Source organism: Lontra canadensis, unplaced genomic scaffold, assembly GCF_010015895.1.
Source record: "Lontra canadensis isolate GAN:19392208 unplaced genomic scaffold, GSC_riverotter_1.0 scaffold37, whole genome shotgun sequence".
NCBI lineage: Eukaryota > Metazoa > Chordata > Mammalia > Carnivora > Mustelidae > Lontra > Lontra canadensis.
This window is the reverse complement of record NW_022631031.1, coordinates 16,590,453-16,662,541: the sequence shown is the minus strand read 5'-3', so window position 1 is coordinate 16,662,541 and position 72,089 is coordinate 16,590,453.

Below are 72,089 nucleotides of genomic sequence, written 5' to 3'. Positions count from 1 at the left end.
AGATCAATGAGGTAGAAACCAGAGATACAGTAGAACTTACTTGCATTTTGTGAAGTGAGAAAAGCCAGACCCAAAAGGCTATTTCATGATTACAAATACATGACACTCTGGGAAAAGGAAAAGTATCAGAATTAAACCCAGATCAGTGGCTGTCATAGCTTGAGGAGGGAGTAGGGGTTCGCTACAAAGTGTAAAAAAAAATTTAACTAGGATGTTGGGGATCCCAGAATGGGATGAAGACTGAAATTATAACTCTATTACAGACGTGTTATGTGTGACATAATCTCACTGGAGGCGGTAGGGAAGAGGGAACAGACCTAAATTACTTTGGAAGCAAGGTTTGACTCCATATTCTAAGGATAAAGACAGTAAAGAACTGTCACAGAAATTATATTCCAGTTGGTAAATTAGAGTTTCATGGGGTAGAATTTCTGGAACTACCTTACATGTACATGAGGGTTCATCAAATAAGTCAATTGACTGTATGTAATGGGAACCAGGTTTCTTACTGTCAAAGAAAGAAGTTAAAAATAAACAGAGCTGAAGAGGCTAACTTTGTTCCCCGAAAGGACCTAGAAACAGTGACACCCAGGTAGCCAGGGGCACATCCAGTGTACAGATCTAGGTTTCTAAATACCACTCCACAAAGGCAAAAAACAAAGGCAAACAACAACAACAACAAAACAAATGAGGTGGAAAAATGACTGTTTCCAGGCCTGTATTATAAGGTTGATGATATGATGTAATGAGAAGGGTATTGACTTCTGTGATATTCTTCCCCCAAATCCATCTTCACTGCCCAATCATGAGAAAACATCAGGCCAGCACAGCTTGAGAGTCAGTCTGCTAAAATCCCTGACCAACGCACTGCCAAAGTATCAAGGTCATGAAAGAAAAGGGAAAGATGAGGGGTGCCTGCGTGGCTCAGTGTGTTAAACCTCTGCCTTCGGCTCAGGTCATGATCTCAGGGTCCTGGGATTGAGCCCCTCGTCAAGTTCTCTCTCTCTACCTGCCTCTCTGCTTACTTTTGATCTCTGTCAAATAAATAAATAAAATATTAAAAAAAAAAAAAGGGAAAGATGCAAACAGTCACAGACTAAGGAGAGATGAATAAACACAGCTTGCTCAACGGGCACCTGGATGGCTCAGTTAGTTAAACGTCAGACTCAATTTTGGCTCAGGTCATGGTCTCAGGCTCATGATCTCAGGGTGGTGAGTTGGAGCCCGAGTTCAGGCTCCCTGCTCAGCAGGGAGTCTGCTTCTCTCCTCCCTCCAGCCCCTTCCTTCAAATTGCTCTACTGGGATGGATCTTAAAATAGAAAAGGGACCTTAGTAGAAAAACTGATGAAATGTTTTAACAAATATTCTATACATTCATAAAATGCTAACCTTAGGGGAAGCTGGGTGAGGAATATGCAGAAACATTCTGTACTATTTTGCAGCCTTTCTATAAAACTAAAATTATTTAAAAGTAAAAAATAAAATGAAAAGCCTGTTGTAAAATGTTTTGATATAACATGTGAAGCTATTTGATAGTTCTTTAAGCTAAACAGTGAAACTTACAAATTAATATAGCCACAGGCATTTTTCTAAGAACACTAGAGTGATAAAATAATTCTGATTTGATATCCTGTATGTTACATGGACATGTAGTTTTAGCCATCCCACAATTGTTTAATTAATATCTATTCTTTTTATTCCTTCTAATAATGCAGTCTCTCAGGTTGCACTGTCCAGTAAAACTTTGCGGGGATGGAAATGTTTTCTATCTGTGCTGTCCAGTATGTTAGCTGCTAGCCACATACAGCTCTTGAACACTTGAAATGTGGCTGGTGTGGCTGAGGAGCTGAAATTTTGATGTAATTTAACTTTAAGTAGCTACATATTGCTAGTGAACATCCTATTGAACGACGCAGCTCTAGATAACAAGCCTCTCAAGACAACAATTTGTCTTACTCAGTTTTTATCCCTCATTGTCCAAGCAGGACTGGAGATGATGTAGTAACTAAAACTGACGTCGCCAGTTTTGGGAGGTTCTGGTCTAGTGCATGGTGATTTTCAGCCTGGATGCACGTGAGAGTCATGTGGAGGGGACTTTTGTGGAGGGGTTTAATTTTGTGATCTGCACACAGACAATGAAGTCAGAATCAGCTGGGGAGGTGGGGGGGTGCAGTCAAGAGTAGCAAGGAGATGTCCAGAAATAAGTATTATCTTAAAAGATGTCGGGTAGTTCTAATACAGCCAGGGTTGAGAAATTCTGTTTTCAATAAAGGAAGAATATATAACACAATAACATAAAATGGATTTAGATTCCTTACCTTCTGCAATGTTCAAGCTTTCTCACATTATCTAATAGAAATGCAAAGTAAATTATATTTCATGCATATGATTTAAACAAGTAAATGTGAAGTAGTGCTTTAGGCTGTTGTGACTTATGAAAAAATTATGTCTCACTGGTTTAGGCAATATATACATAAAATTATATGTATAAAATCAAGGAGAATAAGATACCTTGAACATAGATCTCTGCAGTTCAGAAAGGCCAAAAGATAAATCACAAATTACAGATTTCACTCTTTGTTGTAGTAGAAAGTGGTTAAAGAGAATCATTGCTCAAATTTTTTTTTTCTGGTCTATACAGTGCCTAGAGATTAAGTAGATTTATTACCTGGGCTCTAAATGGTGAATGAGTGTATGAAATGAAAGGTTAGCACCAAGCTAGGGTAAAAGCTAGGGAGGTGACCACCATTATGCTCTCACTCCCTTTGGATTTCTTCTTTCACATTCCTGAATCTTTGCATTTAATTTGGTGTGTAGGTTGGAAGATTATGTTTAAGCCATTAAGGGAATTTTAACTGGAGAAAGGTGAGAGCTGAGGGGTAATTGTTACTAGATGACAGTATAAGGTGCTATCAAACATTCAACTTCAACTTGGATAATCATTTATCTTCTCTGCATCTAGAATGTCAGCCATAATCATAATCAATTATGTGTTCCTTTCCTGTTGACTTCCCCCCCACCTTTTTTTTTCTAATAGAGTGACTGGGGTTTTTTGGGGGGGCACTGGGAGGCATAAAAACCCCATTAGTCACAGAGAATTATTTGTTGTATAGAATTACTTATGACTGATGGTGAACTGTTTTTATGGGCCATTTACTAAGACTTGGAAATGATTTACCTAGTGTGGTGGGAAGAACATGCAGTACTTGCTCTACTGGATGGATCTAGAAATACCCGTCAGAAGCCCGTGAGCTCTGGACTCTTGGTTTCAGCTCATACCCTGATCTCAAGGTCATGGGCTTCATGCTCAGCATCGTCTGCTTCAGATTCTCTCTCTCCCTCTTTCTCTGTCCTCCCCTCCACTCAGCTTGGTCTCTCTCAAATAAATAAATAATCTTTTAAAAAATAGTAACATAATTAATTACATCTGCTTAATCTTTACAACAGCGTTATCCCTATTTTCCAGATGAGGCGACTGAGCCTGAGAGAGATGATAACCAGGACACACACCTAGCTCATGTGACACCCAGGGCATTCTCTTGCTTGGCTCCAAGCTGCCCACAGATCCCAATAACCACCTCTTAGGACGGAATTCAATACCCACAACTAGGTCCCAGCTTTATCTCATTGTCACTATGCTCTAAGCTTCAGCCACACTCAGGGTTGTCCCCTAAGTAGTCCGTATTCTTCCTGCACCCTCCCTTTCCACATGCTGTTCCTGCAGCCCTGTTCTTTCCCTTTCCATCTGGTAAGCTTCGGCTCCTGCTTCGTGGTCTGCCTCTGAGTCCTTCTCTGCTTACAGGTCCTTCCTGTAGGACCTCCGGTTTTCATAGCCTGTTGAACAGACCTGTAGCTGTAAGAGTTTTCACACTCTTTGGAAATTAGTCATTCATCTGTCTCTTTTGCTATACTATGATTATCCCTCAACTGCCAGTGGGGAGAAGAATTTTTGCCACCTCGTTGGTGTTTAATAATGATGTGTGTGTTTAATTGAAGTTTCTATTAAGATTAAATAATTTTTTTAAGATTTTATTTATTTATTTGACAAAGATCACAAGTAGGCAGAGAAGCAGGCAGAGAGAGAGAGAGAGAGAGAGAGAGAGGAGGAGGAAGCAGGCTCCCAGCTGAGCAGGGAGCCTGATGCGGACTTCGATCCCAGGACCCTGGGATCATGACCTGAGCCGAAGGCAGAGGCTTTAACCCACTAAGCCACCCAGGCGCCCCAAGATTAAATAATTAAGATAATTTTAGATTCACATGTAGTGACCCTTCTACAGGTTGCCCATTTTTCTCCTATGGTAACATTCTGTAAAACTGTAGAATAATATCAAAACCAGGATATTGACACTAATGCAATTCACCAATTTTATTCAGATTTTCTCAGTTTTATCTGCACTCATTTGTGCCCATGTCCGTGTGTGTGTGCGTGTGTGTACTAAGATTACATAAAAATGATCATGTATGTAGGTTTGTGTATCCACAACCATAACAAAAACACTGGACAACTCTACTATCACAGAAATCCCTCCTGTGCCTTTTTATGACCACATCTACATCCCTCCATCCCTCCCCTATTCCCCACCGAATCCCTAACCTCTGGCAACCATCTATCTGTCTTCCATTTCTAAAATTTCGTTATTTCAAAACCTCACATAAATGAAATTACTGCTTTTTTCGGTGTGGCTATTCTTAGCTCAGTGTAACTACCGCGGATTCATCCAAGTCATTGCATATATTGATATTTTATTCCTTTGAATCACTCAGTAATATTCCATGGCATGTATATACCCCAGTTTGCTTAACCATTCGACTTGTAAGGACATGTGGGCTGATTCCAGTTTGGGGTTATTATGAATAAAGCTGCTATGAATATTCATGTTCAGATTTTTAGGTTACCGCAAATTTCAGTTTCTCTGATATAAATATCCAAGAGTGCAAATGCTGGGTCATATGGTAATTCCATGTCTGGTTTTATAAGAGCCTGCCAAATTGTGTTCCTGAGTGGTTTGTATCTTCTTCTCACCACCTATATTCTCACGGGTATAAATGAGCAGTCCAATTTCTCTGTATCCCACCCAGCATTTGATACTAGCATTATTTTTTATTTTGATCATTCTCATCTCTGTCTCTCTCTTCCTCCCTTCTTCTCTCGCTCTCTCTTTCCCTTCTTTCCTCCTCCAATCCTTTCTTTCCTTCATTCTGAGACTTACCCCTTCTTCGTTATGTGCAGTCTTCTGTGAGGGTGTTTTCAGGGAGTACCCACTTCTCTTCCTAGATACTTATTTTCCTGCTTCCTGTGCATAGTCAAGTAGTGTGCATGGTGGGGAAGCAGGGGTCTTTAATTGTGGGATGGGGTGTTGCCCGCTCTTCCTGCTCTGGCTTACCTTTTCAGCACCCTTGGTTTGCTCTTTCTCCCAAGCTTGGTTTCCAAATGCTCTTCTAGGAGACTTTATATATGGTTTTCACAAATTAACCTTCACCTTCTTTAGCCAGATATTTGTTCTTTACACCTAGAATTCTAGCTGATATCATTTCCTTTTTAAAATTTAAATGGATTTAATCACTAGTTCAACATATATTGCAGTGTCTATTCTTAGTGACATATAAACACACAGAACTGTTATGTGATATGGATGAGGGCTAAGTATAAAAGAAAAATTATGTAGGGACAGAGAGAGAACAGTTCTATTTACCTGGGTGGAGATGGGGAAACACAATCAAGAAAAGCTTTGTGGAGGCTACAGAATTTGACTTGGGTCTTAGAAAACAAATAACATTTGGGCAAGTTATAACCCAAGCTGAACAGCCAGTTGCTAAATCTTGGTTTCATGCTTCTCCAAATAGGCCACATAATATCCATTGAATATCTTTCCTGTATTTTCGCTACCTATTTATTCACCCATTCTAAGTAAAACAGAATATCCATCCTGCATTCTAATGCAATCTGCTTGCCTTAGATTGGTATATAGTTATGGGTATCCGTGTCTGCCCAGAAAGAGACTCATGGCAGTTGTAACAATGGTCAGGGGAAGAGAATGCAATCTGACGTGTGCTTCTAGGTACCTTAAATGTGATCCTCATGGTTTCATTTAAAAAAAATTTTTTTTTAGTTTTTTCTAAAAACATCCAGTTGAAACAAGATGGGGATATCAGTTTTTGGAATTCCTGTTAGCAGGAATTTCATCACGCCCAGGGGCTACCCACCTGGGCTGTGCAATATTAATGAAAGGAGCATGAAGTAAACATGTAAAGAACTTCATGTGTTAGAGACGTAGTTTACCATGTTTATTATAACTCCTGAAGCCAGAGAATGGATTCCTACATGGAATGTTATGACCTCACTGAATATTGTATTTCAGCTAGCTCTAGAAGCAATGAAATCTGTATCAAGTCACAAATTATGTAAGAGAGGTGAAAGCAATGTCTGAAATATAGTTAATAGATCAAAGAGAACTGATTTGAACTTATATTAAGGAATTAATTTATGACACTGTTGAGAAGAGCAATGTGAATCACAAAACAATGATAAATTCTGAAAACATACATCACCACCCACAGTTTTTCATGATGACATATGTCAGTCCCATAAAAAGAGTATAAATAACATATATGCACACTTTAGAGAACAGTAAAATAAAGAGCCATATTCCCAACACCCAGTTTAAGAAATAGAATTCTCCCACTGTCTTTACAATCCCCATTTTCCTCAAACTGCCGCCTGAAGGTTGTGGTCATATTTGGAAGACTAAATTCTGTGTTCATCATTCTCCGGCATTTCTTTATGATTATACTACATATGTATGCATCTACACACAATAATATTTTTAAATTTTGCATAATACCGAGGCATATATAAATGGAATCTACTATATGAGTTCCTCTGTGATTTGCTTTCTTTCTATCAATGTTATGTTGAACTTGTAATCATGTTGATGCCTGAGCTGCCCTTATTCCTGTTTATTGCTATGTAGTGTTTATTTGTAATAGTGTCCCACAGACAGTTCTACCCACCTAATTGTCACGAACACATATCTCAGGGCCTACTCGTAGTGGATGTAAGCATGTAGAATGTGAAATCACTTAGAAGTACTGTCTTATCTGTTATAAATATGAGCTGAGATACAAGACTTTCTCTAGAATAGTATAAGTCTTTCTCTCCATGACCTCAGTAAGATATAAACTGGTCTTGCAAAAGTTTTACAAAACAACACTTGGATTACAGTGGATGCTTTTTGATATTTTCTATTCTGTTCTCTCCTATACTATTTCATTTTGTTTTAAAAATTCTGGTTATGTCCCTCTATATCAACCTCTAGACCTACTAGTGGATCACAGTCAGCCTCAGTTTTTTAAAATATTACACCAGCCCCAGGGAAGGGCTTGCTGGATTGCAGAACCTGCAGAACCTGTCCCTGCTTTTTTGGACAACCCCAAATTAATTGCCAATCATCTGAATTGAGTCACTTCCCAAAAAGAAGCAGCACATGTGTCTTCGTTCTACAACTTTGTCAACATGTGATATTGTCAGAGTTTTACATCATCTGGTTTACTATCCTCCATGTTTTTTTTTTAATAAAAGAAAATTGAATAGGAACCCAATTTTAAAGCTTACCACTGATAATCCAGATTAGAACAAACCTACTCTGTCAACTAAAAATTACACATTCAGAAAAAATCAGAAGTTTCCATTTGTGAGCATTCTAGTAGATGAAATATTTTTTAGGAAAAATAAAAGGCAATGTATGCTAAGTGTATATACTGAACAGCAAACTGAAATCAGCCATCAGTCATTCAGATCCCAAACTGGCTCCTTTGGTGGCTCAAATTGTCCAGACCAGTAGTCAGCTATGAAAAACAGCAAGATGTAGTTGTAAAAAATCTACTTTGGGTTCTAATCTGAGTCAACAGAAATTTTAGCAATACCAATAAACAAATGCAATGTGGCTTTCAGAGCTCCGGTCTGCAGCGGAGAAGGAATTGAAGGAATTCTGGTGTTGTCTTTCTATAGTTTCTGTTTAAACTTCAACAAATCTGTAATTCATCGACTTTCCCACTGTCTTCAATGAATGATAGAAAGAGATCAGAATAATCTGCTTCTTCCACTCTTACTTCTAAACCCCTGAGATAAATTCCTGGTGAACATGTCACTCGCTAGTGGTAAACTAGGGGCCTGGGAGGCACAGGAGCTTGTACTCTATGACTTGTGCTTCTAACTGGCATGTGGAAGGTTTGGAAGTGTAGGATTTCTAAATTTCCATGCACACAATCCTTCAGAGGCTTGCAACATCCCCAAGCCCTCAGCCATTCCCAGTGCTGAGGCAAATCAGCAAGACCAAGGAAGTCAGTTAAGTTATCTTCTTGTAGACAGGGAGCAAATTTATTTATGGCAAATTCTTTGGCCACTTGCCAACGTAAAACATGTTCACACAAAACAGGCTGGGGAGGGGAGACAGAGAAAGGAAAATAGCAAAGTATCATGAGGTTCTTCCGAAGGCTATAGCCTCTATAGGAGTTTTAAGAGAGCCATTTGAGGGGAGGTTTCCTACTCTGGCTTTAAAAAAACAGAAAAACAAACAAACAAACAAAAAGTGTATCCTAATATTAGGTAGCTTGTTCTGCTGCCTGGAAAATGATATTTTGTAGGATTTTAAGAACTATGTTCCATTTTGCAGAGCAGCACATAAGATCCACAAAAGAGGAGTAACCCTGGTAGGAAATAAGACAGGGAGTTTTTTTGTCCTGGCTCTGTTGGCAATTTGGCAGTTGAAAACAAAAGAATTTCCATTTAGAAGTTGCCAGGAGATTTTTTAGAACCATAAAGTTTCATTTATATTCACAGATTAAATGCAACCCACAACACCTTTTGCTGTTTAACTCCCGGGTTTTTAAAAAAAAAAAAAATACTAGGGCACCTGGGTGGCTCAGTCGGTTAAGCATCTGCCTTTGGCTCAAGTCATGATCTCAGGATCCCGGGATCAAGCCCCAAACTGGGCTCCCTGCACAGTAGGGAGTCTGCTTCTCCCTCTCACTCTGCCCCTCCCCATGCTCATGCTATCTCTCTCTCTCTCTCTCTCAAATAAATAAATAAAATCTTTTAAAAAAATACTGGTTACTAATAGCAGAACTCTCCATGCAGAGTGTTTTCTGTTAATTAACTATGAGTTCTTAAAATTTATGTTTTATTTAGCTTTTTTTTAGAGAGCATGAGGGCATGCTCAAACTTATGCGAACGGGGGAAGAAAGGCAGAAGGACAGAGAATTTTAAGCAGGCTCCACACCCAGCACGGAGCCCAACTAGGGGCTCTCTCTCAGGACCCCAAAATCATGACCTGACCCCAAATCAAGTCAGAAGCTTAGCTGACTGAGCCAGCCAGGCACCCCCAAACTTACAGTTTTAATAAAATTATTTGAGTATTCACATTTATGCTTTAAGGAAATAGCTTTATTTAAATGTGAGTTGAAAGGCTGAAGAAAACCAGTAAGCTTTAGTTTATAGACATTTTTAGGTTTAACACAGATTAATATTCAGGTGGTTAATATTCATTTATCTTTCATTCATTCACTCAACGCCATGACAGACACATAGCTGACATTTACAAAGGGCTTTATACTTCACAGAGTATTCCCATGCAACACTTCATGGAAGTCCAACAGAACTCTGAGAACGTCTTAGTGACTCCACTCAGACTGGGGATGATGACATTGCTGGGCTGCTGGAGACACCTCCCCACGCCCCTCGCCCACCAGGCTGAACCTGATGGTGTGCTTCAGGGTGCCGCTAGGCAGGCAAAGAAGGTATCCAAAGGCATCGAGACCTTGGTCACAATTTACCCTTTCCTTCCATTGTTTTACCTGGGCCAGTCCTAATGCTTTGGATGACAAGATTGAGACAAAGACAACAGTGAAATGCTAGGGAGTCCTGGTGTCCCCTGGAGGCTATATTACAGCCAGGACAAGCTGTTTACAGAAATGTATCCTGTTGGAATGTTCCATGTGGTGAAACCGAGGTGGAGAAGACATTTTTGCTAACTACCGATTCTCTGGTCCAGGAAAACCCAGGTAATAATTTTTGTATTGACCAAGCTGCTTCATTAGTGTTATTCTTTTCTTTGCAATAACTGTAAGACTTCTGATTATTCTGTGGCTATTTCAGCTGCTATACAAAGTAAAAAATTTCCCAAAAGGGTGACAACAAGTTGAAAAATATTCCTAAATAATTATAGGAAGGAGTGATTCTTATATCTACTCAGAAGGTATCCAGAACAGCGGGAGGTTGTGCATAAGTCCTAAAAAGCTGATAAAGTCATCTACAGGCAAACCAGTCAGCTAATGCTGTGCACTGAGAAATTCCACTTAATAAACTTTGCAGCCTATTATGAAGACAAGCTAGCTTTCTGCTTTAGCTTTTGTCCACAAGCATATGTTTGATAATATTTTGCATATATTAGTAGGCTACATGGAAACGGTTGCCAAGCCTTTCACCGTCTATGCTCCTGGTGGTACTAATGGGCACAGACACTGGCAAAGCAAGGAGGGAAGGAGGAAAGAGTTGGCCATGATTAAAACAAGTAGTGGAATTCGTGTCCCCTTGAAGAAGTTGGCACGGATACATGTGCCTCAGGTTAAGAAAAGACCAAATAAGTTTCAGCTGCTTACAGGTCTTTTTCTTTTAGAAAGTGGGAAAGTGTTTGACCAAGGACTTGCCTAGTGTCAAATGCTGAAGACACAAGGACTTAGAAGAATTCTTGTTTGCTCTTAAGATTCAGTGCTTAGAATTGGGTCTCAGCAACTGGGAAGCTAAACATAGGAGCCAGTGCCCTCAAAGTATCTCCTGCCTGGTGGGGAAAATTACTAAGCCCGGGGAGGACAGCCGAAGGGAGGGTAAGCCAAGCTCTGGTTGTCCTCGCACTTCAAATTCAGTGCGCAGACCATGACTTGGTTAACCCAACATCCGTTCTCACTTGCCTACTTCTACTAGGGCAGGTGGGAGAGCCAGGTGCTGCTTTGCCAGTCTCCTCTCCCCTGAAGTTTGGGGCAGACAGGAGATAACAAGCAGAAGACCGCAGTGGGGTGTCAGTGGGGTTGTAGAGTAGGATTCTAGAAAAACTTTAGCTTTTCTCGTAAAAGGGACAGATGTGCCTCTCTGCTCCTTACCTCCTCTTGTCATCTATGTTAAGTGGGGATGTGTTGCCAGAATCTGGGGGCAACTCTCTTCAGGAAGGAGAGAAGGGACTTTAGAGTCGCTGTTCCTGACATTGTTGAGCTGCCAAACTAACACAAGCTCTGCCTACGTGTGGAATTCTTGTATGAGAAAAAGAAACCCCTATTGACTGAGGCCACAGTAAAACTTTTTTGATACTTGCCGTTGAAACATTCCTTACTGTACGACACATCCATCATGTGAGTTCTCTCTTGATTAAAACTTCTCAAATAACTTTGCTGTGAATGTTGTCCCACACCTCAGATTTTTCTGGGCAGATTAGGGCAGTGCCTACATCTCCTGACAATATTCCAAGGAGCTCCCTGGACAAATTCATAAGCTTCTGCTTTCATGGATGAGCTACACATCTAATGATAGGTTATCCAAAAATGAACCTACACTGTCAATTATTTTATATTATTATTCTAATAATTTGATAAATTTATGATTATCCACTATAATGGCATTCCCATGCCTGCAGTTTGGGAGGAATTTGTGACCCTGGTACTAGTAAAGCTAGCAGAACCTTTAAGAAGGGGTCAGTGGGGGACACTGGGTATGGAGAAGAACATAGAAAACAAAGTCTGTAAGAAAGAGAGTGAGAGAAAGGAAGAGAGTTGTTGGGAGCGGTAAAAATTATGTTCTGTGGTGTTTCCACTCAGTTAATATTTCTGGAATGATTTAAATGAGATAGCATTGTTAATTTCAAAACAACTGTGTCTCTGTTGTTCTTGGTTTATTTTAGGATCAAAGCCCCAAATTTACCCCAAGGGAAACTTTTCTTCTGAAATTTGCATATCCTGCCCTCTCATACTCAGAAAGGATTAGAAACCTATTAAAAATGTCTCACTTTAGGAGCTTTGTGGTTCTGTTTTCAAGCAGAAGTGTTGGGGATAAAGTTGGATGAGCTATACCGTGAGAGAAGGGGTAGTAGCTATTGAATTTCACATTTTGCTATGTGTGACGAAAACAAAATAAAACAGGTGCCCTTTATTTTTTTTTAGAGATTTATTTACTGGAGAGAGAGCGAACACGAGTGCCAGCATGAGCAGGGAGGGGCAGAGGGAGAGAGAATCTGAAGCAGGCTCCGCACCCGAGGTGATGTGGGGCCCGTTGGGCAGCCTGAGTCCCACGACCCTGAGATCATGACCTGAGCTGAAATCAAGAGTCAGATTCTTAACCGACCGAACCACCCAGGTGCCCCAAACAGGTGCCCTTCAACTGAAGCTCTGAAATCTGCAAAGATTTTTCCATTCAGCTTAACAGTAATGTGTGTTCCTGGTGTCAAATACTGTCAAGGATTTAGAAATTGAGTTCTCCCTCATGTGGGGTATTGTGAAGGGAAATGATACCCAGGCCAAACGTGAGTAAGGTCTGAGAGTTAAAACTCACTGTAAGTGTCTTCTGAAACTATATTATTTCTGGTCTTGTTTTCCCCTGTAAAGTCAAATAAATCTTCCGAACTCATCACATTTCAAACACAATATTTTTTCATGTCCATGAAATGCTTTTCTGAAGCTCTCAAGTGTCCTTGCTCAATGCATATGCCTTTTATGTCTGTCCAGTGCTTACCAAGAACTTTATTAGCTATGCCTCCTGAGAATTCCGGGACTGAACCCCTATCCATATTGTTAACCTGGCTAGATACTGAAAAAAACGGGCGAACACTTAGCTGGAGGCCCCCTCTGAGAGCTCTTGGAATGGAGATTGTGGTGAATGGCTGAATCATTTGGTGCCACGTGTATGTTTTTGAAGGGGACTTTAAACATATTTTAAAGTGAAAAAGGAAATGGCTGCTTAGCTGTATTGCCACTTCAGGCTGTATCTTTCAGTAATATATGGAAAAATATATATATGTATTATATAATATATATTTTTGCTATAAATATATATAAATATAATATATATATGCTATATATTTATAGCATATATATATAGCAAACTATAATACATATATATGTATTTTATATATATAAATATATATATAAATATAAATATTTATAGCATATGTGTGTGTGTATGTGTGTGTGTGTGTGTGTGTGTGTGTGTGTGTATATATATATATATATATATTATAGTTTGCTTCCTGGGGCGCCTGGTGGCTTTGCCTGGTGGCTTCAGCTCAGGTCATAATCTCAGGGTCCTGGGATCAAATTCCCCATAATGGGGTTCCCTGCTCAGCAGGGAATCTTCTTCTCCCTCTCCTTCTACCTTTTGTTCCCCCTGTTTGTGCCCTCTCTCTCTCTCTCTCTTTCCCTCAAGTAAATAAAATCTTAAAGTAATAATAATTTACTTCCTATTTTAGAATTGATACTGACTTTTTTTTTAAATAGAATGTGGAGTAGGCAACATGCCTGGAAGAAACCCTCTAATATATTCACATACAATATCCTTTCCTGAAACAATGCCCAGTTCCACCTAAGTCTAGAAGGGAAGAATTCTCATGGGCTTCCTTATCCAGAAAACCGAAAATACTCTATTGACTAGGGATTCTGGCATACCACTGATACTTTGTGTAAGAGCCTTGCTGAATATAACTGACTTATTTCTCCAGTGCCGACTGGGAGCAAGACAAAAGGGAAGGCTCTTGTGGAGAGGACGGTAGATAGGAGAGGGCACTCACCAAAAGTTGGTGACTCTCACCTCTGTCACCCTAAAGGTAGACTTATTTTGGCTCCTTGCAGGACTTTTTGGCAGGTGGCTCAGAGGGGGTTGATTTTAGAATCAAAAATGGCCAGGAAGATGGTAAAAAGCTAGATTTTTGGTGCTCAGTTTAGCTACTTTTCAGACTTGAACCATGCATGACAAGAATCAGGGCTATATAGAAATGCTTGTGTTGCCATAGATGGGGGCTGGAGAACCGCCCAGACAAGACATCAGTGGCATATTCTACAGTCATGTTTTTTAAGAGGAGGGAGATTTGGTAGCTAACTTGCATTGATCTTCTATTTTTGAGTTAATAAACTACCTGCAGTTTAGAGATAGAGTTATTTCTATCTACAGTCCCTATCAGCTATGAATGCTGTATTTGTAAGATAACAAAGATGATAACCATTTTTCTATGTATTCAATGTATAAAACACAGAATACTGAGGAAATCAAATTGTTGATAAGATTATGCAAGTATGAAATTGGGGATTTTTAGATATCAGATACTGCATTTATTAGGGGAATTTGGGGAAGGGACAGTTTTGATAGAAAAATGTGAGAGTACATGAACTTTCCATCTCTGGATTTCTCTTTACACTAGGGGTGAATGGTTCATTTTGAGGAACTGGAATTTAACTGTTTTTGTTCTTTTTGCTCTGTTTTTAAAGGCACATGCCTTCTATTTCTGAACATCAGAATAGACATTTACACCAGTGCAAAGTTTCTTAAACCTTAAGCTACGTCTTTGATAGGAAAGGTAAATTTGTATTGTGAGAGAACTCTGAAGAATTAGATTTTCCAGTGTTTCTATTCAAATTGAAATATATATTGAACTATGTTTTGGAAATGTTGGGAAAAATCATACATGGAAGGGAGACAGCTGGTAAAGAGTGAGTTATTAAGGCAGCTCCAGTGTGGACAATGGGAGTTCAGTTCCAGGGAGGATATGTTGGGAAATGGTGCATGCTTCTTGGAATAATTCCCCCGAGGAGGCAAGGAAGCTTGAATACTCACATACCAGTTATCATCATCATTCCCATGTTCATTCCCTGGCACTCGTACTTCCGTAGCTCTGACAAGAGTCCTCTCTCACTACAGGCCACCCTGCCTGTCAGAGGGCATCTGGAGTAACTGAATAGTGGGGTTCTAGGGACCTAAGGGGTTCACTGATGGTATCTGACACAATGGAGGGTAGAGTTGCTGCCCCAAGAATCTGCACGTGGAGTTCAGGGAACATCACAGACTAACTTTTGCGGGGGTTTTGTGTGTTGTTGTTTTGTTTTGTTTTTTTATGTCACAGAGTCATCTGCATACATGATAAGTTTGAAAACCACTAATATAGGCTATTAGCGGATCACCAATTAGCAAAGGATTGTCTAATGCTGTTCTTATTTTGTAGATGAGGGAATGCAAGTCCTGTCCCGACAGTGTAAAGGACCGATGCATGTCGAAGAACCACATTTGGCACAGGGGTCCCATGATTTAATGAATTGTAATGGACAGATGACATGGTTGTCATTAATTTGGTTATCTGGAAATTTCAATCAGGTGAATATGTGGCATGGAGGCAGCCCGGCTGCAGTGCCCTTGACCTCTGCTACTGGCATGTTTCTCCCGGTCCTTGCAGACAGCCCGCCCACGTGTGCGACTTCTTGTCTGAGCTCCAAGACTAGAAAGCCATTTTCTTCCAGGAGCGAACTTTACTCCCTACCCTTTTATACTTGCTTAGGAAAAGGTCTTTTAAGTTTATTGATACCAAGGTATAAATGACTAAATTAATTTTATGTTGAAGTATTTGTTCAGTAATAGTAAGTAAAGTCTATAGCTTCACTGATGAAGCTTTCATATTTTCAGGTGAGGGGAAGTTCATTTTGGGTTCAGAGGGCCTGTGATTAAGTATACATACACATAGATTGCTTTTGGAAAATATTGCTCTTGTAGCCATGAAAGCGCCTTATATTAGAGGAGATTGATTTTCCCTGGGCAGCAATGGCAGTTCTTAGCAGAGAGACGGAGTGTTTAACAACTATGACTCTAGGGAGTCATGAGAATTGTTACTAGAGTTTTGTAATTGGGAAATATCTCCTTGTATTTTTGTACTGTTGGGTCAAATAAAGTCCATTTGCAATTACAACCTAATATAAATAGCTCCTGTTCTGAGAGAAGTAGGAAATATTCAAACTGCAAATTTCAAAAAATTCAGTATTTGGCTTTTAAATACGGTAATGTTTCCCAAGTCATGTTTTGTTTTGGAGAAGGATAAAATCCCATTTCATTATATTCACTCTTAATAGCTGTCATCTTCTGAACTCCCACACACTAGATTAAACATTAGGGGACTTACATACTGGAATTCATTTAATTTTACAATAAACCTTGCATGACAGCTATTTTTATCTTTATTTTATGGACCTAAATGAATTTAAGTAACTAATTTATGTAAAAGGTTCAATGCCTGGCACATAAAGGACATTTAGTAAATATTTTTGAACTCAGAATGAGCAAAGACTTGCCAAAGCCATAAAGCTTCAGGGTGGACAGCGGAGCCAGCCGGAGGGCTTGGCAACCTTCAGGCCAGTCTGGCTGGGAGTGCCGAGGAGGTTGGCTGTTGTGGGTCTGAAGGCTTGGAAATCAGAATCAGCCTGGCCTCGAGGGTGATCTACACAGTTAGAGCTGTTCAGTCTGGTTGACATCCAGGAGTAATGGCCTCTGGAGAGCTTGGCTTGTCTTCCTAAGGTCTACTCTCTCCGATAGTATCAGCTTATAACTCGGTCAAGGAAGCTGACTCCCCTTACTGCTCAGGATCACAATTATTCATTTGTTCGTGCCGCTCATCAACCAGCTATTGAGAATCTGCTATGTGCTGGGCTGGGTTCTAGAGACACAAGAAAGAAAAACAATCAAGCAAGATCCATATTGTGTTAGTGGTATGCACAAGTAACCTAAAATGCGGCTGAACAGACCTCTTGAAACGTTCCCAGGACTCCACAGAAAAATGCGTTTGTGCGGAGTATTTTAGTGGAGTGGTTCAACTACTGAATAAATGAGAAGGGTAAGCAAGCAGGGACAGGGGCATTTTCTTACACACTGGGTCCCTTACACCAAGGCTAGCCCAGAAGGACTTCCTGAGCTCTTCCTCATCACCCGTCTAAGGACGACCCTGGATCAGACATACTGTGACATGCTCATCATAAAACCTAAAAGGCACAATTCCCGGGGTGTGATTATGACGGGACTCCATTATGCAGTTCTGAGGGTTAACCGTTCTTGAGACATCTGCGCATGCTTCAGAACGTGGTCTCCAATAAAATTATAGAATCATACAGAGGAAATCCTTACAATCTGAATGCTTCCCTAAATCAAAGGTCTCTTTTGTTCCAGAATATTTTGTTTGTGATAGTCAAGTGTATCTGACTGTTTATAGACCTTTTGGGAAGGCATTTTTATTTTTTTTATTTTTTGTTATTATTTTTTCATTATGTTATGTTACTCACCATACAGTATATCATTAGTTTTTGATGTAGTGTTCCGAGATTCATTGTTTGCATATAACACCCAGTGCTCCATGCAATACGTGCCCTCCTTGATACCCATCACTGGACTAATCCATTCCCCCACTTCCCTCTCCTCTACAACTCTTAGTTTGTTTCTCTGAGTCCATAGTCTCTCATGTTTCATCCCCTCTCTGATTCCCCCCCACTTCATTTTCGCCTTCCTTCTCCTAATGTCCTCCATGCTATTCGTAATGTTCCACGAGTAAGTGAAACCACATAATTGACTTTCTCTGCTTGACTTATTTCACTCAGCACAATCTCCTCCAGTCCCATCCATGTTGATGCAAAAGCTGGGTATTCATCCTTTCTGATGGCTGAGTAATATTCCACTGTATATATGGAGCATATCTTCTTTAACAGTTCATATGTTGAAGGCCATCTCAGCTCCTTCCAGAGTTCGGCTATTGTGGACATTGCTGCTATGAACATTGGCGTGTATATGGCCCTTCTTTTCACTACATCTGTCTCTTTGAGATAAATACCCAGTAGCACAATTGCAGGGTCATAGGATAGCTCTATTTTTTAATTTTTTGAGGAACCTCCACACTGTTTTCCAAAGTGGCCGTACCAACTTGCATTCCCACCAACAGTGCAAGAGAGTTCCCCTTTCTCCATAGCCTCTCCAATATTTGTTGTCTCTTGCCTTGTCAATTTTTGTCATTCTAACTGGTATAAGGCGGTAATCTTAGTGTGGTTCTGATTTTGATTTTAATCTCCCTGATGACATATGATGGCGAACATTTTTTCATGTGTCTGTTAGCCATTTGTATGTCTTCTTTGGAGAAGAGTCTGTTCACGTCTTCTGCTCATTTTTTAACTGGTATTTGTTTTTTGGATGTTGAGTTTGAGAAGTTCTTTATAGATCTTGGATATCAGCCCTTTGTCTGGAATGTCATTTGCAAATATCTTCTTCCATTCTGTGGGTTACCTCTTTGTTTTGTTGACTGTTTTCTTTCCCGTGCAGAAACTTTTTATCTTGATGAATCCCATAAGTTCATTTTCGCTTTTGTTTCCCTTGCCTTTGGAGACATATCTTGGGAGAAGTTGCTGTGGCCGATGTCAAAGAGGTTACTGCTTATGTTCTTCTCTAGAATTTTGATGGATTCCTGTCTCACATTGAGGTCTTTCACGCATTTAGAGTTTATCTTTGTGTATGGTGTAAGGGAGTGGCCAAGTTTCATTCTACTGTATTTGGCACTCCAATTTTCCCAGCACCATTTGTTGAAGAGACTGTCTTTTTTCCATTGGATATTTTTTCCTGCTTTGTGAATATTATTTGACCATAGAATGGAGGGTCCATATCTGGGCTCCCTGTTCTGTTCCATTGGTCTATGTGTCTGTTTTTGTGCCAGTACCATGTTGTCTTGGTGATCACAGCTTTGTAATTTGTAGTGCTGTGTTTTAGTGTTAAAAGCTAGCCATGGTATCACCAAATAATTGAACTGCCTTTTAGAATTTTTACCAAGATTTCAAACATACCAAACATACCAAAATGTTTTTGTAAGGAACATTTTTTTTTTCCCCTCCAAGGCTCGTGTTAAAACAAAGGTCAGGAAATTCGGTCGCGGAAACAAGCTAGCCGTGACTTTCATCCAGAGGACGCACATCACAGGTGTGGCTCAGTGCTGCTAGAGTTAGTTTAAACACATTGGTTATGGTTATATCAGCGCTCAAAGTCCAGACAGTCACTGCAGCTCTGTCTCACTTACTCAGGTTGTCCCAGCAAATTCCTCTTGGGCTATTTCTTTGCCAAGTTTAAAAAGTAATGGATTCTAAGCTATAACAGAGAAAAATCAATGTCTCCATTTTAAAAAAGGTAAAATTTTCCCTCAAAAAGGAAGCTCTTCACATGCAAAGAAATGTGTAAATAAGTAAATTTAGTTCATGGAACAATGAAAGCAATAAATTAGTTTATCTTGGTAGGTGAAATTTTTATAAATCAAAGAAGTCCTATGAAAATTTGCTTTACTTAATATTTTTTTGTATTTTTATTTTTAACTTTTTATTTAAATTCCAGTTAGTTAACATCCCATGTTATATTAGTCTCAGGTGTACAATATAGTGATTCAACACTTCCTTACATTACCCAGTGCTCATCACAACAAATGCACTCCTTAGTTATTTTATCATTTTTAAAAGCTATGGGAGATAAAAAGATGATAAGTGGCAAATCAATGTCCATATTATGCTTTTAAAGTATACTTTTCTCTGAAGGAAAATATACATATAAAATATACAATTCATAAGCATGTAGTTTGATACTAAATACACTTGTGTAACCAGCACGCCTATCAAGGACTAGGTCAGCACTAGAGCATTATCTCAGAAGCCCTTTTCTCTGCTAATCAATATCATTTCCTACCCTCAGTGGTAACCAGAACCCTGACTTCTAACGCCATAAACTTCTTTTGCCATTTTTAAATTTTGTATTTATTTTTTAAAATTTAATTGTATTTAATTATTTTTTTTTTTCAGTGGATAAGTGGAATTATGCAGCATGCACTATTTTTGTGCTTGGACCATGACTAGAGCTGGTGGGCATGTAGTCGTACACATCCTTTGATGAACACATGCATGCATTTCTTTTGGGTATAAACTGACCAGGAGTGTTGGTGGGTTATAGAATCCATGCATGTTCAGTTATGGTGGGTAATGTCCAACTCTTTGCAAAGCGATTCTACATGCTTTCCTTTTATGAGTGTCTATGTGACACTCCAGTGCTTTTCTCAATTTCATTTGTCATGAGATTTTCTTAAACTGAAAAAATCATTTGAAAAACATTCTGCTGCATATAGTTAAAGAAAATTTTGCTAATAGTTATTTTGAGTGAAAGTTTTTTTGTGAGCTAAATCATACTTGTGAAAACATATCTTCATAATGGTACTAACAACTCTACCTAAAGGCTAGGCTGTAAATTTTGAAAGATGAATCATCATGAGGCAAGGCTGTAGTCGGCTTGGAAGTAGAGTGTACTGTTCTAATCTTATGTAACCAAACTTTCCATGTGGCAGGAAGATACTAGGTTGCTTTCCAGGAAAATAGGTTAAAAAAAAAAGGTATTCTTAACTCCCCTGCCCCCTCCCTGCCCCATATATCAGTTTTTAATTGCAAGCAACTAAAAGCAATCTGATAAATTTAGAAGCAAAGAAATTTGATAAAAGGGTATTTAGTAACTCAGTGAGTCTCTCAGACGGTCAGGGAACCAGGCTTGGAGATATTTCAGTTTGGAACTAGCTCTCTACAGAGCAATTGCCACTGCCATCAGGTACAGATCCCACAGCCTGCTGGGTAGCCAGTCTCCAAGATGGCGCCCCCAAATCTCACATCCTGTTATCAATGTTCTTGTGCTATATCCTTCCATATTGAAGTAGGGATGCTTTGTGTGACCAGTAGAGTTTGTGGAGGTAACAGTGTAACTACCCAGGCTAGGATATAGAGGATATTGAAGCTTCTGTTTGGTCTCCGGGATTGCACAAAGGGGGCAAGGGGAAGCCAGCTGCCATTCTTTGAGAATATGCAAGGAGCCCTTTGGAGAGGACCAGGGCCTCCTCCTAATATCCAGCACCAGCTTACCAACCAGATGAGTGGGTCCCCTTGGAGGCAGGCCCTCCATCTCCAGTTGCACATGAACATGACTGCAATCCCAGCTAATATCTTACCTTCCAAACTCTTAAGGGGTTCATCCACGGCCACTCAGCTGCGCTGCTCTGAATTTTGACCCACACCATGGGAGAAAGAAATGTTTATCATTGTTTGAAACCATTAGGTTTGGGAGTAATTTGTTACACAGCAACAGATAGCTAATGACCAATAGACATGGGATACAGCTGTTGGAACTGTTGCCAATGCTGCCTTTGGGAACTGTGTGTATCTGCAAGTAGCTTCACCCAAACGGATTCTGCATAGTCCTCACTTCTTCATTTCATGGCTTCTGATTCAAAGTCTCAGCTCCTTGCATTGACTGACACTATGTGCCCACATTTATTTGCATAGAAGTTTTGGAAATGCAAGTAGCTGACCTCCTCAGCTTCTAAAGTGGAGGGTGAGCTCTGTCTCTTAAGGAAATTCCTTAAACCTAGGAAGATAGTTGAGATACTAGGCAGCCAAGAGAAATGCCAAGTGTCCACTCTGCCAGAGCCCCTCAAAGTCTGCCACTCTGTGATTTCCCATTGTTGGGGCATAGTGAGATAAACACAGAAAATGAGAATACGCATTCAGAAACTTGTATAACAGTTTGGCATTGCCAAGGTATTTTTGCTGTCTTTGACAAAAGTACTGATCCACAGGTTGAAAATAAAACATAAAACTGGTTCTTCACTACAGATGGTTTGAGAAGCACGACATTCTATCACATCTGTAACAACAGAACTTATCTGAAAATACTACGCCTCTCAACTCTGCCTTGGGAGCTTCCGGAAGAAGTTGCTTTCTCATGAGAATGACATCACCGAATGATGATTTTCTCTGCATTTCAGGAGTTAGTCAAAGACACTGACACTCTCTCTATGCAAATTCATTACTTTAAAAATCAGATTATTTTGGCCCAGAGATATCATGGATATCATAGTAATAATCCTGCAATCTTTACAACAAATCTTTACAAAAAACATATGAGGTTAATATGATGGTGCCCATTTTACCAGTGAGATAAGTAAAGCACGAAGTTAAATAACTTGCTCTGTCACTCAGCTTTTTTTTTTTTTTAAAGATTTTATTTATTTATTTGACAGAGAGAGATCACAAGTAGGCAGAGAGGCAGGCAGAGAGAGAGGAGGAAGCAAGCTCCCTGCTGAGCAGAGAGCCCGATGCGGGGCTCGGTCCCAGGACCCCGAGATCGCAACCTGAGCCGAAGGCAGCGGCTTAACCCACTGAGCCACCCAGGCGCCCCTGTCACTCAGCTTTTAAGTGACAGAACAAAGCTTTGAACTCAGGCAGCCTGACTCTGTTGGGAACTTACATTCTTGGCCACTCTCCCATACAGCCTCCCTAAGGTAAAAGAAAAAGATTGATATTATCTAAAATATTATATTAAAGTTTTATGTGGATATGGACATTGTTTCCTCTTTGACTGGTGGCCTTTGTAGAGAAGAATTTTGAGGAAAATGCTATTTTTTCTTAACTGCTAATATTTTCTATGTTACCAAAGATCTGGTGTCTGCCCTTTACAATATTATAATGCCCTCGAGATATAATAAGTAATTACATTCCAAAGTGATGCTTTTAAGACAAATATCTTTGTGCTTGCACATCATTTATGAATATGGCTTTAGAAATATTGGAGTATCTCAGGACTAAAACATACAGATCTTCCAGAATTTTAACTTATTTTTTTCTTTAAAGATTTACTTATTTATTTAGAGAGAGAGCATGGAGGAGGAGGGAAGAGGAAGAAGGAGAGAGAAACTCAAGCAGACTCCACACTGAATTTAAGCCAGATGGAAGGGCGCTCGATCTCACAACCCCAAGAACAGACCTGAGCTGAAACCAAGAGCAGATACCTACCTGATTGTGCCACCAAGGTGCCCCCAGAATTTTAGCTTCTAAAGCGTTTTTCATGTTAAGTGGATTTCAGCTTTACACAGAAATCTTTTAAATGAGATATTTGTGTCGCATTTCATCCTGTAACAACCATGGTTCACTTAGCCGACCATAAAGCTGATCTCCAGAGGTCAGAGGACCAACTTACAGTCGTGAAGCAGACATCTGTGACCTCAGAGCAAGTCAGGGCAAGTTTGGACCCCAAGTGGAAGGCTTTTCCACACCCTGTAACCATCCACTCTTCACTGACAAAGCCCTAACTGAGGATTTCAGGCTCTGTCAATTCTCAGCAAACTTCTAAGGAAGTTGAGGATGGCTAAAAGTCATGTCACAGTAGGACTGATTTGCAGCCAGAATCAACCAGCCTTTGGCCTCATTTTTGTGTAGTTTGGATGTTCTTATCATCAAATCTGTCTTTCTATATAAAATGTTTCCTGTTTGAGTTTCCTTTTTCAAATGAATGGATTTATTATCCTAGAGGAAGACTTGGCCTGACTGTTCTGAGATGGGAAAGAGGAATGAAAGGTTATAGATCAGATGCATTTTCTGTGGCCCAGCCAGCTGAGAATTGGTTTGTGTGTATCATTTTATGGAAAGCAGAGTGACACACACATTGAATTTATTGAATCAGGTGTAACAACACTGGGTAGGTTTAAGGAAACAGGCACATATGTGGAGCAAGAGGGAGAAGGGTAGAGTTAGTTCATATGGTCATAGTGTCTTATCTCACTTGGAGAAGAAGTCCAAGATGTGTGGGCTAAAATCTTCCATCCCAGTAAGTGCAGTAGAAGAGAGAGAGAACAGTGTTGGAGAAGCCTGCTGGACCCTTAGAAGCAGGATTTGAATAACATTGCCCAACACTAATTGAATACCTAATCTTGTATAATCTTTACAATAGGCATTCGAAGGAGGTACTACTGTACTGAATTTTCCATTTTACAGTTCCATAAGGTAAATTGCCCCTATCCCATAGCTAAGAAGAGGTAGCTAGAATTCCATCCAGACTCTATAAAGCACTTGCTCTTAACTCCACACTTCTCTGTGCTGCCTCAGACTGGGCAGAGGAGAGGTGCCCAGTCCAAGGAGGGGATGGGAGACAGAACAATCTAAATTCAAAAGTTGGGAGGCAAAGGAGAATATGTTCTGGGGTCAGTGCAACTGGCCTCACCAGGGGATGGTCTAAAGCGGGTGGTTTGGGAACAGAAGTTGTAGTTGAGGGGCACCTGGGTGGTTCAGTCATTTAAGCATCTGCCTTTGGCTCAGGTAATGATCCCAGGGTCCTGGAATCAGGCTCAGCATTGGACTCCCTGCTCAGCAGGGAGTCTGCCTCTCCAACTGCCCCTCCCCCACTTGTGTGTGTGTGTGCTCTCTCTCTCTCTCTCATTTTCTCTCTCTCAAATAAATAAAACTTTTAAAAAATTATAAGAAAAAAGAAATTGTGGTTGATAAAACTGGAGAATTGATAAGGGTAAAAAATGTAGGAATTAAAGATTACTATAGCAGTGGATTCTGAGAAGGAAATGATATTATAGAAAATAGGATTTTCTTCAGAAGGTGAACTTGGCAGATGTGGACAGATAGAAAAAGAAAGTCACTGAGAAGATGTTGCACAGGCTGATAGAAGAGAGGCCATGAAGACAGGGACGAGCATAGTGGCTCTCACAGTTTTGGTCTTGGGGCAATGGATGGAGGTCAAAATGATAGAGGGTCCCAAAGTGCTTTTGTTGAGGTAGGTTTTACCTATCAGTGTTTACCATACTAGAAATTTTTAAATATTTTAAATTTTTTGAAATAATAACATATATTAACATAAGAAGCATTTTCATGAAGAAATAACTGGTTTTTTTAAGATTTCATTTATTTATTTGACAGACAGAGATCACAAGTAGGCAGAGAGGCAGGCAGAGAGAGAGGGCAGCAGGCTCCCCACTAAGCAGAGAGCCTGATGTGGGACTCAATCCCAGGACCCTGAGATCATGACCTGAGCCCAAGGCAGAGGCTTAACCCACTGAGCCACCCAGGGTCCCCAAGAAATAACTGTTTTTAAAACAAAAAGACAGTATAAAAAGTGGCACTATTTTACACCTTTATAAATCTCCATCCTGTCTGGCTTCATGGAATCCAGCTGGATTGTCATACGTTCAGTTGTCACATCTTTAGTCTGTCGTAATGTCACATGACATGTGGGCTCTGGAAAACTCCACTGTCCCACTTGTGAGAGAAAATGAAAAAGGCAAATAACACCTTCATTTAATCACAAACAGTGTTTTGACCCCAGAACACTCTAAGAGATTCGTGGGGATTCCCACGGGCTCCTGGACAACAGTTTGAGAAGCACTGGGCTAGAGGGAGGCCGAGGTGTGGAGACATAGCACCAACAGAGAGAACCAAAGCAGCTGCATCTACAGGCTGATCGGATATGAACCCAGGGTGGGGAAGAGGGGGTGCAGGCTGCAGAGGGAAAGTTCTTACACGATCCCATACAGCAAACCTGGGTGATCTGGGACAATCATAATGCTTCTTACAGAATGGGGAAACACATAGGGGAAGGCAGTGTGGTAGGGAAGTTGGTAATTTCTGGTTTTGGTGGTTTGAATGTGAAGTGACCAAAAGATATCCAAGTACACACAGAATTAAGTCAGAGAGACGGCAAAACCTTTTGTCACTAATGAAAGTAAATCTTCAAGAGTTAATTTAAATTTAAATCAATTGAAATTTAAAAAGCTAACTTGAAAATGGAAAGTTAACTTAAAAGTGAAATGAAAGCAGGTACTACAATTTCTATTGAATTCATCAAGAAGTATTTAGGAAGTAGGACATTAGAGGAATATAACTATATTTGAAAATGTTTCTTTTTTAAGATGGAGACTTAATATGTGGGCATTTGTTACATTACTATTCATATATGTTTATGTGTCTGGAATAATTTGTAATAAATTAAAAAATTTAAAGTTTATACCACAGACTAATCCACACATCCCCCTGGTCGTCATCCCCTCCCTTCCTCCCTCCCTCCCTCTCTCTCTCTGTCTCTCTCTCTCTCTCTCTCTCTCTCACACACACACACACACACACACACACACACTATTTACATTCTTCAGATCAGATGTCATTTTATTTCCAGCTGCTAATGCCAGGGATGATCCACTTAGAAAAGAAACAGGAAGAGAGAGAGAGAGGATCTAAACTACACTCAAAATCTCCCACTTTTCTTTAGATACTGCAAGGCAGGCAGTAGGGAAAGGACCTACATGCAACACGGCAGAGCACAGGGAAGTGTGAGGTGTGAGGCAAATAGGAAGCTGCCAATATTTACAGGATGCCAAAGACCAGTGTTTTATTACATGCATTTAGCAACGACTCGATCAGACACGAAGTTCCTAGAGGAGTTTTACAGCACTTAGTGGGAGAGGTGAACGGGAAAGCAAGCATTACCATGGGTGTGATAGGCTTTCAGGAGAATCAGGGGCCTGGGAAGATTGAAATAACTTGGAGCACACTACCACCTGTCCCTGGGAGGCTGTGGAGCCAAGAACTGCTCTGGAACTGGAGTAGATCTGCGTGTGAGCCCTGACCCAGACACTGAGTCAAAGCTTTGAGACTTCGGGAAAGTTACTTAATTGTGTAAGCTTTAGTTCTAAAATAGTTTTATGGATGAAATACACAGTAATACCAGCTGCTTCTGGGGACTGCCGCTAAGATAACCTGCAGCAGGATAACCCAGTCAGCTCAATCCTCCTCTGTCCTCCAGGCTTTAAAACACAATAGCTAACACTCTCCAGACTTGAACTGCTTCAATCACAACCTCCACTACCACTCAGTCTGAAGCCTCTATAAGCCTGGGTCCTCAAGCCTACCAGTTTTTGCTCATCCTAAAGCATTTCTGGAATATTCTTTTTTTTTCCTATTGATCTCACAGGCTTTTTATTTTTTGATTCTTCTTTAGCTTTATAACTATTATGTAATTTTAACCACATTACATATTTTTCTTTACCTTAGAATTCATTCCGGAGTGTGTACCAGAGTCATTTTAACCAAATAATAAGTGAGGTGGGAAAGAATATATAAATTGTTCCACTTTCTACGCAAGAAAGTACTATGATAAAAACTCATAAAATTCTTTTTCAAAGCATGTTTTGTGTTGTGTGTGTTTGTGCGAACGATCGCGAGAATAGCTTAGATCATTAATGAGCACGTCCACAGGCAGAAGGGGACTGTGGTCTGCCCTCAGTGTGGACTGCTGCATTTCTGTAGTGAATATATTCTCAGCTGTGGCCTGAACTAGAGTGACGCTGGTGCTCCTGAAGCCCGGTGCGTTCTTTCAATGAATGAGTGAGTCAGTGAATGAATGAATGAAGATAAGCAAGAATTTATATGTAAAATGAAGCTGAACTATCTTGACCAACAGGAATTTTGTTTGAGGTTCCTATTTTTTTTTTAAACCAGGGATAAAATTCATATGAAGTAAGGATAACAGTTACCTTAATGACAAGAAGATCCTCTTTCTGCTAGTAACTATTTCATAAATACATGTGTTCTATAAACTGTCATAACCTTCATTTATTTTTTGCAGTTGTTTCATGACCTTTGCAAACAAAGGAAAAGACTCGCATCTGCTAAGTTCCGTTTAGAACTTAATTACTAGAAATAGAGGGACCTAGCAGGGACTGCAGCTGTTCTGAGTTTCAATTATTTTTTCTGCTTATCTTCTGGGCTAATAACCTGGGGCTCGGGGCTGAATACGTTCCATTTTTAGCAATGGGAAGTATCAAGAGAGTCTTGTTTCCCACATAACTGAGCAGAATGGGAGAATGAGCTCCAGAAACCCTCCTGGAAGGGCTCGGGAGAAAAGCAGGAACATTTACACTGGGAACAATTGGATTTAATCAGAAGACTCGGCAATAAAAGTAGGGCATGGGGCTGGAACAGAAGTGCTGGTAGGAAAGGCTGTCAAATACCTGTGAGAAATAACGATCCGTGTTCTTTTTGGTGAATCAGAGCATTACTGCTGTGATTAACATTAAGATGTTGAATCATATATCCCACATGGAGTCAAAGGTTTGTGCAGAGTGAAAGTGGATCTGAGGCATCACCCGGATCAATTTTTTCTAAGCCAGAGAGAGTGGTGAAAGGACTTATCCAGGGTCACACAGCTAGGTCTGCGGCAGAGCTGAGAACAAAACACGTTTCCTATTCCCAGTCAGGGCACTTCCCTGTCCCCCACATCTGCTTCCTCTACTTCTTCGAGCTTCTTTTCCCATCAGGCCAGAGCTCAAGGGTTCTGGTGGGTTCTCTCAGCACGATGTCCAGATGGCTGCTTTTGACACTTCTGTGCCTGGGCACCTTCTTGCCTTCGAACTTGAAAAGTGATGGTTTTGTAAAATTACTAGGTTTCGTGGTCCGGTCAGGCAGTGGTGTTTGAGGCTCTGTTGCATTGGGACCATATGTAGGGGGTAGATGGGAACTGGTAATCCATAGCTGTGTGCTGTTGACTTCAGTGTGTTTAGAGAATCACACAGCCAGAAGAAGTTATCTGGGTCAAGGGATCTAAGTCCCTGCTTTGCAGGTTAGGAAACAAAAGCCTAGAAAATGTAGTGGCTGTCAGTTTAAAATACAGAGGTCCTAATGTCATGGAACATTCTATGAAAGCAACATTTATGTGTTTCAACTTTTACTCTATGAGGATTTAATAAAAATGGTCCTGGGTTTTTGCATTCTAAAGAAGACTGTATTAAATGTTAGGTACATTACTGTATTAGTCATTGTTTTATCTACTTGGAGGAGTTCTAATAGGAAGAGCATGAAACCATTAAGTATTAAAAATTATTGGAATGCTGACATAAGTGTGTTATTGAGAACCAAATAGTTCAGTGTAATTTGAGCAGCAGTAGATCACCGTCCGTGGTCATCGACATTACCATTTTGATTAGATTGCCTGTCAGTGTACTTGTCACACATTTCTGACATCATTGCTTTTGGTGTCGCCATGTCACTACCCTACAACTGTGCAGTGAGATCCTCCCTCCTTCAGAGCTCACAGCAAGTGCTCCCCCATTGGCAAAGCTTCAAAAGATCCCCAAACCTAGGGAATCTCTTTCTCCTTAGCATCCCCAGGACACTGAGTACTTCTCTTTTCTTCTTTACTATAGCAATCTGTGTGTTACAAATAAATTAAATGCTGCTGTTACCCCTATTCTGGATTTTAAGCTCCACAAGGGAAGAGATTAAGTCTATTGGTTTTGCTTCCTCACAGTATCTTGTATTTGTTGAATGAGCAAATGTATCATAAGTAAGAAAGCACTCGGCTGAACACACAGCATTATACTTCAGAATATTGATGTCGAACAGCACAACCTTGGAAGGCTGTAACTTTTTGTAAGTTCAGAGTCAGCTGGGAATCCATCGAGAAATTGAGTGCCTGAACACATATCATAAAGAAGATTTTCCATTCCTCTTCTGCGATGCCTTTATTCACAGAATACTCTGGGAATTGATCGTTTGTGAAATACTAAATGATGTCTCAAATTAAGAGTGGAGTTTTCATAATACTCAGTTCTCTGCAATTCAAAAACCACATGTTGGCCTTTCGGTAACTCTTTTAGCCATATCAGGTGCGTGAACAGACTCAGGGAAGCATCTGTTCTCCAGTTGCAAATTAAGTTTGCTGTGTTCTCCCTGACAGGCTGACTGTTCCATTAAAACAAGTGCCTTTTCCCGGGGAAAAAAAAATAAAAAATAAAAAATAAATAAAAGATCTGGGGATTTTCTTTGGTCATTAGATAGCTCTACGCCAGATAGGAACATAAAAATTTTCTTTGTGTGGGGAAAGAGGAGAGCTTTCCTGAAGTTTGACTCATATTACAAAAAATGGGGGGAAAGGGATTTAAGTGCTTCTTTCAGTTCCTTTTCCAAACATGGAAAGTTAAATAGTAGTTCAGCCGCAGTCCTTTCAGAGGACGATCTCATTGCAAATGTAAACTTCACTACTCACTCACAGTGTTTCATATACTGCAAAGAACCCAGACTCGAGATTCAAACTGCCACATGCAAATCCTACTTAAAAGTCTAGAAGTGTTAGTGAGATCAAAAGCGAAAGAATTCTGTGCCTTTAGATTCCGATTTAACCATATTTCTTATTAGCTGTCTATGTCAAGGAGCTCCCCGTTGTATGCTTTTAATTGCAAAATAGACAAGAAAACTCCTATTGCATTGTTATTAACTGCCACAAAGTAAATTAGTGGCAGAAACAGAGCGTAGTCTGTATTTTAAGCTTGCTCAGGTTCAGGAGTCCAGATTGCCTCGGGCTTGGCTCTGCTACTTAGCTGTTGTGTGGTGAAGACGGCTCAGACATACTTGACTATCAGAAGTACTCTTTCACTAAGGACAAAACTTCCATAGAAAGGATTTTCCGAAAGAATGCACTGAGTCAAAAAACGTTCATTTCTCCTTACATCTCTGCAATTTACTTGAGTCCATGAGCCCTGTTGTTCCCAGCTTGCAAAATGGGAATAATCCTTCACCCTGTATTTCTCTTAAATTCATTACGAAAATCAAGATAGCCTTGAAAATTGTAAAATCCCACATTAACATAAGATTTTATTGTAACTGCCCAGTGCTATGTGTACTCACCTCATTAATCTCTCCTTTTCGTTATTGGAAACACTGAAACATACTGATATGGAACATGCCTATTGCTCCATAATTACTTACCTAGAAAAGGGAAAAGTTCTGTTACCCAGAGAGGAGTAGAGAGGACAGGAAATCTTGTTAATCAGCAAATAAACTCATACAGGGAATTTTTTGTCACCCAAGGATGTGCTTTTCTTCTTTGTCCCTCTCCTCCCCCCATTCTCTCTCTCTCTCTCTTTCTTCTCTCTCTCTCTCTCTACACACACACACACACACACACACACACACACACCAATGTAGGCTTATTGATTATTGTTGCTCATCAGCAATAATCCATTACTTTCAAAAATTCATTACTATTCATTTTGTTGATCACAGTGCCATAGATTTGGTTCCGGGGAGCCCCCTTTAAACGGTCTCCTATAACCCACTGACCTCATATTCCCATCCTTGTTTGATTGCTGGATTCATCTTATACTTTTCCTTCCCCAGCCCTAGAATCAGCCATTTTCCCAAGGTTCCTTTCAGTAGAGAATGGAATTCGGAAGCCAAGACCTTTGTGCTGAATGTGGTCACCGCTATGCGAGGGGCACTGTTTGTAGGTCCTTTCAAGGAACAGGGGGAAATAAAGAAAAGCAGTCAGAAGTGTGTATCTAGATGTGACATGAATCTTCCAAGCAGAAAGAATGGCATGTGCAGATGTGTATGTGCGTGTCTTTTTGTTTTTCATATCTCTGATTATTAATAATGCTAAGTCCTAAGGTGCCTGGGTGGCTCAGTCAGTTAAGCATCCAACTCTTGGTTTCTGCTCAGGTTGTGATCTCGGGGTTGTGAGATCGAGCTGTGTCTGGCTCTGTGCTCAGCATGGAGTCTGCTTGAGACTCTCTCTTCTTCTCTCTGCCCCTCCCGCTCGTGTACTCTCTCTCTCAAATAAATAAATCTTAAAAAAACAATGCCAAGTCCTTTTGCCATGTTTATTTGTCATCATTTTTATTCTTTTGTGAAAAGAAGTGTGTAACTTTTTCTCTTTTGCCTAGTTCTCTATTGGGTTGTTTGCCAGTTTTCCTATGTATTTCAATGTTTTCTTTTTCTGAACCTGGTAACTTTCTAAACTTAAAAAACTTAAAAAATATATACATATTTGAAAACAAGGACTCAGACAGATATGCATATACACATGTTCATTGCATTCATGACATCTAAATGGACATCATTCATGACAGCTAAAATGTGGAAGCAATCCAAATATCCATCAACAGATGAACAGATAAAATATGATATATAATTCAATGGGGGAATATTACTCAGCCATAAAAGGAGTGAAGTTCTGAGACATAGTACAGCATAGACCATCCATGAACACATTACTAAGTGAAGTAAGCCAGACACAAAAGGACAAATATTTTATTATTCCACTTACATGAAACATCAGCATTTGACAAGCTCATAAGCAAAAATTACATTGGAGATTATCAGGGGCTGGTGGAGGGGAGAATAGGGGAGGCTTTGCTTAATGATTCCAGAGTTGCTCTTTGGAAGGATGGACAAGTTTAAGAAATAGTAGTAATGATTTCACAGCATTGTGAATATAATTAATGCCACTGATAACACAATTAAAAATGGTTAAGATAACAAATGTTACATTATGTGTATTTTACCACAATTAAAAAATAAGTGAACATATTTGTGGGGTCTACTTCTGAGTCCTTTTTTCTGTTCCTTTTATGCATATGTCTATCTCTTCATCAGTACCACATTGCCTTGATTATTATAGCTATATAATAACTCTTGAATTTGGGTAGATTCCTACTTCTTTTTCAGTTACTTTTAGCTCTTATAGTTCCTTTGCCTTTTTGTATGTTTTATAGTAATCTTGTCTGTATCGACAGTAAAAATTCCAGAAAGTTTAATAGGAATTGTTTAAACCTATATTGTTACATCTCTTATAACATTATGATGTATTTCTGTACCTCTTGTAATATTTTTTATCTCAAAGTTGAATTTGCCTAATATAAAAATTATCACTCCAGTTGTCTTATGTTTAGTATTTGCATGGTATAACATTTTTCATCCTCTTACTTTTATCTATGTCTTTATATTTAATTTCTGTTTGATGGATAACATATATTTGAAAGTTTTTTTTAAAAAAACCTACTTTGATAGCCTCTGACTTCGGATTGCTATGTTAGCACTATTTACATTAAAATAATTATCTATATCATTGAATTTAAATGTTTTCTGTTTTTCTCCATCTTATTTGTTCCCTGTGTTCCTTGTTCTGCCTTCTCTTTCATCAATTAAATACATTTTTGTACTTCATTTTTTCCACAGTTATTTTCTGTATCTGTGCTATTTAATTTTTTGGTTAATGTTGCTGGTCTATTTTTAAATAGTGTTATACCACTTAATAGTAAAAAATCAGTTTACAACAGTTTAGTTTATCTCATACATTTTATCTCTACATAGGATACTATTTTTGTTGTTAGGCGTCATGTTGCTACCTCTTAAGCTTAAAAATAAGAAAAAAAAATGCTTTTGGGGCACCTAAATCACTCAATTGGTTAAGAGACTGCCTTGGGCTCAGATCATGATCTCAGGGTCCTGGAATTGAGTCCCACATCCGGCTCCATGCTCACTGGCGAGCCTGCTTCTCCCTTTCATTCTGCCCCTCTCCCTGGCTTGTGCTCTCTCTCTCTCTCTCTCTCTGCACACTCTCTCTCAAATAAATAAATAAAATCTTTAAAAAATGTTCATTAAAAAAAAGAGAAGACAAAAAGCTTTTCACATTTATCCACATATTTACCGGTTTTGATACTTCTTATTAATTTATATAGACCCAGGTTAACTCTTGATGTCATTTTCCTTCCATCTGAAGAACTTCAGAAATTTTTTTTGTGGTGAAGTTTGGCTGTCAACAAACTCTGTCAGCGTGTTTGTTTAAACAAAAGTTTTTTTCCTTGACTTTCATTTTCAAGGACATTTCTCCTAGATAGAGAATGATGTGGTGTCAGGTTTTAATTTGCCCCCCCTGCCCAACATTTCAACATTTCTCTTGCTCATTGTTCTCCTTACCTTTTGGGGTCTGTGGTTTGACACTCTTCATTGATTTTAGAAATATTTCAATCATTCTACCTTAAAATATTTCTTCTGCCTTATTCTCTCTCCTCCTTCTGGGATTCCAATGGTAGTATTTTTAGACAATTTGATATTTGTCCCAGACCTCTTCGATACTATATTGTGCTTTATTTTTCACTATTTTTTCTTTCTGTTTCAGTTTGGGTGATTTCTGTTGACTGGTTCTTCCTCCAACCATGGCAAGTCTAGTAGCGGGCTTCTCAAAGGACATCTTTATAGATGGTATCCTTTCAGTTTGATTCTTCCTTTTAGTTTTCATCTATCTGTTGAAATTCTCCATCCATTTATGGATGTTTACCTTTTTGACTAGAACTTTTAATGTATTAATTATAGTCATTTTTAACCTCTTTTTTTGGGTGGGGGGACTAATTTTAAACTTAAGAGTTGCAAACACGAGAGAAAGTTCCGATTGGGGCTTCACTCAGAGCCCCCAGTATCAACGTCTTACAGGGCAATGGTATGATTCCCAAACTAAGAAGTTTACTTGCCACAACACTGTTCACTGTTTGAACTTGAATTTCACTAGTTTTTCTACTAGGGAGCTTATTGTGTTCCAGGATCCCATGCAGGCTCCCACATTGCTTTAAGTTTCCACGTCTCTTTTAGTCTTCTCCAAACTGTGACAGTGTGTCTGGCTTTCCTTTGTTTAATGACCTTGACATTCAGCAGTGTCAACAACACTGCTCAGGTTTTTGTAGACTGTCCCTCAATTTATTTTTTATGTTTTTTATTTCTCGTGAGTAGATGGAGGTTTTTACTTTTGGGGAAGAATACCACGGAGCTGATGGGCTTTTCTCAGTGCATTATACCAGGAGGTATATAATATCAGTATCTCTTAGTCGTGATGATGTTAATTTTGGAGACCTGGTTTATGTACCAGGTCTGCCATGTACCCCATTGTAAAATGACTGTTTCTCTCTTTATAATTAATGAATATTAGGGGGAGATATTTGGAGACTGTGTAAATAACTCGTTTCTCTTAAATTTGTTCCACTAATTTTAGCATTTATTGATAGACCTTGCCTGTAGCAGTTATTACTGTAGTGCTCTATTGGGTATTTTCATTCATTACCTTCTTTCTGTCTACATTTATTCCACAAGGATTAGATGTCCTTTCTCCTTTATTTATTTATTTGTATGTTTATATCAGTATGGGTTCTTGACAACCACAAATCTGTTTTCCATTGTGGTAATTTTTCCTTTTTCAAGTTGTCATATTAATGGAATAATGTCATATAAGCATTTGGGATCTGGCTTATTTCTCAGAGACAAGTTCATTTAAGTTTCATCCATGTTGTTGTGTAATCCAATAGTTCCTTCCTTTTTATGGTTGAGTCATATGTCACTATATGATTTGCCGTATTTTGTTTATCTGTATATCAGCTGAAGAACACCTGCATTTCTAGTTTTCAGAATGTGAATAAAGTTGCTGTAAACATTTGTATAGAGGTTTTTGTGTGAACCTAATTTTTAAATTCATTTGGACAATACATAGGATTGGGATTATTGAGGCATGTAGACATATGTTTAACTTGTTAAGAGACTGACAAACTTGTTTTCTGGGTGGTTGTATCATTTTTTCTTACCAACAAGCAGTGTGTAAAAAGTTTCAATTGGTATATATATTTGGTATTATGCTTTTATTTTTAAAATTTTAGTCATTTTGATAGGTGTGTTCTGATATCTCATTGTGAATCGTAGTAATTTAACTTTTTTGTAGATTGAGCATCTGTCCTGAGTATGCTTCTGATGATTGTTTTGTCTCTTGATAGTCAGGTTCGGGGTTTTTGTGTATTTGTGTATTTGTTTATTTTTTCCTTCCCTTTTTTTGGTAACTCATCACAATGTATTGAAATCCAGATGTCATGTGTGGGATAGTAGAGTGAGGTAATTAGTATTCGTACCTGAGCATGAGCACACACCTTCCACTGTTAGGTGTTTACTGTGGAGGTTAAAGTCCTTCTGGTTAGGAGCTGAGCTTGGTTTCGGTGTTTCCATGGCTACTCTTAATATACCACTGGCTTCAAATATTTCTAGCATTCCTTTGTGCTCAGGGTGGATTGGGTTACTGGCAGAGTTTTCTTAATTTCCTATTTCACTCCTAGCTTTAGGCTTTCCTGTGAGCCTGCACTTCAGGGATCTCTCCCCAAGCTCTTGTCTGTCTCCAGGTAGTAAACTAATGTTACTTGTTTTTCAAGTCTTGCTAGCTCAGTGATAAGAGAATGGTAGACATTATCTGTTGACCTGGTACAACCCCCTTCTTTGGCAGGCTTTGTATCTGAGTCTCAGGGTCAGGGCTTTCACAATGGTCCTGTCTCTGTCATGTGTTGGGGGGCATTCTTATGTTCTGGGTCCATGCCAGTTTTCTCCTCCTTCCCCAAGAGTACCAGTTTTTCTTCTCTTTTCCCCAGAAGCAATAGATTTTCACTGGTGCCTGTGAAAGGCTGAGACCTGGTGAAGCAAGTGAGGCATCCAGGAACCCCCAGTTTCACATTTGTGCAAGAACAAGATTGACACTGCAAAAACCTGGTAGTGAATATCTCTTTATATTCTGGCCCATAGACATCTCACTTATGTCATACTTGTCCTTGCCTCAGTCATAGGGATGACAGAATTTTCTGTTCTTCCCCTAATGAGTTAAGGCTTTTTGTCCCATTGGAAGAAGAATATAGGTCTGGCTTCCTCCATTTCCAAATTGGTAGCTGTTCCTGTACTGTGAGCCTACACACAAGGGAAGCCGTTTTGGGTTACCTGTCCTGTATCAATATTTATTGTGAGTAAAACCTACAGAGAAAAGTCTGTGAGCAGGTGCAAAGTCCTATTGTATTTTTTTTATTAACATATAATGTATATTTGCTTCGGGGGTACAGGTCTGTGAACTATCAGTCTTACACAGTTGTATTTTTTATGCTCTGAGGATGTATATTTTAACTCTTGTCCCCACTTGGCTGTTTATAATATGTCAAATATTTTACCTGAAATTTGCCATCTTCTTTGAGAGCCCTGCCTTCTTCCTATACTCTGCCCCGGGTAAGCCTGTCTTTGGAGGTGTTTGCCTTTTCTTAGATGTCAAAGTATTTGGTTGCCTCATGTCTTCATTTCTAATGGGTTCAGAGAAACTTATGATTTTGGAGATTATCCAGATTTTCTCATTATTGTCATAGGAGTGGTTCTTTCTCAAGCTTTCTACATCTGAGGTAGAATTTTTTAATACTTAAAAGATATCATTTTATTATCTTCTGCTTTGCTTTTTTTTTTTTTTTGTTTGTTTTCCCTTGCATCAGGTTTTAGCAATCCTTCTGGTCTTTGTTTCTCTCTATGTAGTATTTCTTTTTTTTATATCGCTTTTATAATTTTCTGTAACTTTGCTCTTATAACTTCCACATTTATTTTTCAGAAATTTGACTACACTCTGTTTTCATGTGGTTTTCTTTGGACTATCTTGCTTTGGGGTCATTAACTTCTTTGAATTTGTAGGTGTATATTTCTCATAAGATTTGAAGTTTTTTACCTTTTATTTTCTCAGAATGTTATTTTTCTGTACCTTCATCTCACCTCTTTCCTCTAGGACTCTAACTATACCAACATAGACAACTTAATATTATTCCACATAATTTTGAGACTTGGCTAAACTTTTTAGTCTCTTCTATTCCTGTGTACTTACATTGGAAAATTTTTATTATTTGTTTTCAAGCTTACTGATTTTTTTTTCTTTTGTAGAGGCTCATAATTTTTTCCTCATATCCAGAGATCTAGTTTTCTATTTTCATATATATTATCCCTAAACATTCCATTTGTTTCACTTTATAGCTTTAATTTTTATCAATATTATATTTATCTGTTCTTTTGAATCCTTGAGCATATACATAGCAGCCTATTTTTAAGTCCCTGCTGTGAAATATATAATTTCTTTTATTCCTGTCTGTTTCTATTGACTGATTTTAATTTTGGTTATGGGTCATACTTTTCTGATTCTTCCCATGTCTAATAGTCTTTAAGTAGATTATAAGCATTGTGCATACTATCTGGCTGCACAATGGATTTTGTTGTCTTTCCTTGAAGAGTGATGGACTTTCTTTTGGCATGAAGTTAAGTGTTATGTGGATAGAGTGGACTTTACTGTGAGACATGTCCTTCTGGAGTCTTTATTAAATGTCCCGAGGGCTCAATAAGGATTCTTCACTCTGATGTCAGAATTTGAACATCTCTCAGTCCTATGTGAGTGTAGGGACTTGTTCAGTCTATGACCTCTTATTCATTTTTTTGTCCAGTTTTATGGAATTTTACCTTATACATGTATATGTGGGTATGGCAGTTGCCATATAATTGTATGCCATACAATGCCAGATGAATGATGAGGAGAATTCTGAGACTTCTACTATGAAGCAGCCTCTTCTCTCAAACTCTAGCACTCAGTTACCAGCTGGTTCAGCCTCATGAATTCTAATCTCTGCCTCAGTCTCAGTGAGATACCCTTGTTCCATGTGGGCACACCCTTTGCTGCATGGTGGGCCTCAAACCACCATAGATTGAAAGCCTGAAAATCCATAAGGTTTACCTCATTTATTTCCTTTCTTTCAGAAATGATATTCCTGCCCTGTTGCCAGTTTTCACAATCATTTGTTTCAGATATTTTGTCCCATTTTTAAAAAAATTGTTGTTCATAGGAGCACCTGGGTGGCTCAGTTGGTTAAGTGTCTGCCTTCCACTCAGGTCATGATCTTAGGGTCCTGGTGTCCAGCCCTGCATCAGGCTCCCTGCTCAACAGAGAGTCTGGTTCTCTCTCTCTGTCAAATAAATAAATAAAATCTTAAAAAAAGTGAAAAAAAAATGTTCATAGTTGGAGAATTATGGTCCCACTTATGGAATCATGACATTCTCATTTCATTTCTTATAGTTTGCTTTCATTTCAATTGTACTTTTCATTGTCATGCTTCTTAAATAAAAATTCTTGCTACTGTATTTAATATAATACTTCCAACTATCTGTTCAAATTATTATGACAGTAACAGTATTTTAAATGGTAGGACCTGTATTATAGTTTTATGGAATTATTGCTCAGGGTTTTTTTTTTCCCAAGAAAGAAATACTGAGGGTTAGGTTTATTGCATATACATACACAAAATATAATTCATGTTCTAAAATTCTATATACATACATTGTAAGACAACTTATGCCTGGTTCTGATTCACTAATTGTGTTTGTGATAATATTATAACTTTTCTCCTTGTCAAATAATTATATTGAGTCTTAGAAACATCATAAAAGTCATAAAGGTGATTTTTATGTTATTTTAAATTTTTCTTAGCTTCTTATGCTTTTTCAGTTTTTAAGGTTAACATTTCATTCTTCTTAAATATAGATCGATATCAGCAAATGAAAATATAATTTTTAAAATCCTCTGCCTAAACAGATCAAATAAGAGTAACCCTGAAATCCCAAACCCAGGTGTTTACTAATAGTCCATTGGGTAGATTTGTAGCAATAAAATGAACTGATGTAGAAAAAGCCAATTTTTGTGTAAAATCGTAAAGATACAAAAACCAAGCTTCCGATCTATAAAAAGTTTTACTTTTTAGTGAACCTGCCAAATGACCCTCAGACTTTTCACATAGCATCCCATCCACTCAGCACATGCGCACTCATGCCGCTGCTCATACTGTGCGCTCCCTGGCCTCCTCCATGCACGGGCGCCATTGCCCCGGGTCACTGCTCCAGCACCAATGTCATATGCAGTCTGGCACCGGCTGACCTAGAAAGACTTATGAATGTCACTGATCTTTGATCCCTGCCTCCTAAAGAAGATTCTTGACCCCTTGGTTTCCTTGCCTCTCCTTCCTACTTTTGTACTTTTTACCAGACCAACACTTTTGGGGATTGGGTTTTCTCTTCCACCGAATTAGCGGAGGGGAGACTCTGGAGAAGGTGAGGTGTATGAAAGTACTAACAGTGGCAGATATGCTGAATGTATGCCATGCACTCTTCTAACAGCTTTACAAATATCAGTTCAGGAAAGGTCTGCCTGCTCAGACTTAATTCACTGGAGGGGGAGGTCTGAGGCCAAAAATAGCCAGTTAGGGTAAACTAAAATGCATTTTGGTAGAACCGGTGTGTGGGAGTCAGCATGTAGAAGCTCACAAGAGCTGATAGTTACACAAGTTTCACAAGCCAATTGTTAAGGGCAGGCACTAAAAATATTAAGCTAAATAAACTTCCAATGAAAGAAACCACATTATATGCAAAGGCAGCAAACATTTGAAACTCATTAGTTACCAGTTATTTTACTCTTCTCTTTGACCTTGACGCCGTTGTCATCTATTTTATCTGTATGATATGCTACTGTGTGTCTCTTCCCAACTCAGGGTTCAGTGATGCCATTTTGGTAGCTTGAAATGGTCTAAGGATTTTCACCACTGGAAAGCTTATGGTCAGACATTTACCAACATACCACTGCTTGGAGGGAAGCCTGGGTCTGACAGAAACTTGTTCCTACTGCAGGCTGCAGAGAGGAAAGGAGGATGGAAAGCAGAGGTTTTCAGGGTTTTTCGTTTTGTTTTGTTTTGTCCTTAAGATTTTATTTATTTTAAAAAAAAGATTTTATTTATTTATTTGAGAGAGAGAGCACAAGCAAGCAGTGAGGGAGGGGCAAAGGCAGAGGGAGAAGCAGACTCCTCACTGAGCAGGGAGCATGACCAACCCAGGCTGGATCCCAGGACCCTGAGGTCATGACCTCAACCAAAGGCAGATACTTAATGGACTGAGCCACCCAGGTGTCCTAAAAACAGATGATTTAAAATGAAGCCATTCCAGTTCATGGATGCATTGTGCTTGCCTTCTATACTTGAAAAATATTTTTAATTACTTGGAAGCATTTATAAAGGGGAGAACTTCACATAAAAAGTCAGATTTCTGGGGCACCTGGGTGGCTCAGTGGGTTAAGCTGCTGCTTCAGCTCAGGTCATGATCTCAGGGTCCTGGGATCGAGTCCCGCATCGGGCTCTTGCTCAGCGGGGAGCCCGCTTCCCTCTCTCTCTCTCTCTCTCTCTCTGCCTACTTGTGATCTCTCTCTGTCAAATGAATAAATAAAATCTTTTAAAAAAAATCAGATTTCTGGCCTCCTCAGAAAAATAAAACAATTTGGTTGTTCTGGGCCACTTTCTAACATAGCAACAATTGGCTAGAATGACGATTACCCTTTAGAAGGGCATCTTGTTCTCCACATTGTTTTACCTTCCTGGCTCAGCTCATCTGTTCATGTTGTTACCCCTGCTATAATGGTAAGTGACATTAGGTTTAGTTGCCAAAGAATTGAGAAGAAAGAGGGAATAGCAGCACAACTAGGTGAGGTTATATACTTCTAGAATTTAATTTACAAATACAGAGAACATCCTACAGTATTTCTTCTATGGGAAGCTTAGACGCACAAGGACTGGCATGACTTCTTAAGAAGCCACACAGATCTGATGCAGAAAGATCTCCAAAATATTAGGATAGATGTTCTACAGTTCATGATTTAAGGATTCTATACTTTATTTATGAGTCTGATTATTCTTTTCTTTTGATATTTATTTTTCTTTTGGATAGGATCAAAATTATTTATATTGCCTATATTTCCAGACCACAACAGATTATAAGATAAAAACAGAACAGAAGTGGAAACTAAAAGCAGAAACACTATCCAAAGTCAAAAGTGATTGTTGATGGCAAAAAAAAAAAAAGATACAGGAAAACCAAATGTATCACATGTAAGGACTATTTCAGAGGCAACAACTCTCCACACCTCTATAATTCCTAAAGCCACCGTTTCTTAGCACAGGATAACCATTGGTGGTTAAAATGACTTGAATAAGCCAGAAGTTTATAAATCATTTAGCACTTTTAGTAACAAAGGTAGGGAAATGCCAAGCATTACAGAGATTGCTATCTTTTTACCTACTCCAGGAAGAGTTTGCTTTCCCCCAGGGCCTTATCTGTTATGTGTAAGGTTCTTTTTCCCTCTCTTTACCTGGCTAATTTCAGTTTATCTTTCAGGTTTTTATTTATGTTACTTCCTCCCAGAAGTCTTCCCAGATTTTCCTGTCACTATTAGGTCCATCAGATATATATACTCTCATTGTACCCTAAACATTTCCTTCATTTGGTCATAATGATAGTAATTTCGATGCTGCTTTTTGTGGTGTTTTTATCAACACCTCTAAACTATGAACTCCATGAATGCACTCACCACAGATGTTTAATTCATTGTTTTGTTGCCCAGTGCACATGACAGGTAGTCAATAGAAATTTTTTGAATAAATAATCATCAAACCAAAAAAAAAAAAAAACCCACATTTTAAAATGTTGCCATGTGTCTATAGAACTTCACTCTAAAAATGTGGAGTATGGGTTGTCTGGGTGGCTCAGTCATTAAGCGGTTTCCTTAGGCTAAGGTCATGATCCCAGGGTCCTGGGATGGAGGCCCACCTCAGGCTCCCCACTCAGCGGGAGTGGGGAGCCTGCTTCTCCCTCTCCCGCTTCTCCTGCTTGTGTTCTCTCTGTGTCTCTCTCTGCCAAATAAATAAATAAATGAATTAAAAAAAATGTGAAGTATGACTGGATTCCTTAGATAGGCTTTTATTTCTTCTTGGTAGGTCATAACACACTGTGCATAATAAATATGTGCTGACTGAGGGAGGCCATGCAATAAATTACCCTTTGGTTCTTTTTCTTTAGAGCTGGTAGTTCTCAACACCCGACCTTTGACAATAACTGAACATTTTCACATTTTAATTACAAATTTAAACAGGCAATTTCTTTTAAACTATTGGAAATTCTGAATCTTGTCAAATATAGCAATATTGCAAATGTAAGAAAATGCAACAGCCTGGGCCTAATTAACCACCTTAAACCCCAAAGTGTTCCTCATTTTACTTTTGTGGTCCATGACCACTCCATAGACTCAAACTCCTTAAGTATATCTGTCTCACCCTGTGATTCCCCAAACGGAAGCTGGCCTTCTCTGTAACTAATGATAGGTGTTTGTGGTAGCCAGAGACAAAAATGTTTTAGTTGGGAGGAAAAACAAAGGTTATGTTTTAATGTAATGGAAAATTAGGAAGCCTAAACAATTGGCTTATCCATCAAAACACTAAATTTCGGGGGGGTGGGGAGGAGGCTTCTAGTTAACAGGGTTTTCACCTGGGGCTCATTAGTGTTTTAAAAGTGGGTCTTTCTCCAGTTTCTACCTAATGCATGGCTGGGAGTCAAGCCAGGTGTTCCTTATACTTGATTTCCACTCTGAACAACTTTTTCTGAAAACTCATCCTCTTCATACCACACAAGTGCAACCCCTTTGCTGGTTCCATTAAATTAAATTAGCTCAGTCTCTACTGCTATGTACAGACCAAGCCAAGTGGTTCATTTTAAATAAAAAAGCTGAGACTTCTAAATTCTTTTGCCTGCTCATCTTTTATTAATGGGAATTCGAGCTGTTCAAATTCAGAGAAGTATTTTTTTAGGTTGTCTTGCTATACTGAAAGAATTAAAGAAGAGATAGTTTTCATAGTTACTTTAACATATTTGTTGAGCAGTATAAGTATTAAGATAATATTTTCAAATAAAAAATTAAATTTACAAAGACTATCCATTTGTTTTCTTTCGTGTTTCTTTTTTTTTAAGGATTTTATTTATTAATTTGAGGGAGAGAGAGCAGGTGCTCACACATACACACACTAGTGGGGGGAGCAGAGGGAGAAGAGAAACACGCTCCCCACTCAGCAGGGAGCCAGAGACAGGCTGGATTCTAGGACTTTGGGATCATGACTTGAGCCAAAGGCGGGTGCTCAACCAACTCAGCCACCCAGGAGCTCCTTTTCTGTGTTTCAATGAGAGAACAGTAGAACTTGCCCAGGATCAGTTTGGCTTCTCCTATCAAACTTTCCCCATGGTTTTCCAAAGCTAGAGGAGGCTTTCATTCCTCCGCTACTGCAGTATTGGTGAGAAATGCCTTGTTGTACTCTTTAATTTAACGTAAGCCTGGCCTTGAAATCTGTTAGAGACTTCCTTTTCGAATCACGGACGGGCAGTGCTGGCAACCGAGCATATAAAGCTGCACCAGGCTGCACAGAACTTGTTTCAGTGGCGATTCAGAGAGGTTTTATTATAGGCCAAATATATGTGAATATGTCATAGAAAATAACAGAATTTTAATGGCTTGGGGAGAAAGGGAAACAAGTAATAAATTGTCACAAGGAGGACACAACCTATAACTTCAGTGTGAAGGGGGATTCAAAGAAAGGTAGAAGGAAAGAAATTTAAGGCAAGTAATGGCAGAATGAATACAACTCTGAAAGGAGCTACAGTATAATAGGGAGACGGATTTCACGGTGTCTTCTACATTAGACTTGGAGAGTTCTATTAACGTGGCAGAGAACTGGGTCTTGTGTACTCAGAGGAGGACATGGGCTCCCATCTTCTCTGAGAAAGTATAAAGACTGTTTACAACATCACTGATCATACAACTGTTAATATTAGACTGACCACGTCCTGATCTATGTCAAGAGGAAATAAATGTACATGGCGTGTAATCTTGAACCTGAAATATTCCTTAGCTAGGGCATATTTGTGTGTTTTCTTTAGTCTCCTTTATTTTTTAAAATTAATTAATTTACTTTCAATAGAGAGAGAGATGGTGCACTCGTGCACGTGTGAGCAAGGAAATGGGCAGAGGGAGAAGGAGAGAGAACCTTAAGCAGGCTCCACTCCAGGTGTGAAGCCCAAGGCAGGGCTCAGTCTCACCACCCTGAGATCATGACCTGAGCTGAAATCAAGAGTCAGATGCTTAACCAACTGACCCACCCAGGCACCCCTCCTTTGTCTCCTTTAAAGAGCAATAAAAATTTTCATTTGGAAGTAGCATGCCACACATCCTGGAAATAGCCCTTTGTCATTGAACTTAGAGTGTCTAATTTATGGTAGCAAGAAGAACCAGCTCCTAAATTTGTTCATTTCACTTTCACTGTAGTATCCAGAGCATTTTCCCCCCAGCGTGACCTTTTTCTGTGGTGCTGATTTAAACGGCTGTCCTCATGGATGAGACAGAGCAGGAAGGGTTGTTTCTACCTGTGCTGTGCTCCTTGTTCACCATCAGAACAAGCAAAGGTCCCATACCACAGTTCGCCCATGTTTAGGCCAAATGTGTTCTAGAGAGACCCAAGTGGCTTGTCCTTCTGTGAGGTAACTCAGGACTTATTTCCTGCCTTGACATTGCTTACTAACATCCTAAAGACACATCCTGGATTTACCTGCCCTTCTGTCTGCTTTCTTTGGGAAAGGAGGAGCAGGTAGGGAAAAACCCACCTTCTTTCTTTCAAAAAGAGAGAGTGTAGCTCTTTGTATTTGGAATTTTAGGTCACTCTAGGGACAATGTTTGAAATAATTTGCTTTCCTTGACCTAGGACAGCCCAGGCTGTGGTCCATACAGATAATCACAAATAACCATCATCAACAGATAATTTTGTTAAATTTGGGAATGACTTTTCTCTCACATCATTTTTAAAAGTTCAAATAACCCTCAAAGAGTAGATAGCTAGGAGGGCTTTTTGGGTGGGTTGGGTGGAGGAGGAAGAAATCCCATATATTTATATTTATGTATGTATTATACTATATTAATATATATTTATATTTAAAATAACATTAAATCACTTCTTCCCCATAGTTCTGTACTGAAATCATTTCCTGGTGCTTAAACATTACAAAAACACAAAAACAAAAACAAAAAATTCAAGCCATCAGGAAGGTGTCGTAGTTAGAATATGGCACCTATAGTTAATGAACCAGAAGTTCTAAAATTTGGGAATAGAAATGAATCCAAAAATCTTATAAATTCTGGTGATATCTGGGTCCAACATAAGTCTACGATACATAAAGAAGGTTAATCCTGGGTTTAATTGTTCCTTTCAGATACTAGTTGAGCCATTTCTGCTACCTCTATCAGCCTTTGGAAAAAATACACATACTTAGTCAAACTAAAATATGGGTGATTCATGGTTCTCAGCAGGTATTTGAGAAGGAAATCAGAGCAGGTCCTAGTTTATACTTGTATGTGGCTATTGGGACAGTAACCACTGTCTGCCTTTCCAGAAGTCATATGTGTCTCCAGTCTTTCCTTTGCTTTTGATACCAGTGAAACCAAGATTTATCCATTTATCTGGTTTGGTAACCTGTAAGTGGTACCAACGGTTCAGGTTCAGGAAGCCAAACTCTCAAATGGAAACTAAGGACATAGCAGACAGAGTCAAGTAAATTTTAAATTTTAAATTTTAAATTTTTAGTTTAAAGCTACCCTTTAGAGAACTAACATTAGTGTAAGGAAAGTGACCTTTGCTCCATAAGAGATTACGAATATCCAAACCTCCTATGTCCAGAAAGGGGAGGAAGGGGGTAGGTAAGTCAGAAACAAGGAAGGTAAGAAGGACAAATGGATAAACACAGGTCTGTTTGGGATTTTTATGCTATTTAGGTTTTTGTTTTGGGGTGTTTTTTTTTTAGCTTTTGTTTAAAAAATTACATTTAGGAATTCCATACTATTCCCTACCTGGCATCTCAATGTGCTATTATTTTAGAATTTCCTGTCCTATAGCTCCTTCCATCTCCAAGGTATTAATTATTTTTGGACCCTGCCCACCTCCCATCCTTCCATCCATTTTTTTAACTTACTCTCTTTTCATGGCTTTCTTTCTAAAAGTTCTTTTTATACCTCCTTATTCTCATTCTCTACACAAAGAATGAAAGTGTCTTCTCTGAGTTTTACATGTGACCAAATTCTCAAGTATTGCATGCACCTTTGCTGTTGGTTTTAATAAAACTAGGTGTTTCTTTGTTTGTTTGTTTGGTTGGTTTTTTTTTAAAGATTTTATTTATTTTACAGAGAGAGATCACAAGTAGAGAAAGAGAGAGAGAGGAGGAAGCAGGCTTCCTGCCTAGCAGAGAGCCTGATGTGGGGCTCCATCCCAGGACCCTTAGATCACGACCCGAGCTGAAGGCAGAGGCTTAATCCACTGAGACACCCAGGCAGCCCTAAAACTAGTTTTTAATTGCTATTATTAATTTAATTTAAAAACTGCAGGATTATAGCTTATCTGGAATATTGTAGTGAACCATCAAGAGCTAGGAATTTCTATAAAAAACCCCAAAGAAAGGGAGAGGTCCTATATGTTCTTGTGGGAACTAGATTATAATGTATCTATTTACAACACTGGTCTGATCTTTTCCAAGTTTGTTGGTAGGAGGGTGTAACTTTCAGATATCATGCCCAATAAAAGGAGACTGCTGGCTATGTCTTTTGGCAAGTTCAACCAGTTTCCTAGAGTAGTTATGATCTGATAAATCCAAAGAAGTAGGAATTTATTTTGGGTCAGGCTTGGAATTTCATCCAAAAAGCTGATAGTTAGCAGTGGAAACCTCTCTGTCATTAATTTCCTGTGTGATTTCCATTTTGTTACAGGGGTCATTTAGAAATATTTCATTTAGTTTCTAAATTTTTTTTTTAATTTATGGGGCACCTGGGTGGTTCATCTGGTTAAGTGTCTGCCTTCAGGTCAGGTCATGATCTCAGGATCCTAGGATCGAGCTCCCTGCTCAGTGGGGAGCCTGCTTCTCCCTCTCCCTCTGACCCTATCCCTGTTCATGTATGTGCGCACTCTATCTCTCTCTCTAATAAATAAATAAAATCTTTAAAAATAAATACATACATTTTAAAATTTACGAATCTATTAATTTATTTCTAATGTAATTTTATTATAAGAAAGAAAACAAAGTATTACTTATTATTTAGAATTTATTTAGGCCTAAATTAAGAGTCCATTAGGCAGCTAATGAATGATTTGCTTCCCCACCCCCCTAAGAGTGGGGAAGGAGCAGGAGAGGGAGAGAGAGAATCTTAAGTAGGATCCACACCCAGGGCAGAGCCCAACACTGGACTTGATCTCACAACCCTGAGATCATGACCTGAGCCAAAATCAAGAGTCAGATGCTTAACTGACTGAGCCACCTAGGTGGCCCTGGTTTGCTTTTGTAAATATTCCATGTATATTCTCCTTTTGTTATAGAGTTTTATATATGCATAACAGCTTGAGCTTATTAATTATATTGCTCATACCCTTGGCATCTCTGCTTAATTTCTGGTCATTTGATTCATTAGTTTGTGAGAGGGATGTGCTAATTGCTGATTTGTCTACCCAAAATTCTGTCAGCTTTTTTCGCTTTTTTTTTTCCTGTTTTAAGACTGTTTTGTTAGGTCTGTGCATGTTTATGATGATATATATTCCTTTTTACCACAGTAACTAAAATTCACCTTCATCTCATACCCTTGTGCTCTGTGTTAAGATTGCTGCTGTGTGTCTTTTGATCCACATTTGCCTGGCCAAGCCTTTTCCTTACTTTTACTTTCAACCTCTGTCTTTTGTTTCAAATGTATCCTTTTTAGACAATATATTGTTGGGGTTTTATTTTTTTTTTTTTTTTAAAGATTTTATTTATTTATTTGACAGACCGAGATCACAAGTAGGCAGAGAGGCAGGCAGAGAGAGAGAGGGAAGCAGGCTCCCTGCCGAGCAGAGAGCCCGATGCGGGACTCGATCCCAGGACCCTGAGATCATGACCTGAGCCGAAGGCAGCGGCTTAACCCACTGAGCCACCCAGGCGCCCTGAGGGGTTTTATTTTTAAACCAGTCTGAGAACTACTCTCTCTTAATTGGTGAACTGAACCCATATGCATTTATTATAATTACTTTATATTTGGACTGATCTCTTTCATCTTGTTATGTATTTTCCCTTTACTCATTCTTTCTCTTTTTTCTTTTTCTATCTCTTTATTTTTTATAAAACATAAAACACATGTTCTGGTGTTCCTCTATACTTTTAGAAGTTATCCCAGTTTTGTCCTGTGGTAGTTATTCTTGACCCAAATTCACATTCAGTTTTAGTCACTTTTATTGAATTCTTAAGTCAATCAAGTTCAAAAAGATAACCTGGAACAATGTCTCCTCCAGTGTCACATCATAATCATATTGTCTAGAAGTTTATTTACAGGTTATTAATAGATAGACTTTCTTTTGTTACTTTGGTTCTTATTTGTCATTGTTTTTGTGCTTCTTGTCAACAAACAATAAATTCTCTAAGTCATCTCTTTTACATTTACACATGAAATATATACTAAATGTTTCTCTTCATGTTATTTGAATACTTTCTCTAAGAGTATTTTAAAGGTGGATCTTTGTGTAGAAAATCCTCTGAGTTCTGGTATGTGAGTGAATATTTCTATCATATCCTCACATTTTAGTGACATTTTAACTTGATATCAAATTCTGAGAAACATTATTTTCCCTCAAACTAGTAAAATATTACTATATTATGCATCCAGTATTGCTGTTGGTAAATGTATTACAAATCTTATTTGTTGTCGATGATACATGATTTCCCTCTGTAAGCTTTTAGAATCTTCCCTCTTTCTCCTTGTTGTGTATTACAATATAGTAAATCAATCAAGCGTATTGATTTTTGCTTCAGGGGCATATGTTTCATTTTTTTCTTCTAAATTATTTGCATTTGTAATATTCTCTGCAGTATCAGGGGGAAGGAACTGAAGTCCATGCCCTGAACTGTATCATTCTGTTGAACTTGAAGAGAAGGGCAAGGATGATCCTCAAGGAGGAGAGACCCAGATATACTGTATCTGCTACTGATGATTTCCATTGCTGCCACTGCACCGGGCAACTCTCCTGGGCAGGATCTCACCTTTCCACACTTAGGAAGTCACAGTACTAGGAAAAGGTAGTCTCCTTAGGTGGTGTTCTACCAGCCATGCTGGTTTGGGTGGAAGGGGATTGGAGAGTTCTTCAGGAGAGGACCTTCAGGAGAGGTCCCCAGGACACCTCCTTGGTTGGCACCCACTACCACTTTCATTAACTGTTCACACACATAAGGCTTTTGAACTGTCCTAGTATCAAAGGCCATAAGTACTGGCGCTTTGGGCAGTTTTTGCATTTCCAGGGAATGGATGGGCAATGACCGCACCAAACCAATATGGCCTGAGGAAAGAGAAAATTAAGTGATTGCCTCCAGTGTGTCATTTCCACACCACTCCAGCTCCCTCCTGCTCCAGCCTGCAGTTGCTCAGGCCCCACACCATGGGCTCAAGACAATCTGCAGTTTCAGCAAGAGGTTGCCGTGATCTTTTCTTGCATCATCCTTGATGTTTCTAGTCCTGGAACCCGTGCTTCTCTTTAGCTTCTATGATTGCTCCAGGTTTGATTTTTGGGGAGAGAGCTAACAGTGTATTTACCATCTTGACAGTAATAAGAAGGCCTGAAAGGCTTTCTAGCTTGTACCTCTAAGAAAGGTCTCTTTCTATATGCCACCTAATCTCATCTACTCATTGACAAGAGTGTTTTTACATTAGTAAAGTAGCTAGGGAAGATACCAGGAATACCCTCAAACTTCTTATGAAACCTTCAGAATTCTACAGGAGCTAGATGATGATGGTCTATTTCCTAACATTTAAGAATCTTAGGAAATTTCTCACATGCTGTGATTTGCTACTTGTGTAAATAGTGTGTGATTACACTGCTGAACATTTTAATTATATTACTTTTCTATATTTGCCATCACATATTTTGTGTTGTCTGATTATTCAAATTATTAGTGACTATTACTTAATTATCAAGAAAAAGCAAGCACGGTCAAGTCCATGATATATACAGGCAGTCCTTGCTTTGTCCAGGTCTATCAAATTACTGTATGAACTGAAATCATACAAAGCTGTGTTAATAATCAAAGGAAAGAAATTATGATTGTTCTATGACCTTTAAATTTTTTTGTCAAACATTAAAATCTCTCTGACTGATAGCTATAAATACATAGGGAAATGAAAAAATATGGTAAAACTAACATTTCTGTAGGGCACTAGAAGTGCCTTATATGCTTTGATAAAAGGTTTAGCTTTTATGAGGAAGGTTAATAGTAACCCCAGGAGAGTTTCAGCTGGGGATGAGGGTGACTCATGTTTGATTGCAAATCATATTTGCATGTATGAACGATTACTCTGGTGGCTGAGTTGGAGAGGGGCTGGAGGTGTGATAGATTTGAGACGAGGATGATAAGTAGAGGCTGGGAGCAAGGAGGTGCCTTAAGGGGCCATTTCAGGGATCCATGTGAAAAAAAATGGAAAAAAAATAGAAGTTTGAATGAAGACGGGGGCAGGGAAAAGGAGATAAGATTCATATCAGGAAGGCTTAAAAGTAGAAGGATTAAGACTTCATAACTGGATGTGATGTGAAAGAAGAGAAGTATAGAACGGTCCTCAGGCTTCTGGCTTGGAAGACTGGATGAGAGGCTGAAGGTGACACATTCCTTCCTATAGGCCAAAAACAGGAGAAGCAGGTTTGGGGGAAGAGCATTGAATTTAGTTAAGGATATGTTGAATTTGAACTGCTAGTGAGATATCTCGGTGGAAATATCTAGGAGATAAGTGGATAAGTATGGATTTGCATTCAGGATAGAGATAATAATTTCATATATGTTACATATATAATATGTAGATGTATATGGCTAATATATATTATGTATTTTTATGTGTAGTATATACAACATAATTTGTAAAATTTATACACAAATATATTTGTGTATATGTGTGTGTCTGTATGTATACATAAGTATGTATCTGTGTTTATATAAACATCCTGTATATAGCATATTTGAAGCCACAGAGTTGATCAAATAGTCTAGGAGGATGTATAGAAGAGGAAAAAGTGAGGGACACCTGGGTGGCTCAGTCAGTTAAGTATCTGCCTTCAGCTCAGGTCATGATCTCAGAGTCTTGGGTTTGAGCCCTGTGTTGGGCTCCCTGCTCAGCCCCTCCCCCTACTCATGATTTCTCCCTCTCTATCCCACAAATAAATAAATCAAATCTTAAAAAAAAGAAGAAGAAGAAGAAGAAGAGGAAGAAGAGGAAAAAGTGAGAATAAGACTACAGTCCTGGAGAACCCAGTATCAGTAGTGTGGGGAGAAAAGATTCCCCCAAAGTGACTGAGAAAAACGGGGCAGGAGGCAGAAACAGGAAAGAGTGGCGGAGTCCCAGAGAAAGACTCCCTTGAGCCTGAGGGTAGTAAGCAGGATGTAGTTGTCCAACAAGGAATACGCACAGTAATGATACAGCCAACCATGCAGGGTCCCTCTGAAATACTCTCCAGGATCCAGTCTGATGACATGATTATTCACGGGGTGTCTGTGTCTTCCCACTGGCCTGTAAAGTTGGAACGGCAGGGACTATATTAATTTTCACTCACAATTTAATCCTGAAGCTTAGAACATAAGGGTTGAGTAAATATTTGTTTTATGAATGACTAAACTGCAGTTGAATCTCCCCTCCCCCTCAACCCACTAGCAATTTGCTTTACTGATTCATGAACAAATTTGTATAGATTTGACTGTATTATTAAATCTGGTTATTAGGATGGCCGGTTTTTAAAAACTATTTTATTCATTTCTTGCGGCTGCTGTAACAAATGACCACAGACTTGGTGACTTAAAATAACAGAAATTTATCCTCTGACATTTCTGGGAGCCAGAAGTCCAAAATCAAGCATCAGCAGGGATGAGTTTCTTCTGAAGGCCCTATGGGAGATTCAGGTTCTTGCCTCTCCTCACTTCTGGTAGCTCCAAGTGTTTCTTGGCTTTGTGACTACATCACTCCTATCTCTGCCCCCATGGTCACATCATCTTCTCCTCCAGGTGTCTGGCTGTAGGCTGCATAGCTCCGATCTCTGCTTCTGTCCTCACATGGCCACCTTCTCTTCTGTCCATGTGCCTCTCCTCTGTCTCTTATAAAGACACTTGTCATTGGATTTAGGGTCCCACCCAGATAATCCAGGTTGACCTCCTCTTAACTACATCAGCAAAGACTCTTTTTACAAATAAGTTAACCCTTGCAGGTTCCATGGATATGACATGGATATTGAATGTTTCCTATTTCAAGTACCCCATCCCTGGGGTTTATCTCACTCTGGCATCAGAAAATTATATATTCACCGAGGTAGTTATCTTTGTTTCATTTTACTTCACAGCAGAAATGAAGTTGTTAATTTTTAGTAACAATGCTCCCAACATAAGCTTTCTTTTTGTGATTAGATGGAATTAGCAATGTAAATAGACTTGCAATTTACCCCCTTTAAAATGTGAGAAGGCCACAAAAATACTGATCCAAAGGGGCATATGCACCACAATGTTTATAGCAGCATTATCGACAATAGCCAAACTATGGGGAGAGCCCAAATGTCCATTGACTGATGAATGGATAAAGAAAATGTGGCGTATTCAACAACGGAAAATTCAGCCATCAAAAAGAATGAAATCTTGCCATTTGCAACAATGTGGATAAAGCTAGAGTATATTATTATATCAAGTGAAATAAGTCGGATAGAGAAAAACAGTTACCATACGATTGCACTAATATATGGAGTTCAGGCAACAAAATAGTTGAACGTAGGATAGGGGAAGGAAAAAATAAGAGAGGGACGCAAACCGTAAGAGTCTCTTAACTCTAGAGAACAAAGTGAGGGTTGCTGGACGGTGACAATGGGTGATGAGGATTAAGGATGGCACTTGTGATGAGCACCGTGTGTTCCGTGTAAGGGTTGAATCACCAAATTCTATACCTGAAACCAATTTTACCATCGATGCGAACTAGAATTTAAATAAAAAATTGAAATTAAAAAAATGTTTGTGGGAGGCGTGTAGGCTGTTTTTAAAAAATTCAGTCAAGTTGAATTCTTGGATTTCCATTCTGAATCCTGGTTTTTAGGAAGTCACTTTTCAGTAGGAAAGCCAACTTTTAGCTTCCATTTCCTGCAGATCTCTTCCAGTTGATATTTATTCTAATAATTAAAAGAGAATGACTATAAAAAAGCTTTTTGTGGAGGTTCAGAACCCAAAGAGAAGTAAAAAGTGACAAAAATTTTTTGAGAATTATCATAAGATTTAAGGTTGTGGCAGGAAGGGCAGCTTTGTTTTAAAAAGCTTTTTAAAAGAACTGATGTATCAGCTGCTCTTGAATGTATACAGCTCTTATCAGAAACTTGATTTTAAAGAACCTGGGTTGACTAAAGTTAATGCCACTGATGTCGCCTCTGGTTGATTTATTTCTTTTTTCCTAGAAATTAGAAAGCATGCCTTTGGGGAGTACTCGTTTTGCTTTCCTTAGGGCAATAGCAAATTTAGGGAGTTGATTCTATAGAGTAACTTCATAAGAGATCAAAATTTATTCTCAGTATTATTACAACCATTATTTGATGTTTCAAACCTGGAAATCCAAAGCAATACAAGGAAAGAAAAAGATTTTGTCTGGAAAACATGGATTTGGGGTTTTTTGGAATATAGGGAGATGGATCAAATCCCTTCCTGGAGTTCCCCCTAGGATTCTGTAAGAATAGGGTCAAATGTAATTTTTATATCTATATTTTTAGTTGTTAGTGGGACATGAAACTCGAAATTGATGAAAACTGAAAATGTCCTGATTGGGCACGATTTGATTGATGAACAGAAAACAGTTTTGTCGTTATTTGGAACGGATTTTTTTTCTAGGAATCCCCCTAGTCTGTCCAGTTCCAGATGCTTCATAAAAGCCATCATTATAATGAATTAGATGGAAATATGAATCCTTCATCTGCTGCATTTGGACCGCAGCCGGTAATAGGACTGTGATCCGAGGCAAGCATTTCCAGAAGTACTCAAGGCAACTGGAATAAACAGCACCAGATATTAGTCTCAGTTATCATGATGTCAAATGTTCATTCGTCTCTGGCCTGGTGCTACATGACAACCACAAACCTTCCTGGGAGCTACTTCCCGAGCCTGGAGTTGGAGCATCCGGATCCCCAGAATCAAAATCCCTTCCCTTCATCACAAAAAAGGAACCTGGAAGATATCTTGGGAAATGAGAGTCAGGATGACAGACCTACATACAGTTCATCAGGACTCTGCCCAGCATGGTTCGCAGTGTGGTGCACAGACAATAAAGACGACCCAGCCTGGGTCACAAGGGGAGTTAAAAGATGACCAGCAGCTGTTCCCTTTTCTCCTGAGACCAGAGGAGGAAATGGGTTTACACTGGACTGTCAGGGATTTAGGTTGGTATATGAGAGGATTTCTGACTTGAGGTAATGCTTTCTCACATCTCCTGCTTCTGTTATTTAAAAACACCTAATCTGGTGTCTTCCAATGGCAGGTAGGAGACAAGTGGTCCCCAGGACCCCAGAGGCCCACAGGATGGCTTTTTTTAATATTTCAGAAAGCCTAACAATATAGATGAAACATTTAAATACCAGGAGTTGAATAGATGAATAAGAATGTCTTTTGGAAAACCCTTTGACTGACATTCTGTCAGCTTGACAGTATCTCCTGTTGGTCAGACACTTGTATTTTAATACACATTTTCTAAGACTACAAATGAGGAATTAGTCATTTTATTTTTATCATTTCCCCCTGTCCATCAAAATTCTATCAAAACTTGGGTCCAACAGGAGACAAATAAATCAACAGGAGTTTCTTGCCGGTGAGAAGGCAGGAGTCCATTTCTTTGGAAGGGAAACCAGGAAGGGTTGACACTACACATAGGGTTCAGATATCTCTAGGTTAGAAGCCTGTCTCTACATACCATGTGCATGCATTTTTCCTAGCTTTGCTAAGCCTTTCCTTTGCTCCTCCTAAAATAATAATAATCAACTTATAGACTGTGAATATTACATGAGAAAATACATGCAAACCTGGATGAGAAAGTCTCTGGTTCTGAGGATGATGAAAGCCCAGAAATAAATTTTCCAGGAAGGAAATCAACAAGTCCATGGAGCCATGCAATTAAAGGAGGAGAAATCTCGTCAAGTGGCCTTAAAAATGACCCAGTCCTCTCGCTGTTGCCTCTTACCCATGCATACATGTTTGTTTGCTTATCTTCACTACATACACAGGAAGGACCCAACCACAAAAACACAAACAGTAAGAATGAGGAATTTTTAAGAGTGTTTTAGAGTGATGGCAATTTTATTTACTTATAGCTGTTGCTGCCTTCTCGGTTATTGGTAATTTTATTAATGCGGTTCTAATACAGTTGATAATCTATCCAGCTCATTTATTATTTATAAGACCTATATGTTGTATTCCCTCACTGATTTCTCAAGTCTTAGACATTATCTAACCCACCGGAAAACAAATGGGATAGAGTTCTTAGGTTCTGCTTTCTGTGTTTCCCATTTTCTTTGGTGTCATGTCAACAGCTCACTCTTACAGAGGACGTAGCTGGGAACCCAGGTCTGTGTGGGGCTAAATCCTTCGATGCTTTCTTTGCTGCTTCTCTGACTCAAGTACAGGTAATATTTTGATTTGTCCACATGAAAGGTTATCCAGGTTCTTTTCTGGCCAGGCTGAATAAGAACAGAGGCCTCAGCTTCTAGAAAGGGCTGATGGGGCCTGCCTATGTAGAGCAGCAAATTTGGAGGTAGAGAGCAATCCAGGGCAGATATCTGTATGGCGCCTGTGTGGGTAAGATCAGCCTGGTTTCTGGGGATCATCTTACTTGGAGCTCCTCTTTCTGCTTTTCTACTGGCAATTTCCCTCCATAGCCATCAGCCCCATATTTAACTCTTTTTGAGGTTTCTGAATATGGATAATTCAAAAGTAGACTCAGAAGGTTTAGGGAAGATAGATACAAAATTATGATGAATATCAGTGCATGGCAGGAGAGACCTATAGACTTTTTTTTTTTTTTTGAAGTAACAAGGAAACATCTCCAACTTTTCGAAGTAACAAAAAGGATATTTCTAATCTGAAATACAGAATGGTCTTTTTTTTTTTTTTCTTTAAAGCAAATGAGAAAGTCATAGTGTGCTGTGCATAGTGATAAAGTTTGGTTAAGATCATCTTTGGAGGCAAATTTATCTCAAAGGTTAGAGCACTTCTTTGAAAGGAAAAGAGTTGTGTGGAAATAATGAACTACATCACGCCCGGGTATTAGGCGGGAATTCCTGAGAGTCTGAAGTGTTCATTCTCAGAAGTTTATACTTGAAAGATAAACTCAAGCTGCGTGTTTTCCCTGTGGGGCTGGCTCAGCCATTAGAAGGCCAACCGTGGACTCAAAGGCCAAGACTGTCAGCCTGTCCAAAGTTCACCTTCCTATTGGGACTTGCAGCAAAATGCAATTAGTAGGACATTGCTAGGCTTCTTTTTGGTGTCTGGTTACAGAGAGTATAGGGTCGGCCTAGCTCAGAGGACATCCGCAGGAAGACCCTACGCTATTTTCTGAAGAGAGTAAAGATTATTTGTTTGGATCATGCCCTATTTAACATTTAGATGCATTTAAATACACTTAACCATTGAAGCCCCAGGTGCACCCCCCTGCCCCAGCTGCCAACAGCCATGGACATTCTTCCCAAGACCTCACATGGCCAGTGGCATGAACTCCCTCCCAGGCCCCTCACTCATGATTTGGAGAGCCTCTGTCATATTTTTTCGCTCTCTGTTTTTTCTCACTTCTGATGTGGATTAAAGTCTGTGCTCACAGCTCGCTCCAATAGTTTAAGGATATTTGATCCTTGAGTATTTATCCATTATTGGCTCTGTTTACCCAAGGGAAAATTAAGTGCAGGGCCTTAGAACAGTGAGCGCTTTAATACTCGGATGCATATGCTGATCTCTGACAGATGTTGGTCTTTGGGAACAACAGAAGGGTAGCTACGTCATTCGCTTGGGAAGCTGCTTGTGCAAACTGATCCTGCAGGTGCCCGGGCGGCGTGGCGTGAGCGGGCCGCAATGCTGAGAAAAATGTCTGGTGCAGGGACAACTCCCGAAATATTATGGTTTTTCACACACATCCCCCAGCCGGCTGGCAGAGGATTCTGAGCAGCGCCTTGTAAGGAAAAATAGTGGTTCTAACAGGTTTTGATTTTAACTATGTATTACTGAGCTCTAAAGTTTAACTTCATGTTTTCTATATAAAGAAAAAAATGTTGTTTTTGTTTTTGTTTTTGTTACCAGACAATCTGCCCAGGTATGGTCCTTTTCTCAGGCTAAATAGATATTAGACCAAGTGACTTTTGTGCATGTAGATGGGGCTGGTGGTATGAGTGTGTGTGTGTGCACATGTTTGTGTGTGTGTGTGTGGTCTGGTGTATATTTGAGATAGAAGAAAAAAGCCCTTCAGGAAAGTTTTGGTAAAGACTCTGTTTCTGAGCTAACTTTTTATTTTCCTACTTTTGCTGTGATAGGAGCCTCTTGGAAACAAGGTGTCATCTTCATGAACTCACCAGTGAGTCAGGGTGTGTGAGGAGCAGGCCTGCCCCACTGCCCTGACAGGATGCGGAGGCCCTGTATCTTATCCTGAGTGTCCCCTTTACCTAGAATGATACCTGTTACACTATGGGAGCTCATGGGTTCAACAAAGGCACACCACTGACCGAGGCAGGTGGCCCAAGAACCCTGTGTAAGAGATTCTGTGTATCTTATTCCAAAAAGGGAAGAACCCCTACAGGGCAGTCATGGCCTTGGGACTTTGTGTGAGTACTTTAGGAAAACTTAATGTATAAAATCCTTGTTTTTTCATCCACCACGCATTATGGAGACAGCCCTGGTTGAAATCACTGGCCCCATCTCATCTGATTCAGGCCCTCTCCCAGGACTGTGTGGACAGATGCAATGAGCAGCCTGAGGCCTCATCATGGAGAGAAGTAGTCCCTGCACCAGTCAGCCTGGGTTCAGGCCCAGGCTCTGCGGCTCCCCGGCTAACCTCGATGATCTGGCATCTCTCTAAATCAGTTGTTGTTGCGAGGATTAAGTGAGTCAGTCCATATCATATGCTTAGAGCAGTGCATGATATATACAACATACGCCTTACATATCAAATTTCACATTTTATTACTGAGTTCTCTGGGAACCTCATTCCTTCCATTCCTACCCAGGGAATGAGGTAAAATCCAAAGGGACCCTATGAACCTTTCCCTTTTCTCTGGTGATTCAGAATGTGGTACTATGCAGGGCATGGTATCTGTGACCTCGGATCTCCCCCTCATTCTGCCAGCCCAACCTGGCTCTGACTCTCCCCCCGGACTCCCTACTTAGTGCTGCATCCTGCCCATGACTGCTCCTGGCTCTCAGCCTGGGCACCGACCCACATCTCCACTCATGTGCCCGCTGGTCTCCTTCACCCACTCTAGCCTGGGTGGTGTCATTGTATGTGACTGAAAGGCTCTTTCTGCAATTTTAACCTAAAGGACTTGAATCAAGTTCCCCTTCCCGTGGGGGAAACCAAGGATTCACTTTTCAAGAATATGGACTGAATGTCTATCCACTGAAAGACAGCTCTCCATACCTGGGACACAAGAAGATCGCTGTATTCTTGGGGTTTACATTCAAGTGAGGGAAACAGACAGCAAACAGATCATTAATTGACTGTCAGGTGTCTGGTGCACCCAGACTTTCATGGGGGTTGCAATGTCGGCACCTTTCTAACCTCTATCAGGCATGTTTGGCCCCACTGAGTCTTCCATGCAAGTAGAGGCCGGGATGCCTTCAATCATTACTGAGCCCTTTGAAGCAAGCAAGGCCGCCCAGCTGGCTCTTGTTCTCCCTTCCAGGAAGATGTCTGCAGGGCACGCAGAGCTCCGAGGTTGAGCTGGTGCTCGAGTACAGTCAGTTCCTTATTCCTGGGGAGAGAGTGGCTTCTGCGGACAGAGCACCTCCCAGCACCATGGGAACTCACTGGACCATGGAAAGACAGCTCAGTACTGGGGTTACAGAAGCAGGCTTTGGAGGCAGACAGGACTGCTCAGTGTTTAGTTTCACCGTCCTTTACCGGCAGAACAACCATCTACAAGTTCCTTAATCTCTCTAGGCCTCAGTTTTCTCATCTTCCTAATGGGGGCAATGGAATATTCAGATCCAACAGCTTTGTGAAGATTAAATGAGAGGATGCCCACGAGATTGGACACAGAACAAAAGAAACCATGGCCAATGTTTAACACCAGTGAGCTCCCTGACCTGGAGTTGGAAGGAGCTACTTACTTGGACAAAATCAAGCAGAGGCCCTCTAGAGACCTCAAATGGAATTTGCTATTAAAGAAAGATGGTCTCATAAAGCTTTTGCAGGGAGCACTGTGATAGGAATACTGTGGTTCCTTCTGGGCTCTTCTTACGCGTGGTGGTAAACTTTCAAATAATAATTTCCCCTAATAACCCATCAGTGGTATCAGCCATTGCATCCTAACAACTAAATCTCTTGAAGTTTGCCTATCTGAAAGCAATTTTAGAGTAGGTGGATCTTTGGTATTACTTTAGTGGCATTTGCCAAAGTGTCACAACCATGAGGAAGTCCTTTGCCTGCGTGTTCCAGACTGTCAGACTTAAGCATCTTTGCTGTGCTCCTTGTGACTCTCACGACTGGCCCATCAACACCCACGCATCGCTTCTAATGCACTAGCTCTAACTCCTCCTCTTCCTAGTCCATCCAGGCAAGCAGCTCAGGGTACAAGGGAAAATAGTCTTGTTGCAGAAATAAACAGAAATCTCCTCAAATTCATTACAAAAAACCAATTTCTGAACTCCAGAACCATATGATTACTAATAAATCACTTGCCACAAAATTCATAAATGATTGTGACTTAGCAATAGTTATGAATTGCTATTCTGATCAAGTTCCCCAGTCATGGACTTGTGTAAATCAGAACAACATTGAATAATAAAGCAAATTGACATTTTGAGCTTCTAAAGAAGTAAACACCCACCTACAACCTGTGCCTTTTCCCAAAAGACCTAATTTAGATGATCTTCATTCGGTCTAGGCTTTTTTTTTAAAGATTTTATTTATTTATTTGACAGACAGAGATCACAAGTAGGCAGAGAGGCAGGCAGAGAGAGAGAGAGAAGCAGGCTCCCTGCTGAGCAGAGAGCCCAATGCGGGGCTCGATCCCAGGACCCTGAGATCATGACCTGTGCCGAAGGCAGCGGCTTAACCCACTGAGCCAACCAGGCACCCGGTCTAGGCTTTTTGATTAACATTTGTCTTTCTATTTAGTGGTCATAACCATCAGTAGTGGGCGCAGTGCTGCAAGTAGCAAAGGTAAATTGGGACAAAATGGGTCTGTGGCTAATCTGAACTAATGTGAAGGTCGTCTCAGCCCCCAAGAACTCAGTAAGCCATTTCCTAGCATTCATTTTTTATTGAATATTTTTTAAAAGATTTTATTTATTTATTTGACAAAGATCACAAGCAGGCAAAGAGAGGGGGAAGCAGGCTCCCCGCTCAGCAGAGAGCCCGATGCAGGGCTTGATCCCAGGACCCTGGGATCATGACCTGAGCCAAAGGCAGAGGCTTGACCCACTGAGCCACCCAGGTGCCGCTGCCATTTTCTAGCATTCAAAGGAGGACACTGCTAAGGTTTGTCTTATCTGGGCTGCCACAAGGTGGGGTGGTGAGGTTGTCTAGGAAACAACAGCATTTCCTTAGGCTTGAGGCTGTCTCTAGGTTGCCTGGGAAAACCAAATAGCCTAAGCATCATTTAAGAATACAGGGAGCAGGACGCCTGGGCAGCTCAGTTGGTTAAGAGTGTGCTTTTCACTCAGGTCATGATCCCAGGGTCCCAGCTCAGCAGGGAGCCTGCATCCCCCTCTGCCTGCCACTTCCCCTGCTTGTGCTTTCTCTCTCTCTCATTCTGATAAATAAACAAACAAACAAACAAATAAAATATTTTTAAAAAGAGAAACCATACGGGGAACAAGGCATACTTAGGAAGCAGATAGGGAACTAGGTTGAGGGGTTCAGAGCAGTCTTCAGTGATGGTGGGGAGCAAGCATGAGAGGAAAATCACATAAAGCTGAGAAATAGGAGAAATGCTGAGTCCAAAGGGCAAGAAGATGCCCAGTATTTTGCCCAGAGCAAGCTGGGCCAGAGGCTTACAACAGCAGACGAGCCCCAGGACTGCTAAGGTGCATCCTGGCTGGGATCTCATTAGCCCAGGGGCTGTGCTTACAGGAACAGTAGGAGTGCTCATTGACTCCCATACCACCCAACTGTGCAATGAAATCCTACATCTTTATTTTTCTAAGCTGATCTAATCTCCGTGGGCCCGACCTGCTGGATTGTGGGATGATCAGGAATTTACAATTAAATCTTAAACTCACTCTCTCCCACTGTAATCGTTTCTTTTGAATGACTCAGTCTCTATCAGATAAACATTTCGCTAAGGGAATTGTGTTAGTTTGTCTTCAGATGTGAGAGAGGGCCTTGAGAGAGAACTTATATTCCTCTTCACAGAGAATATTGAACAAAACACGTAGTCAGGGCATCTCTACAAATGTTGATTTTTCATGACTTCGCTGCTGGCTTCTTTCTGCTTCCATTTGCCCCTCTGTTGCGCTCATCCTCTTCCCCTCTCTCAGTGGGCTCCAGAGTTGTTTGCATTTTTCTTAAAGGATCACAGGCTGATGCACGAATTCTCTGCACAGAGTAGGCACCCCTCCTATAAGGACATGTAAAAGAAGGCCACCTAAGTATATGCATATTTTTAAGGTAGAATTTTAGGTCCCAACATTAAAGAATGAGGAAGATTTTTTTGTTTGTTTTTGCCCTTTTTTTTTTTCTGCACACTTCAAGTGTCACCTGACTAGTTAGATGAAACAGCTTTGGAATCAGCCGTACTCCTATAGATAGAAGGACCAAACTATGTGTCTGAAGAACATAGCCTAGAGAGCTAACAAAGAGATTAGACAAGGGAAGAAAGCTTACTTTTTTAAGAAAATTATGCCAAGATTAGTGGCAGAGCACGTAGAAAAAGAAGAGGTCCCAGGCTTGAGATAATCAAAGACAACTGATTGATGACTTAGTGGGTGAGTACGGGTATTAGTTCTCTTAGTTCAGTGGAGGTGGTCTGACTTCAGTACACTCGGGTCGACGCTACATGTGCCAGCGGGCTAAGGAAGGAGTTGACCGTGAGGTTTCTGTTGAAGAGACCAGATCACTCTGTCTGAGCCCAATCAAGTCTCCATCTAAATAGGTCTTCATTCTACATGGCATTGCATGTTAGTCAAGGATCAACTCAACAAAACAGATTAAAAAAACCAGCTAAATAAGCCCACGACCAATGTACTCATGGTAATTCCTCCGTGGTCTATTCCACCCAAGAAATCTCTCAGAGTCCTTTCCTTCTCATCCCATACTTTGCCTCCACGGCTAAGGCAAACAATACCAAAGAGGACACCTATTTAGAATTTCTCTTCTGTTATCAGCAACTGAGAAGTTGAGACTGTCCATTTATGTCAAGGATCAATCTGTGTCTGATCTAGAAACCTGAGTCCTATACTTTTAATACAACTTTGGAGCAAAAAATAGAACTATTACAGTCTAATTTCAGAATTGACATGCCTCAGAAATAGTTAATTGTAGAAATACACAGAAGATACTAGAAATGCACATTAGAAGTCATGTTACCATTTCCCTTAGATCTATGGATGCAGTCACCCACCATTCTACAAAAAGAGGAGTGTTTCCTATTGTGAAATTACTTAATTACTCCCTATAAAGTTCATTCTAATATGTGGTCTCCAACTCCCTTCTTGCCCAGACTGTAACAGCAACCAGCTAATTGAGCACTTTCCCTTCAAACAATGACACTTCTAGCACTTAACACCATCAGCATTAATTCAATTTTTAAAAACATAACTACAGAGGCACCTGGGTGGCTCAGCCAGTTGAGAGTCAACGCTTCGTTTCAGATTCGGCTCTAGTCATGATCTCACGGTTGTGAGATCGAGCCCTGCGTTGGGGCTCTGTGCTCAGCCCAGAGTCTTCTTCAGATTCTCTCTCCCCCTCCCTCTTTCTCTCTCTCTCTCTCTAAAATAAATAAATAAAATGTGTAAAAAATAAAAAGTAAAAATATAACACAGAAACATAAATATGGTCACGTTTGCGTATCTTAAAACTTTTCAGTGGAGTACGACTATCCACGGCATGAAGTTCAGATTTTTAAACATGGCGTGCAACACCCTTTCTTGCTGGCTTCCACATGCTTCTCTAAAATTACCTCCTGTCACTCACCGACATCTACGCACATCTCCAAGCATTTCTACCCTCCTGTGCTATGACGTCCATGGTTTCCATGCGCAACACCTAGTCTCTGTCTTCAGTTCTTCCTTAAATGCATATGAAGAGTCCCAAGTATCCCTCTTATATCTAACTGGGTCTCACCTTCACTTCTAGACAGAGCTGAATCCTTTCCTGTCTCCCTTCTCATACCACCCTGTGTTCTGTTGAAGCATTTACCATTCCTTTGAATCTGTTAATCCGTCTCCTCATTAGCTTTGGCAACTTAAGGGCAGAGATTTTATTATCTATTATTTTTGTATGACCCCAAGGATAGGATAGAGAGTGTGCTAAATATATGTTTAATGAAGATTAGTCATTGAAGATCTCACAGGCCCAAATTTCTTTAATCCTTGTTTGATCCAAATCAACTGAAATTATAAAATGGTTTGGAAATATGGATAATCTGAGTGGGTGACTCTGGATACCTGTCATTCAACAAAGATATTATTCTACACACTCAAGGCTAGAAGTCATTTTCAGCTGGGGAATGCTAAGGTCATATAGGTATTTGGTGGTCAGTTCAGAAGAATTATTGACAATAACAGAGAAAAGCAAAATCTCAATGTAACTATCATATAATATGGCCTATATATAATGTCGTGTAACTGTAGATACAAATTGAAAATGTTTATTACCATGTTTGGAAACTATCCTGTTTGTTTTTCTTTGTTGTCTTGGGTTCCTCAGAGAGCGAAGTTGGCCTGTTGGATTTGATTGACTTGGATTGATTCTGAAGAATGAGTTAGAAATGGCCAGGTGGGTGAAGGGGAGGTGCCCGTGTATGCAGCACAGGATGTTTGTAGAAGTAGAAGAGAGAAGACTAGAAGGGGAAACAGGAGCAGATCATAGGGGGGTCTTAGAAACCCCATACATTTCAAAGACCACAGAAAATCTCAGAAGCATTTTTTTTTTTTCCAGGAGAGGGAAGTTATCAGATGTGCAGAAAGAAGACCTGAAAATAATTCTAGGGGCAGCTTAAATGCTGAAAGAGTGATAAGAACTAGGGGCACTCGGGGAGTCTTTATTCCTGCCAGCGTCTGTTCTAGACCCTTTACACTTGTTACCACATTTCACATTTTCACATCAACCCAGGAGGGGAGTATTAGGGCTTCCTCTTTTCCTAAGGCACATAAAGAATAAGTAGCAAAGCTGAGGTTGGAACCAAGGTCAGCAGGCAGGAAAGTCCATGTGTTTAATAATCACGTGGCCCTAGTGCTTCCCTTGGAAGCATGAGGGATGGGAAAGCAGAAGTCAAGAGCTTGGTGAAAAAGCAAAAGCAATAATCCTGGGACAGAAATAATAATCTACTCCAGCAATAAGGCAAATACAGAGGTAAATGCAAGAGACATTTAGGAGATAGAATTAGCTCAGAGAGCTCACAGATCGGGGGAGGGTGCTGTTGCATATCTGCTCTGGGCAGGTAGAGATGCTCTCGCACAGACGGATCCTGGGTTTGGGGCAGAGGGGGAAGTTTGAGCAAGGAGTGGGTTCAGCGGGTAAAGCTAGTGGTAGCGAACAGTTTGGCAAAGTGATGGACCCAGAGTTATGAACACGCAGAGGAGTGATTCTTCCTGCTTGAAGCTGACTCGGAGAAATGGGCTGGGCTTTGAAGCTTTGAAGTCAGTTTTCCCCAGTTGCAAAAGGAAAGAAAAGTCACTGGAGGCATAGGGAACACAGCGTGTGAGAGTGGTGTCCGGAGAGCAGGGTGAGTTCCAGGACGCGGTGAGCCTTTGGTGGCTGCTGTCATCAGGATAGCATTTTACACACTGGAGTGATCCCGACCAAGAAGATGCACCTGTGGGGGATGGGTGGACAATGGTGGGCACTATTCCCTTCCAGGTACTGTGTCTCTCACAGAGCTGTGCACCCATGGGGCCTGCTACAGAGGACAGATCTCATTTACTGAGCAGCCTGTGCCTTGCAAGCCACCTTGTCCATTCAATGGCGTGTTCCCCCCCAGTCCTGCCCTTGGCCTTAGTCCCTCGAGTCTCATGTAGGAAATTTCCCTTTTGCTTTCATAGCAAGTGCCTTGTGTCAGCACCCCAGCATGTATCACACAAATTTAATCATCTGTTCGATGATTTGTCTCCTCCCCTGGAGTGTGGTCGCCTTGTCCTGCTCGCAGCCCCTTATCTCTGTATCAGCTGAGCCCAGAGCAGGGCTGAGCACATAATAGACACTCATGGTAGGTCCTTATGGGGAGCAGTAGTATATACGAAAAAGGGAAGCTTATTTACTTACATAACATGTAACTTTCTCTCCCTGAAATTATTAACCAAACTCTTCTTCTTTCTCCCTTTTCCCCCTCAGAGTCACAACACCTCCCTGTAGGCTTTGGAAATGCAATCCTTACTGGGCGGGATGCTCGATTACCCTCAGAGAGGATCAAGACTCTAATCCTGTTCCCATATTTCCAATGATAATTTTTCTTGATTATGTGTGAAATGCGCTTATCTCTGGAAGCCTGGAGCCGCAACGAATGTTCTCCTGGTTCACATCTGCAAGAGGAAACCCCTTCCTAAGTAAGACACAGTGAAGTTCATAGGCTGTGAAATCATTTCAGCCCAAGTGAGCTTATGGTGTCTTTTGTTCAGGGAGACTGTGTGAAACAGGGCACAGATGTTTCAATAGTAACTGTAACCCCACCGAGAAAATGAGTTTTTGAGTTGTCTCCTTAAAAATCGTTCTTGCATATGTGAGACAAGAGAAAGGGTAGAACAGAGTGCATTCATTTAAGAGATAAAAATGGAGCACCTGAGTGGCTCAGTCAGTTAAGTTTCTGCCTTCAGCTCAGGTCATGATCTCAGGGTCCTGAGATCAAGCCCCGAATCAGGCCCCCTGCTCAGTGGGGAGTCTGCTTCTCCTTCTGCGCCTCGCCCCAGCTCATCCTCACTCTCTCTCTCTCTCTCTCCTCTTCCCTTTCTCTCTCTCTCTCTCTCAAGTAAATAAATAAAATCTTTAAAAACAAACAAACGAAAAAGAAAGTAAAACTTCATTCTCTCGAAAAAGTGGAGGGCGTTTGCCCCTCTTTAATTTGGCCAAAAATACACGGTTTGCTTCTAATCCCAGTGTTCTTGATGAAAAAGGAACATTGGCCCCGGGGTCTATTCCAGAACATTCATGCCTGATCTGCTGCCTGTTATGGGCAGACAATGTAGGTTCTTTACCTAATGTATGGACAAGAGGGAAGGAGATGCCGACCAGTCACCTTGGCGGTTCGTTATTAGAAGATGCACGTTTCGTCTTGAATGCCTTAATCATCTCAGAAGGAGAGAAACAGTGGGCCTCCCACAGGCACGACAGCCAAGTTGAATTTTGAAGCATGGGAAGGAATTAGCAGGCCAAGATTTTGTGTGTGTGTGCGTGTGTGTGTGTGTGTGTCGGGGAATGGTATTCTAAACACAGGGCACAGCCCATGCAAATGCAGAGAAATGAGAGACCAGAGTGTCATGTTCTGGAAAGCAGGGAAAATGCTGCAACACTGAATGTAGTCCAGTAGGACTAGAATATATGGCAAAGGGGTGGGAGATGAGCTTGGAGAGGAGGGCGAAAGCCGGCTGAGATAAGGCAGGGCTCTGCGGAAGGCGCGAGACTATGCCCTTTATTTTGCAGTGAAGGAGGAGCCAGTTGAAGATTCTAAGCAGGAAAGTCACAAATTAGGTTTTTATTACAGAAAGATAACTTTGGAAATGGAGTGGGGCATATATATAATTGAAGCAAGAACCTGAGAAGATCCCTCCCGTGTGGTCAAGAGACAGTGACAAAGAGCATAGCCTTCTTTGCAATAGCAAAGAATCAGAAACAATCTACATGTTCATTATTGGAGGACTGATACATCAAATGCTGCAGAGTCACAGTAATAAATGTATTAACACAATTAAATAGTATGAATTTGGTTTTTATATAGCAACATAGACTGGCCTTAAAAAACATTCTAAGAGAGGTGCCTGGGTGGCTCAGTGGGCAAAAGCCTCTGCCTTCAGCTCAGGTCATGATCCAGGGTCCTGGGATCGAGCCCCGCATTGGGCTCTCTGCTCAGCAGGGAGCCTGCTTCCTCCTCTCTCTCTGCCTGCCTCTCTGCCTACTTGTGAATTCTCTCTCTCTATGTCAAATAAATAAATAAAATCTTTAAAAAAAAAAGAAACACAGACGGAACTGAATAACATATGACTACATGTATATGTGAGTAAAAATTTGAAAATGAACTGGAGAATTCATTTTATGATAATGTCATGATAATGGTTGCCTGAGGAGAAGGGGCAGGGAAGGAGATAGTATTAAGAGTGGTGAATAAAGAACGCTTTAGCTTTTTAAAGGAAATGCAGTATTTCCTTTTTTTTTGGAAAGGAAAATATAGGGTATATTATTTATTTAATTTTTGTAAGGATAAAATTAGGGGAAAAAAGAGTCCAGCAAATATCATACCATGTTATAGATATTAATTCTGAGCTTTAATGGGTATGAATTCTGGGTATTTGCTAAATTGCATTATATTGTTCTATACTTGAAAAATGAATTCTCTCCTTACACGTTAAAAAGTGTGTTTGTGTGTAAGAGCAGTGGCCAGAGGTGTGTGAGTGCCAGTGGAGTGCGATGGCTGCAAAACCAAGAGATACGAAGATTCCAGAAGAATTGTTCATGGGGTCAAGTTGGGAACTAACAGAGTTGAATCATCTCGTGATTCAGCAGGTCACTGGGGGCCTCGACAGGGATGATTTCAGCACAATGCTATGAGCAGTAGTCATACGGGAGTTGGTTGAGAAAATGAGTGGAAGATGAAGAAGAGGTGAGAGCGAATTCCATCTGCTTCCAGAAGCTTGACCATAAAAGGGAAGAAATAGATGGCTAGAACCTAGAGGATGATAGAGGTTTAAGGAAGGTGGTTGTTTTCTTTAAGAGGAGGGGAACTTGATACTGCTTATCTGAAAGAGGAAAAATATATCAAAGAGGAGAGGTTGAAGAGACATGGGTGAGAGGAGAAGACACCAAGGGGCCTGGGGTCAGGAGAGGGAAGGAGGGAACAAATCTTTGGTGTGACAGTGAGAGCCTTTCCTGAAGAGTGGAAGTTGAGGGGAGTAAGCAGAAACTCAGGATTGTGGGGAGGGAGAGAGGAATGGAATGATTTTGAGGAAGTTCAGATCAACAGCTTCAGATTTTTTTCAATCAAAATGCCCTTTCTGAGTATCATCACTTGCATATAAAAAGTATTTTTAAATATATACTTTATGTACATAGATAACTGTGCAACCATTTATCTTCTTAGCATTGTAAGAAATGATCAAAGGTAGTAAAAATATTCTTCTTCTGGCACTGAGATCAATTTTGGTTTCTGTAAGTATAGTGAATATTAGAAAGAAAAATAAACTACCAGGAAATAGATAGAAATGCACTTTTAAATGAAGCTCTTGCCCTTAGAGTGTGGAGGTTAGGTCTTCTCTACACTGATACATTATGTAGGAAGCAAACATACTTGCAAATCCTGTCTACCAACTTCATTCGTTAGAGAACACTAATGGATTTGCTAATAGCAGAACCTCTTATAACTTGATTATACCTTAAAACTCATGGGATCATAGAATCCCAGCATCAGAAGAAGAATTAAATGGCTTTTAAATGGCTTTTACTGATCAACTTCAGCTTCCAATCCATAGAATGAGTCCTCACTGTCCAAAGAAAAGCTGGAGGGATGTTGGGACCACAGTGAGGCAGTAAGGAACCAACAACATCTTCTTTCTCTAGCTGAGCCACTCATGGATGACTTCTTTTTAAATTTAAAATATCTTATTTATTTATTTGACAGAGATCACAAGTAGGCAGAGAGGCAGGCAGAGAGAGAGGAGGAAGCAGGCTCCCCGTGGAGCAGAGAGCCTGAAGTGGGGCTCGATCGCATCATGACCTGCGCCGAAGGCAGAGGCTTCAACCCACTGAGCCACCCAGGCGCCCCTCATGGATGACTTCTCGCCCGCTGATGAATACACTAAGAGCAGCAGGAAGCATTTATCTCTTTTCATTCAACCGATAGTGGCTGAGCATGTTTGTTGAATAAATATAAAGTTATTAGGAAATGGTCCCCTTCTTTGCCAACCAAGAGCTTCCAGTAGAATAAGACAGGAAAACCCCCAGAAATCCAGTGAGACTCACGAATACTAACGTAGAGTGCAGCTAGTTTTATACACAGCCAGCCACAGTTACCCGTCCGCGGACGCATACATTTCTCTAGAGATGTATGCTTGACAGAGATCATCCCATTGGGGGAATCGGGGAATCTTTAATGAGCAAGTGGAATTTGAGTTGGATTTTGGAGGACGGATATGTTTGGACATGGAAACTGGTGGGAAATGAGCATCCCAGGGAGATTGAAGAGAGGAACCAAGTCACCGGGCCACCCAGGCACAGGGCAGGTCTGGGAGCAGAGAGGGCTTTAGCTGCTTCTCAGTGAATCGAAAAAATGCAGGAGACGGGTCAGGGTCAGATTGCGGAAGGCTTTATTCAGGAAACTGAAGCAACACCTATACCCTTTATTTTGTCTAGATACTTTCTGTTTCGTATGCTTTATTCTTTCTCAACAAAAAAAGGTGGTGAATTTCCTTACTCAAATTTTCTTACTTCCCCCTTATTTGTTAGATCACCATTAAGGAAGTGAGCACTGAATTCACTACACTTTTTGTTGAGGGAGGAGAGGGTGTAAATCACAGTTGTCTAGGAGCAAGGTTAAATGATAAAACTGCTCCTAGTGACCGTATGTCTGCAAATAAGAGTGTGTTCGTACCTTACCCACCTTCTTCACACTCGGACCCAACAGCGATACTTGCACAATAACACTCTTTAAATAATTAAGAATTCATTCATCGAGCAGCTTATTTGTGCTAAATCTGACTATCCTATTACTGATTATTGCTCTGGATTTTCATTCACCAACTCTTCCATTCTTAAAGAGAAAATTTCTTCCAGTTGGTGTTACACATGTTTTTCTGTTTCTTAAGTCTCACCTTGAATTAACAGATGTATTGACAATGTGATATGACAGTACATTCAGATTGGAAATTTTAACAATTTGAGGATAACCTTAACAGAGAGAGAAAATTTTTCTTTTAGCACAAAAGTAAAGGACAAAAGTCAAGATATTTTTTGGACACTAGCCTTCTCTCTGTGGATGTCCTGTAGAGTTTTGTTGTTTGAGGGACTATTTCAGTTATCTTTCTACTGAAGAGGTGTCTTATTAATTAGCTAGTGAATGACTGAAAACTTTACAGAGACTCAGGGTGTTTGGAGTATCATTTTTGTCACTCAGATCATCTAATTTATATATTCTTAGAAAGCTTCCATGTGAAGAAAGCCACATGAATGGTAACGATAATGTGTTACAGTTGAGTGTCAACCCCATTAGGGAATGGACCATGCTTCAATTCTCCCTGATAACCTAACAGCTGTGTCAGTTTCCAATTAAAACACTGTGTTGGTGATATTGCAAAGGTGGCGAGAGGAGGGTCAGGCGACTTAGAACTTGTGAGAGCAGCAAAATCTTCTTTCAAGGGATGTTTAATCCTACCCCCAAATTTCTTAAAATAGTTGGACCAAAAAAACAGTGCAAAAAGGAAGAGCAAATCAGTTAAATTTTCTGTTAAAAAGTTATATTGTAAGGTTAAGAACTGCATTTCTTGATACATTGGTTAACTTCAGCCAAGACCCTTACTAAGTTGTTCTCCCCAGCAAATTGCCCTGTTTTTAGCTGATCTATTGGTTTAGAGAAGCAGAAGTTGATGGCAAATCACTCTTTTACTTGGGAAAATTTTCATGTTATGTTATTATAGAGACAATTTGGGTAGATTGCATATTTGATAATGTATCTGATTTGACATATTTGATAAAAAGAATTTTATCATTTTTTCATTAGATGTTATTAAAGTTAAAGGCTAATTAGTTAAGAAGGTGGAGGCCTATCTTTAATTTCCAATCGCTTCTTGGGGAGGAAAGGAACAAAGGTTGCAAAGCCAGGAGTTCTGTGCACAAAAGCACCACCTAGTGACCAGAGTGAGTAACTGCATGGACACAATAATAAAGGCAGAACCCATTACAGCGCTGGGCACAGTGATTGGCTCCCTTATGTTTGCTCTTCTACCAGTGTCAATGCTACTATCAAATGAAAATAAATTAGCAGCTAATCTGTAATTAGTTTCAAGCCTTATATTTATCTCCTTTCAGTAAATTCTTATGGTTTAATGTTTTC